This window comes from Panicum virgatum, chromosome 5N (assembly GCF_016808335.1).
Source record: "Panicum virgatum strain AP13 chromosome 5N, P.virgatum_v5, whole genome shotgun sequence".
Lineage (NCBI taxonomy): Eukaryota > Viridiplantae > Streptophyta > Magnoliopsida > Poales > Poaceae > Panicum > Panicum virgatum.
The window spans coordinates 45,306,651-45,377,368 of NC_053149.1; the positions used below are offsets into that span (position 1 = coordinate 45,306,651).

At 45.2% G+C, this 70,718-nt stretch overlaps 4 protein-coding genes across 5 annotated transcripts in view; 2 read left to right on the forward strand and 2 right to left on the reverse strand.

Annotated features, from left to right (window-relative positions):
* Positions 1–27,661: 27,661 nt before the first annotated feature.
* Positions 27,662–35,862, reverse strand: LOC120673010 (ABC transporter G family member 37). Of its 2 annotated transcripts, none has more exons than XM_039953681.1 (20): positions 35,234–35,862; positions 33,337–33,670; positions 33,179–33,255; positions 33,034–33,087; positions 32,856–32,946; positions 32,448–32,749; positions 32,079–32,360; positions 31,681–31,994; positions 31,366–31,526; positions 31,139–31,242; positions 30,909–31,059; positions 30,541–30,794; positions 30,125–30,457; positions 29,743–30,033; positions 29,564–29,647; positions 29,336–29,469; positions 29,014–29,241; positions 28,739–28,910; positions 28,349–28,603; positions 27,662–28,240 (listed from the first exon to the last, which is right to left on the reverse strand). In XM_039953681.1, the coding sequence occupies exons 1-20, from the start codon at positions 35,681–35,683 to the stop codon at positions 27,974–27,976; spliced, it is 4,338 nt and encodes a 1,445-aa protein (XP_039809615.1). In that variant the 5' UTR covers positions 35,684–35,862; the 3' UTR covers positions 27,662–27,973. The 2 variants fall into 2 exon arrangements, with proteins under 2 accessions (XP_039809615.1, XP_039809616.1); XM_039953682.1 differs by lacking the exon at positions 35,234–35,862 and adding an exon at positions 33,792–33,974.
* A 6,970-nt stretch (positions 35,863–42,832) lies between these two features.
* On the reverse strand, positions 42,833–43,381 carry LOC120674849. The gene has a single exon (XM_039955955.1). It carries the CDS (start codon positions 43,379–43,381, stop codon positions 42,833–42,835), a length of 549 nt encoding a protein of 182 aa, XP_039811889.1.
* Positions 43,382–60,350: 16,969 nt separating this feature from the next.
* Positions 60,351–63,387, forward strand: LOC120673049 (V-type proton ATPase subunit c''2-like). The gene is made up of 4 exons (XM_039953737.1): positions 60,351–60,621; positions 60,736–60,813; positions 62,673–62,843; positions 62,925–63,387. The coding sequence occupies exons 1-4, from the start codon at positions 60,509–60,511 to the stop codon at positions 63,091–63,093; spliced, it is 531 nt and encodes a 176-aa protein (XP_039809671.1). The 5' UTR covers positions 60,351–60,508; the 3' UTR covers positions 63,094–63,387.
* Positions 63,388–64,687: 1,300 nt separating this feature from the next.
* The window catches only part of LOC120673023 (protein ANTI-SILENCING 1-like), a 7,922-nt gene continuing 1,891 nt past the window's right edge, over positions 64,688–70,718 (forward strand). The window contains exons 1-7 of the mRNA XM_039953699.1: positions 64,688–64,864; positions 66,395–66,770; positions 68,213–68,381; positions 68,480–69,012; positions 69,536–69,559; positions 69,703–69,795; positions 70,065–70,143. Coding sequence (XP_039809633.1) covers positions 66,438–66,770; positions 68,213–68,381; positions 68,480–69,012; positions 69,536–69,559; positions 69,703–69,795; positions 70,065–70,143 — 1,231 coding nt within the window. The 5' untranslated portion in view covers positions 64,688–64,864; positions 66,395–66,437. The remainder of the gene's footprint in view (positions 64,865–66,394; positions 66,771–68,212; positions 68,382–68,479; positions 69,013–69,535; positions 69,560–69,702; positions 69,796–70,064; positions 70,144–70,718) is intronic.

A 70,718-nucleotide genomic window follows, 5' to 3' on the forward strand; every position in this document is an offset into this window, starting at 1 on the left:
CCGACACGCAACCAGCAAGAAAACAACCTTGTCACTGTAGCAGCAAAAGAAAAAAAGAGAGCTTTGTTTGAGCAACAGCCATAGACGTCTCGCCATGGCGGGAAAATACTACTGTAGTGAAACTACATACGTTGCATTGTTTTGCTGTTTCCACGATCTCAAATTCTCAACTACTAGCTGCGTCAGGCAAGAACCGTTCCGGCTTCTTCTGCTGGGGCTCATTTAGTTTTTTTTTAAAGAAAAAGAAAGCACCTCCAGCCTCTGCAACCGCATACAGCCAATGGAACGGTGGGTGGCATGGGCACCTAGCATTTCAAAATTGTAATACGAAAAAAAGCATACAGCCAATGGACTCATTTAGTTGGGTATGAAGAGTCGGAGATGCCCCTACACAAGAGACAAGGCGCAGAAAATTTTTTATGGTTGGATCCGTCCTTGTGGAGTGTTTTCTCTAGTCCAAATTGCGATCAGTCAGGCCAGGCAGCTAGGTTTAATTGGTTTGCACAACACCACATCCAAACATATTAGTAATTTAATACCGATGGCGATGGGTCTTTCTGCGCGAATTCGTCCAATAATGCAGCACGGTTTTTATTTTTTTTGAAACCAAGTACACCAGTTGGTGTATGTGTTACTAGTAGTTGGAGATGTATGCAGAAGGATAGACAATTTCAAAGAGGAACATCCGAACATCCAACGCGTAGGGCTAATGAAGGGCACCCACTTCCTTCATCTGCAATAATGTCGTTGTTTTCAGATGATTGAAACCCCTAATCCCTATTATTGAGAATAATTGAGCTTGCGTCTTAAAAAAAAAATAGTGAGGCGGGTACAAGATGCTTGCTTGGCAGGGCAGCCGTGGGGAATATTTTACTCTCCGCCTGTATGTACATGAGTACATGACTTTTAGAATGAACACTTGTGGAGTAGTTGTGGTAGCGTCTGCATTTGTCGTCCAGGTCCTCCGTTCATTGTCCGGGTCCGCTATTTTTTAATCACGATGGAATCTGATTAGGCCATCAAGTGGTTGAATCCGATCCAAGCCAGCCTGGTTGCCTGCGCTAGTGCGCTTAGCCAAAAAAAAAAAGAAGGAAAACACGATTGAGTTTTGGGCTTTTTTCCCCCTTGCTTTTGTGCTCACGCGGTTGGTCTGTTTAATACTTTATTTGTTCCTGGGCTAGCGACGGTGCCACTTTATTGGTTTGTTATGCCGCGATATAGGTCGTGTTAGATCAATCTTTGTGCAAGTTTTATAAAAAAATTTCATCTGGTATGCCTCGCAGGTAAAACCTTGACATGACATTAAATTCATAAAGGGAGGAGTTGGATTTCAGTGTTTCATAGGATGAAATAAACTTGCTATACACAATTATCAAAACTATAAGATTCTCAAAATAAAATCCCTACTAAGAGCAATTAGTTTCATCGTCACAACTTTTCTTGACCCCATTTGGTCATACCTAATAATGTCCTAGTAATTAATTTCGTTACAATTGCTAGTGGTCACATGAACTACGTGGCACATTTAATCTTAACACAAATACAACAGTTAAAAGCTATATGTAACATATAAAATGGTGAAATGAAACTATGGATTGTGCTGTGGACCGCCCGGCTATATCGCGCGCGTGGATTCAGCCTGCCATCTATCATGCGCACGGTGGGAGGCGTGAATTCAGCCCATTAGCGGTTTTGGCCCAGGATACGAGAAGAATTTGTTTTGTCGTATGCAAGAGTGCAGAAGGTTGTGCGCGTGGGCTGCCAGGCTTATTTACTGGTCCAAGTGCAGCCCATGCCCATGTTAAAGTACTGGTAAAGGTATTTTTTATTACTTCCTTTTTTTCTTTTATTTTGACTGGCCAAGGTAATTTATTCACCTTTATTTTCTTGTTCTATTTATTTAATTTTCTTTCTATTTCCTTTTATGTTTCTTTTAATATTTATTTTTATTATTTACCATTTTTTATTTTATTTTATTTTGTTTCTCTCTTATTTTTTTCTTATCTTTCCCTTTTTCTATTCCTCATTTAATTTAATTTATTATAATTTCACTTATTTATTGCTTACTTTTGATTTTTTTATTTTTCTTTGCATACTATTTTGTCCTCCATGTATGCTTTGCTCGGTTGTAAAAGTGTGAAGATATGGAGTCATTTTATTCATTTGTGTAAACTAATTTATTAATTATATCTTGTTTGTAGAATAAATTGTTCGTTTTTAAGAATAATTCATTTGTGATGTTGATATATTTCTTCTCCATTTAAAATAATTTGTTTACTTGTGGATCCAAACTTTAAGAATAATTTGTTTGTCACAACTTTTCTTGATCCCATGTGGTCATACCTAATGTGCTAGTAATTAATTTAGTTACAATTAGTTACAATTGCTAGTGGTCACACGAAGTAGAGTTACAATTAGTTACAATTGCTAGTGGTCACACGAAGTAGAGTTACAATTAGTTACAATTGCTAGTGGTCACACGAAGTATGTGGTGGCACATTTAATAACACCATACGACAATGAAAAGCTATGTGTAACATATAAAATGGTGAAGTGAAACTATGCGTTGTGAGAGGTTATTTCATTCATCAATCTAAACCTCTAAAAATATTGTGATACTCTAGATAATCGCGCAATAAAATACTTCATTGAGAATGATCTTATTGCCACTGCGCTAGCTGTGGTGTTGCCTATCTAGCAGTGTTCCGAATGCGGCAGCAAGAGTCGGTCATTTTCGGTGAACTGTAGTCCGTAGACACGAAAGATAGGGCGGCAAAAGCAGGCATCAACAGACAACAGTGGGATGCTTTCTGCCTGGGCCGGTCAGGTGTCAGCCCATTGTCTGTGGTGATGCTCGATCGGTTCATCATTCATGCCTTGCCTGGCCCGCTTGTTGACATGCGCTGTTGTGCTTTTAGGCCCCATTTGGCACCGCTTCGGATGCTTCGGCTTCATTTACTGTAGCGAGGTGAAGATGAAGCCGAAAAAGCCCGGTTTCCTAGCTTCTCCGGCTTCACCACTATGCTAGTCCATTTTGCTCCCTTGGCTCCCGTCCGCTTTGTGCTACAGTGCCACACAGTACCGAACAGTGACGCAGCACTGTAGCACGGAGTTGAAGCTCCTGCGGGAGAAGCGGTGCCAAATGGGGCCTTAGCCCAACGGCGAGCTCCGTCTCTCCTCCCGAATTAATCCGCTGGTCGCGAGCGGCGATGCCGGGGCCCTGTGGGCGGCGGCTGTGAGGTTCGCGTGGTCGCATGCGTGTAGTGTATAATACGACGCGTGTCCTCCGAACCGAATCGATCGGTCGGAACCTGCACGCAGCAGTACTGTTACTTGCTGGCTGCGGTGCAGATTTTGCAAGAACACAAGAAAGGCTTCCTCGCGTCATCTGTGAGTATGGGTGGGCATTCGGCTAGTTCGAAAATTTCGGGTCGGGTTTTTCGATTTTTTGAAAATTTAAATTTTGAGATTTGATACCCGAAATTTATCCAAAAAAATGAAAATCTGACATTTCGGTACCCAAAAAATCGGGTTTGGGTTCAGGTAACCCCGATCTACCGAAGCAACAGTGCTGCAGCCTGAGCGACAGCGGTGGCTCGGCCAGGGCACCCCGTGGTGGTGGTTCGACCAGCGCGTGGAGACAGGCGGGATAGGCGGCGCCGACTGCACCACCGGTGTGGGCGGGGGCGAGGGCGTCGGGCCGTCTGGGGGCAAGGAGGCTACGCGGAGACTTGGCGGGTGGCGGTGCCGACGACACCGGCGGGCGGTGGGGGCGGGGCATGGCTGGGGTGTCGAGCCGTCGGGGGGCAAGGAGTCGCCACAGAGATTGGCTGGGGTGGAGGCGGGGGTGTCGGCGGGCGGCAGTGCCGACTGCACCGGTGGTCGTCGGGAGTGGGGGTGGGGCGGGGGCGTTGGGTCGTTGATGGGCGAGGAGTGAGGAGGGCGGCGGGCATCGGTGAAAGCATCTAGGCCCCTATTTTGAGTTTTGGTAATTAATGACAACAGTTTGTTGACTAACAATGCAATTTGAGATAATGAGCTTAGGATGGTCCAAGGATGGATGGGATTTTATTGTGATCATGAGACGTTTTGGAGATGTTGTGCCAAATATGGGCTCAAGGCGTGGACGGTCCGCCAGGGCTGTAACGGTTAGTTCTGACACACAATCATTTCACTCTGACTCACTGGTTTATAAGGGCAGACAGTCCGATTTTTGAACCGCGAATGGTCCGCGATTACGCAGAAAAGAGTGTAACAGCTAGTTTTTGAGGGGATCTATATATATACTCTTTGGCTGGCCTTGGGGAGGCTCTCTTGACCATTTGGACTGCACACTTGACATACTTGAGTTGGGAAACTTCAAGTAAGCATCATCGACTTGTTACTCTTGGAAGTTGTCGCTCCCTAGACGGTTTGGAGAAGTGGATTTTGTGGAGCACCTCCAAGGAGATTATTGAGGAGCCCCGATTTCGATTGTGAGAGGTCTTGTGCTCACCTACCGGAGTGGTGAAGAGCAACTCTAGTAGAATTGAGGTGTGGAGCGATTCTTTGATTCAAGCCGGCTCAAGATCAAGAGAGTTCTTGATAGAGGAGCGGTTGATTCTTGGAATCCACCTCAACGTGGATTAGGGGGTGACCGGCAAGTTATCGACACCACAGAAAAAATTTCTTGTGTCAAGCTCGGTTAATTCCTTTGCTCTCTTCAATTCTTGCATTTAATTTGAGCAATTTACTTTACTAGAGCTTGATTTGTCTCTTGCCATCCTAGGTTGCAAACCCAAGTTAGAATTAGTAGTAGCATGACATAGGGCTCTCTTGTGTTACTAATTAAATTTTTCCAGTGTTTGTGATTTTAGTTTTAAACCACCTGTTCACCCCCCCTCTAGTCGGTGTTCTTGATCCTACAAGTGGTACCAGAGCTAAGTACTCCTTAATTGAGGATTTAACCATTTTGGAGTAGAATAATGACTAGTGAAAATGATGTTCATGTTGGGAAGCCACCTTTCTTTGATGGAAACAATTATGATTATTGGAAAACTAGGATGTCGGCTCATCTCAAGGCTATGAGTAGAAAATTGTGGAGAGTTGTGAATGATGGTTATGTCATCCTAGATGCAAAGAATTTGACCGCTCAAGATGAGGAAAATGATGTGCTAAATGATAAGGGGTGAATGTGCTCTTTAGTGCTCTTGATGTAGTGAGTTTAATAGAGTTAAAAGTCTCACAAATGCAAATAAGATATGGAAGAAGTTTATGGAAATTCATGAGGGCACATCAAGTGTGAAGGAGGCCAAGTTGTATGTGCTCAAGGACAAGTTTAGTGATTTTGCCATGAAGAAGGATGAGAGTGTGGCCGAGATGTTCAACCTGCTAAATGATATTGTGAATGAACTCAAGGGGCTTGGATTTGAGGTGCCGGATGCAGATTTCTCTCACAAGTTCCTTAGAAGTCTTACGAAGAGATATGACACTATTGTGACCTTACTTGTGAGGTCAAATGTGAAGACCGCAACTCCCACATAAATATTGGGAAAAGTGCTTACTCATGATATGTCCAAGAAATATCAAGATGAAGCTCATGGTGGAACAATTAATGAGAAAAAGAAAATTGTGGCTTTCAAGGCTCAAGATAGCAAAAATGAAGAAGAAAGTGGTTGTCAAGAAGAAGAATCGGATGAGAAGATGGCTCTCTTTGTTAAGAGGTTCAATAGAATGATGAGCAAGAAGAACTTTGGCAAGAGAGGACAATCATCAAGGAAAAATCTTTTTGTTGACAAGAAATGCTTTCAATGTGGTGAAGTGGGTCATATCATCATAAATTGTCCAAACAAGAAGAATGACAAGAACCAAAAAAGACAAGAAAAATGATGAGAAGAAGAAGAAGAAAAAATTCATCAAAAAGAAGAGAAATGGTCAAGCCTATTTTGTTGAGTGGGATTCCGATGCAAGCTCCGATGATGATGATGATGATGATGATGATGATGATGATGATGATGATGATGATGATGATGATGATGATGATGATGATGATGATGACAAGCCATCCAAGGGAGTTGCCGAGATCGCCATCAAGGAGGCTCCATCACTCTTCTCTACACCACATTTTCTTATGGCAAAGGGTGGTGCAAAGGTATTACAAGATGATGAACTTGAAGAATTTTCATATGATGATTTTGTAGACATGCTCAATGATGCCGATGAACTTGTGATCAAGAAAAAGGCAAAGTTGAAAGACTTGGAGTTGAAATATGGTTCACTCCAAGCTTCCTATGAGGAGCTAAAGATCTCTCATGAGAATCTTAAGGAAACTCATGAGAAGCTTGAGGAAACTCACAACACCTTGCTTGATCACAAGGACAAGGCTAAGTTGAGCATGGGGGCTAGTAGTGAAACTTGTAAATCGTGTTGTGTATCTAGCTCTACTAACCCCTCATGTAGCACAAGTGATATGTCTTCTTGTGATGAGTCACTTGTCTTGGAGAATAAAAAATTGAAGAAGAAGGTGATTTGTTTTACCAATGATTTGAGCAAGTGCTATGATAGTAGAGCCAAATTCAACCATTGTTGGTCAAGCCAAAAGTTCACCTTGAATAGACAAGGTCTTGGATATATTCCAAAGAAAGGAAAGAAAACTTTCTATTCTACCAAGACCACATTTGTGAAGAAAGATGGAAGGCCTTTTTGTGAAAAGTGCAAGAATATGGGCAATGTTGAGAAGAATTGCACAAACAACAAAGCCATATCCTTTGATTCTAACTATGTTCTTATGAAAGATTCTAAGGGTTGTGTTAGTACTAAATATGTTGGGTTACCTATATATGGTGCTAAAAAGAATGCCATTTGGGTGCCTAAAACCTTGATCACTAACATCCAAGGACCCAAAAAAAATTTGGGTACCTAAAAGAGTTACTTCTCTTTTGTAGGTAAATTATAAGGCCGGAGGAAGACATTGGGTGCTTGATAGTGGATGCACTCAATATATGACCGGAGATCCAAAGATGTTTTTCTCTCTTGATGATAATATGGTTGGCTATAGTGATATCATCTTTGATACAATTACTATCTCAAGTGATCATTCTTTTTTAAAAGTATTGCTAGTTGATTATCTCAAGTTCAATCTTTTGTCGGTCACTCAACTTTGTGATTTTGGTTATAAGTATAGTTTCACTAAGGATGATGTTGTAGTGACAAGTTTAGATGGAAATGATCACATCTTTACGGGCTTTAGACATGAGGATGTATATCTTGTGGATTTTGCTACTAGAGAGGCAAATTTGTCTACTTGTTTGTTCTCTAAATCATCTTTGGGTTGGTTATGGCATAGAAGACTAGGTCATGTTGGCATGAAACAATTTAACCGACTCTTGAAGCATGATTTAGTGATTGGCTTGAAGGATGTGAAATTTGAAAAGAATAAATTATGTAGTGCATGTCAAACCGGAAAGCAAGTTGCAAATGCTCATCCCTCCAAGAGTGTTGTGTCAACCGAGAGACCATTGGAATTGTTGCATATGGATTTGTTTAGTCCTACAACATATAGAAAGTATTGGAGGAAATTGCTATTGTCTTGTGGTAGTAGATGATTATTCAAGATATTCATGTGTTTTATTTCTTCATGACAAGGCCGATACATATGATACTTTCAAGAAATTCATAACAAGAGTCGGGAATGAATTTGAACTCAAGGTGAAGAAAGTGAGAAGTGACAATGGAAGTGAGTTTAGAAACACAAGAGTTGAGGAATTGTGTGATGAAAAAGGAATCAAGCATGAGTTCTCAACCAAGTATACTCCGGAGCAAAATGGTCTTGTTGAAAGGAAAAATAGGACCTTAATTGATATGGCAAGATCAATGCTCTCCGAGTATAATGTTTCGGATAGTTTTTGGGGCGAAGCAATCAACACGGCTTGTCATGCTTCTAATAGACTATATTGTCATAGATTTCACAACAAGACCCCATATGAATTGCTCATTGGAAGAAAGCCAAATATCTCATATTTTAGAGTGTTTGGTTGCAAATGCTATATTCTCAAGAAGGGAAATCGGTTATCAAAGTTTCAAATCAAATGTGATGAAGGTTTTCTTCTTGGGTATTCATCATGTAGTAAAGTTTATCGGGTCTACAACAAAACTCATGGCATTATTGAAGAAGCATATGATGTGGAGTTTGATGAAACCAATGGGTCTTATGATGAACAAAAAAATCTTGATGATGTGAGAAGTGATGGCTTGAGAAACGTAATGAAGAACATATCAATTAGTGATGTTAGACCAAGAGAAAGGGATGAGGATGAAGATAGTCCTTCTATTTCTATTAGAGTAAATCCTTCAACCTCTAACTCAAATAATCAAGCACAACCAATTGTATAAAATTCAAGTAATGATGATTCTCAAGTACAAGATCAAGATAATTCAACTACTTCACTTTCTACATCAACTCAAGAGCCCATTGTTCCTCAAAGAATTCATCATGTTCTTGCAAAGGATCACCTCGTGGATCAAATCATGGGTGATATTAGTAATGGTATCCAAACTCGATTAGGTGAATGCTACGCCTTAGCTGTGTAGATGAAGCTTTAAGGGATCCGGATTAGGTGAATGCTACGCCTTAATGTTGGCATTGTGTTGTTGACGGTCCTTAAGTCAGAAATAAAGCCGTCAACTCCTGTAACTTTTCATAACATTCAAACACCAAATGTAGTTATAGGGCTTATTGCTAAGCATTTCCACGAGTTTTGGTGATTCTTTGTTTGCAGGCACCCATATGCGGAGTAAGGAGAAAACAAGCACAAGACGCAGTAAAAACACACAAAAGACTTCATCTGTGTCACACTCACAAGAAGGGCCCATTTGATAGAGAAAACCGATGTACAGAGCCCCGGCACCGACCTACACAAGATGGGGGCCCACCTGGCAGTGTCCAGGACGAAGGGCGATGCGAGAGGCGGCACCCTGGGGTCGGCCGAACCCCAGGGTCGGCCGAACCCCTTCTGGCGCCAACCGGCCCGAGCTTTGGCGGGAAGATCGCCACCGCCATCCCAACGTCGGTTCCTAGTGTTCCCATATTTGTTTCCCAAGGGAACCGACCTATCCAAACTATAAAAGGAGGTGGGGAGACCCTCTCAATCACAACAACACAACACAAAAAGAGATACTACTCTAGTTGGAGAAGTTGTAGAGAGGTTCCCACTTGTATCTTTAGAGTAGGGAGTGTGCGAGGAGGAGGATCGCAGAAGAGCCGGACTTGTCAGCCTCTCTTCGTCTTGTACCTCGACGGGTACGAATCACTTGAGTAAGTATCCGGAGTTCATCTTCTGTTCTGTTAAGTTCTTGGTTCAGTATTCTTAAGTTATTCATTTTTTTACGGGTTCATTGTCCGTTCTCGTAACGGATGCTCTGGTAGAGGGCCCCTGTTAAAGACGGGTAACCCTGCGCAACGCTAGAGTAAGTAGTCGAAGGCTTAATCATGGTGCTTAGGTCATAGATTGCCTTTGTTTGCCTCGTGCTCCACAGTATTGCGGGGTAGACCGCAGGTGGTGACAGCCCTGTCGGTCCGCTACAAAGCTGCTTCGTGGTTAGTGCACTCCCCCCTATTCGAGTACGGCGTAGAGCCACAAGCCAGAGGTCCCTAACAGGCCCTGTCGGTTCGCTACAAAGCTGCTTCGTGGTTAGTGCACTCCCCCCTATTCGAGTACGGCGTAGAGCCACAAGCCAGAGGTCCCTAACAGTACCTGGGTCAGACCAGTGCCCGAAGTAAGCAAGTGACGAGCCTAAGTTTACTTTGCCTTGATCCTTAACCTTAGATAAATCATACTACCCGAAGATCTTCTACTTCTTGTTCTCCTGGGTTAAGCTAGCTAGAAGATTGTTACACCTCCGTTCCCTGTGAAATTACGATACCCTAAATACTCTCCCATTGAAGTGTTACAACGGTATCTTCCGTACACTTGCGAATTATTCTGTGAACGTTAAGAAATACCAACACGCATTTCTGGCGCCGTTGCCGGGGAACGGTTGCTGTAGTTATCTTCGAACCTAGTTTGCCCATGTATCTTTTCTTTTACCTTTTATTTTCTTTTATCCCTTCTTTTATTTTATCCTTATACCATGTCACACCCTTCTATCCACCAACTCTATACCTCCGAGGATGAGTTCTCAGAGCCATCAACCTCCCCAAAACCTTTAATGGTTTCCGGCTATGAACTTGATCCTGACATCATTGCCATGGTTCGAGAATGAACCTTCTCTAGTCTAGGAATTGAAGATCCCTACCATCATTTGCTAGAGTTCGAGGAACTATGTTCGTACTTGGTAATCCCAGGCATGTCACAGGAAATCTTGACGTGGAAGTTGTTCCCCTTTTCTCTCGTGGAAAAGGAGGAACAATGGTACACTCACAATGTGGGGAATGCGAATGGTGATTGGGAAGAGCTCCGAGATGACTTTTGTCTCTCGTTCTCTTCCTTATCCCACGAAGCATCTCGACGAGATGACATCCTTGCATTTGAACAATTAGAGAATGAGTCCATAGGTGCAGCTTGGGCCAGATTCTCACACCTTTTAGCGTCAAGCCCAGGCTGGTCTATACGCGATGACATATCCTTGCACATCTTTTACACGGGATTAGACGTGGACTCGGCCGACGATCTCGACATCGCCGCTGGAGGTTCATTTGTGCATAGAACTCCAACAGAAGGAAGAGAAATCCTAGATCACATCTTAGGAAACTCTTCTTTTGTTGCTTATCCTTGCGAGCCCCAACAGGAGTCCCAATCGCACCTTGAGAGCCCCTCATCAGACAAATCCTACCCTTCCACATTTCAAGATTTGTCTGATGAGCCCTCTCCCGAACCGCGAACATCGAAGGAAGAAGAAATTGAACTTTCGATGTTCTCTTTCCAATTCGAGGATGATCCTTATGAAGGCCTTAGAAACACCTCGAATTACCTTCATTATAGGAGACCTACAACACCCCTTTATCCTTCCAGCAAATCCATGAACGAAGAATGGTCGAAGGAAGTGAGACGCTCCTCCAAGGCAATTCAAGTTAGCTCATCTTCCACGACATTCTATTGCTCTATAAGGGGAAATTCCGTAGAAGCCCTTCATGACTCCACTGTCGAGGCTTGCATCATGTATGAATTCCTCATGGAGACATTGATAGGAAGCATGCCTCTAGACCCGACCGACATACTCTTCCGAAGTCCTTCGGGACTATTCTTTGAATGTCGGGGGATCGCGCGGGAAGTGCCAGTCAAGATAGACAAAATCGAGGTCAAACTATACTTTCACATCTATCCGATCCTCGATTTTGAAATTCTCATAGGCTACCCTTTAGAAAACTTTCTCCAAGAAAAATCTTTGCAAGGGAGCTTCAACCATGATTCCGGGGAAACTGCTTTTGCCACTCTTAACTCTTACCCGGAAAATCCAACGGTGGAGCACCATCTCAACCACGACCCATTCGAAGAGATGATACTTGTGTCACCGTTCATCTCTCCAAATATTGCTTCTCCTCTCGACCCTTTCAATGAAGAACTTCTGAAGGAGGACATCAGGGAGGAATGGTCAAATGGAATAATAGACTTTTCAGAAGCAGTTTGGATTGATTCACCCTCCATAACCATTCCATGTTCCATAAGGGGAATCACCGTAGAGGCCCAGCTTATCCCTAATATGGAGGGTAATATCATGCCATGGCACTTAGCACATACCCTTTTGGGTAGTGTTTCTCTAAAACCATCCGGCAAGCTTTTTGAAAGTTGTCCCTTTGGACACATTCTTGAATGCCGGGGAGTCGCAAGTGCCGTGCCAGTCACAATAGACAAAATCGAGGTCAGCCTAGACTTTCACATCTATGACATCCTCGATTTTGATCTCTTGATAGGCTACCCCCTAGATAACTTTCATCATTCACCTCTAGGGAGACTCCATGAAAAGCTTGGGGAAATGACTCCTGCCTCACCTTGCATAGAGAACTCTTTGGCGAATCCTTGTCCCAAGCAGAATCTGCTTGATGAGATGCATGAGCAAACCTCATCATCCTCGATCGAGTTTGAGCCTCATCTTCCTAGCCCACATTGTGTTGTTCTCGATCACGATCGGGATACAACCATGATCTTCCACGACGAACCTGCTAAGACAGAGAACCGTTGGGCTAGGGAATCCAGTAAGGCACTGACTCTGGAGTTCAAAGAGAACAACTCTATAGACGAGCATGGTAGCTTCATTCTTGAAACACTACCACCATGCTCCATTAGCACCCCTCCAGAGTCAGGCACTCGTTGCGCCATGAATACATTTGCGAGCTGCAACCTCCTTAAAGTTCTCTTTAGCAAAACGTTTGGAAGGATGGTTGTAGATGCCTTTGTTTATCATAAGCATTGTAAATTTCGTGGTTGCACTATCACGCTAACCCTATAGCTTAAGCACAATCGATTAATGGTGGTGAAGGTGGGGGCTACATCACCAATTGATAGCTGCAGGAAGAAGCCCCCAGGGTCGAGCTTATGACTTTAAACAAAGTACTACTGGGAGATAACCCGATTATCAAAAAAAATCCTTCTATTAAAAAAATAATAAGACCATGTTTATAGGATAGTATGTACCTTTGGGTATTTTTGGTCGCTAACCCTTTCAGGTTAGGATTAAAAAGAACGAAGGACATGCGACACCCAGAAACATGGGAACTGTTCCATCTAGACACCAGGTATTCACTGGTTATAGAACACACTCCGCAGGAAAACACCAAACCACACACTCGATTCTTGGTGTCCCAACACACAAAAGTCCAAGTGTGGGGGAAGTTGGTGGGCAAATCACTGTAAGTTCTATTCAAGAAGTATCCTAGTTTACAGGAGGATCAGTTCTGGCTTACTTATAAAAAAAGAGAGAAAGAAAAAGAGAGAGTGAAAAAAAGAGAAGGAGAGAAAAAAGAAAAAAATATATAGAAAGAAAAGAAAAAAAATATAGAAAAAAAGGGAGAGAAGTGAGCGAGGAGGGGAGTAAGAGTGAACCTGCCAGATCCACACGAGTCAAAGACTGCCATATACTTATGCCTTCAAGCTGTGGCCTTACACATCAGCAGAAAAACATTCTGCTGCCTTGCTCCACTCATCCTTGCTCTCGCGCGCGCTTGCAAAGCCTCGCCATAGTCCTCATCCGCTTCTAGCTTTGCAAACTGCCACTCTAGCAGCCCAAGCTCACACTCTAGAGGAATGCTCCTTTTCTGGTCTGGGGCTTTGCTACTCCAGTCCATTTGACTCTCACTCGCACACATGAAAGGAGACGTATTTTGTGCCTCCAATCACTGTGCCAATGGAGCATGCCCCCAAGGCCCAGGGTTCTTGCACACTAGTCGTGTGTGTGACCCAGCCTTGCAGTCACCTGAGTCACCATGGTCTATGTGTCGTCCTCTACTTCTGCTCGCATCAAACATGGAGGAGTCATCAACAACCAATCATGACCATGCCACCTCTGTAGCAATATCAAGACATCCATCCTACATGCAGGTGGTAAGTACACTCAGGTATGTAACCCCGAGTTCACCAATCTCCATTTGAACATAGCTTGACCTTCGAAATCATGCCTCCGTTGTTTATGCTCATATGCTCTGGTTTCGATGTATTCAATTGGTACATCCATAGACTTTTTAAATTAAGCACGGTGCTTAGGTTAAATAGCCTTCTTTAATCAAATAAGACATGGTGTCGAGTTTGGTTAGTGAACCGTTGAGTTAATACTATCAAAGACTTTGGATGCACATCTCTCTGTGGACTAACCCCTGCAGGAAATATTCAAAATGTGATGGGTAAGTCCTCAAGTTCATGGAGATAAATGAAGGTGTGGGAGGCACGTCAGCAAAAATTGCACAACATGCAAGGGAAGCACAGATCACCCATCCAAGGTGCACTATGAGTATATTGTCAAAATGTTTCTTTACATTTGTGCAAATTTTATCCCAGTCTTGTTTGAAAATACAAATTTGGTGAACAACAATAAAAAGAAATAAAATAATAGCAAGCACCCTAGGATCCATGCAAATGAACTTTGGAATCTAATTTTAATTAAGCATGGATGTGAACAACAAATAAAAAAATCTTTAGACATTTCTCGAATATTTGTTGTCCACTAACCTTTTGCAGGGAATGTAAAGAATACAATCAAGGAGCATCATGAACACCCTAACACTCATACAGCCTTCCTTGGACCAAGAAGGAGACAGAGGCACAAGGAGCCAAATAGAACAAAATGCAAGGTTTGGTTTTATGAATATAGAGCTTAACTCTTGCATCTTTGTTCAGCGATTGGTAAGTTCCATCAGGTAAATATTCCACATAACTTGTGCATCCTCGTTCATTTCTCCACTCTGCAAAGTTACCCATCATGCCCAGCTTGCCATAATAAAATGAATTAAAAAATAATATAATGAAAATTATAACAAAAAGAAACATAGGCACTTAAATATTCCATGCACCTTGCCTCAATAAAAAATTGACTCCCCGGTAGTCAACCCCGGCAGAGTCCCTTTTGTTTCCACTTTTGCTTTTATTTTGAATAAAAGCAGGTACAAAAATAAGTGTGGGGGAGATCTTCCAAAGGCACCAACGGCAAGCTCACTTGAAGATCTCTCCCCCAACATGTTGCACAACATCGACGACCCAACAAGCTGAAGAACAGGACTGATAGGAACCAGAGAAGGATGGACAAACCTCTGGTTCGACCAAACCAACTCTAATTTCCCTCAGCTCCCTCTTCTTCCTCTCCAAATGATGGTTTGTGCAAATTCACTCCTCCTACTCCCTAAGTTCTTGAGTTTAAATGATTCATGCTAATTACTAAAAATAAACTCAATGAACCTTCCCAATCACCTTATGCACTCCATGCGCTTTCACGAATAAACTTGCATACTCTTTATTCCTTGCACTCGTTCTAGTTCTTGTGAACAATTATTTTCATAGGGACCTCATGCTCTCTAAGTAATTGATTAATGTGTTATGATTAGATGAATGGAACCATGCTCTTCCTTGCAAAAGTACTTGGGATTTCTTTTCAAAAATAAAAAAATGCAATAGCTTGTCTCCTCAAATTAATATAAACTCCTACCAGAGCCAAAGTTTGAGCTTCTTGCAATACCTTATGCCTATGTAGCTTGTCTATTGCTTTGAGCTTTGTCAAATTCTATGACCCATGTTAGAAGCATTTCATACTCTCATGATCAAGATCACGTACACGTCCACTCGCACACTATGCTTCTATACTAGAAGATAGCAAGCATTTCGATCCACCACAAAATAAAACTCCAAGTCATACCATGACCCACTCTCTCTCCAAAGTTACCATTAGGGATGTGGGCTATACAAAAAGAAATAAAAAATGCATACCCAAAGAAGGTATGCTACATTCTCACAAGAGCATGTTAGAAAAAAAAGATACATATCCAAATAAGGTATGCCACATGCCCACGAGGAATGTCAAAAAAAAAAAGAGAGAAGATAGCCCACATCCAAGAAAAATAAAGGAGAAGGGATGGTTCATGAAAAGGAGTTCATACATCATCCACAATATATATATATATATATATATATATATATATATATATATATATATATTTATATATATATATTTATATCACCACACACTTGCACATCTTGATCAAGGTTTATGACTTGTTTCTTCTTGGATCTAGTCTTCGACTTAGCAACATAAGCAAAGCAAACATGTCTATCTACTCCTACCCTGAGCTCCACATAAGCCTGATTAAATGATAGGAGAAAAGAAGGCAATGACTTTGCCATGGTAAGAAACTACACACAAAAAAGAGTGATTCGAGAGTTTAATTTGAGGAGCAAGTCTATTCTTTCTTTTCAAAAATAAAAACCCAAGTTTCTGAATAGGAAGAGCTAGGAACCTGAAATCTACATCGTTCTATTCTTCAATTACCCAAGAAATCATGGTAGCCACTCAAAAAAGTTTCACTAGGATTGGAAGAAGCTTGGAATAACTTGTATGTATGTTTCTTCAAAGGAGTTGCATCCACCTTAGTCTTCACCTCTTTACTCGAGGATGAGCAAAGGCTAAGTGTGGGGCTGTTGTTGATGGTCCTTAAGTCAGAAATAAAGCCATCAACTCCTGCAACTTTTCATAATATCCAAACATCAAATGTAGTTATAGGGCTTATTGCTAACCATTTCCACGAGTTGGTGATTCTTTGACAGAGAAAACCGACGTACAGAGCCCCGGCACTGACGTACACAAGATGGGGGCCCACCTGGCAGTGTCCAGGATGAAAGGCGGTGCGAGAGGTGGCACCCTGGGGTCGGCCGAACCCCAGGGTCGGCCGAACCCCTTCTGGCACCAACCGGCCCGAGCTTTGGCGGGAAGATCGCCACCGCCATCCCAACGTCGATTCCTAGTGTTCCCATATTTGTTTCCCGTGGCAACCGACCTATCCAAGCTATAAAAGGAGGTGGGGAGACCCTCTCATTCACAACAACACAACACAAGAAGAGATACTACTCTAGTTGGAGAAGAAGTTGTAGAGAGGTTCCCACTTGTATCTTTAGAGTAGGGAGTGTGCAAGGAGGAGGATCGGAGAAGAGCCGGAGTTCATCTTCTGTTAAGTTCTTGGTTCAGTATTCTTAAGTTATTCATTTGTTTACGGGTTCATCGTCCGTTCTCATAACGGATGCTCTGGTAGAGGGCCCTTGATAAAGATGGGTGACCCTGCACAACGCTAGAGTAAGTAGTCGAAGGCTTAATCGTGGTGCTTAGGTCATAGATTGCCTTTGTTTGCCTCGTGCTCCATAGTATTGCGGGGTAGACCGCAGGTGGTGACAGCCATGTCGGTCCTCTACAAAGCTGCTTCGTGGTTAGTGCACTCCCCCCTGTCCGAGTACGGCGTAGAGCCACAAGCCGGAGTTCCCTAACAGTACCTGGGTCAGACCGGTGCCCGAAGTAAACAAGTGAAGAGCCTAAGTTTACCTTGCCTTGATCCTTAACCTTAGATAAACCACACTACCCGAAGCTCTCCTACTTCTTGTTCTCTTGGGTTAAGCTAGCCAGAAGATCATTACACCTCCATTCCCTGTGAAATTACGATATCCTGAATACTCTCCGGGTGAAGTGCTACAACAGTATCTTCCGTACATTTGCGGATTATTCTATGAACATTAAGAAATAGGGAAATTGGTCTGTGGCACATCCCCAAATGGTGATTTTGTGCACAGCACACTCCATTCTTTGATTTTTGTCTCCAACACACCGCAGCACATAAAAGGTCTTCTTTGCCCTTGCAAAAACCGGGCCCACCCGTCAGCTCTCTCCCTCTCCCCCGTCAGCAAGGCCGGCGCGCGCTCAAGGCCGGCGGCGGTGCCTCCAAGGCCGATGTGGCTGCAGCAGGCCGTCGAGGCAGGCACGGGCGGCATGGCGGCACGGGCGCCTGAGCTCTGGCGTCACGGTCCGGCGCGTGCTTCGGCAGGAGCGGCGAGCGGCGAGGCAGGCGAGGTGGGCGCGGCGCTCGACGAGGCAGGTCCCTGACGGCCTCCAGCGAGCTGCAGGGCCACGCCGCCCTTCCTCTGCTCCCTCTCCCCGCGAGGCGCGCCGGCCTTGGAGCTCGCCGGGGTAGCGGGTGGGGCGGGGGCAGCGGGTGGACGGACGGCGCCCCCCTCCATCCTCTCCCTCGCCGGTGGCTGACGGCCGCCCGGGGCGTCGGCAGAGCTCGGCGCGGCGTGCTGTCCGCTGTCCGTGGCGCCGGCGAGCGCATGGCCACGAGCGCCTCGCCCCTCCGCTCCCTCACGCGCCGATCGCCGGAGCTGCAGCTTGTGCGCAGTGGCCGGCGGCGTGGATCCGCCTCCTCCCAGTCCTTCCCCTTCCCATGGTGGATCCGAGGGCGGCGGTGGTGGACGGAACCGCCTCGGCTGCTCCGCCGCGCCCGGAGCAAGGGTTGCTTGGTGGTGCGGGCAGCAGCAGCTCCGCCCTGCCGGCGGCTCCTTCGGCGCCGAGCTCGGCGCGGATCCGCCCCGGACTCGAGCTCCCCGGCGATGCGTCGCGGCTCGGATCTGGTGGCCAGAGATCAGGGAGTGTGCTGACGAGGGAGAGGGAGAGAGTTTATGGGTGGGCCCGGTTTTTGCAAGGACAAAGAAGACCTTTTATGTGCTGCGGTGTGTTGGAGACAAAAATCAAAGAATGGAGTGTGATGTGCATAATTTTAAAGAGTGGAGTGTGCTGTGCACAAAATCACCATTTGGGGATGTGCCACAGACCAATTTCCCTAAGAAATACCAACAAGCATTTACGCAAACAGATAAATCCGCAAGCGAACGGATGCCGCTGTAGCTTTCACCCAAGAGTATTCTAGGGTATCGTATTTATCCTCAGGGAAGCAATGGTTAAAGAAGTTGATAAATAGCCATCACGTAACTGCTAGCTAGTATACTGACTAGATTATTTTGGGGTAAAAGAAGGAATAGGAGTTTTGGATAAGTGACACACACAGGAGAACTCCAGGGTAAGATAGCAGAGCAAACAAGCAAAGCTAGGAGGTCAACGAGAGAGGTCAAGGTTCCTATTTACTTCGCCATAACTGTGGTTCTACTCTAATTCACACCAAAGGGGTCAACTAAGCAAAGGCCAAACACAGCGATTACACCTTGGCACATCGGGGCGACGGTACCTTTCCGATCCTCGAAAAAACTGGGAAGGGGTGATCGGGGTCAGGCCGCCAACAGCCCTACGAAAACACCAACCCGAATGTGTTGGAATACAAAGGCCTGGTCGGAGCTGTCACCTCCGGGGCTACCACAACTATACGTGGGGTTGGGCGCAACCTCAGGTAACCTATAGTATAGACACCACGTCTACACTATCGATTACTACTCTAGCCACATATGACAACCAGAGCATTCGGTCGAACGGAGATCCCGTGCCAAAATATAAACACTACACTTAACCATGCTTAACTAACGCACTAAGAATGAAATAGATAACCATGAAGACATTTCAGTAAAAAGAGAAGAATAAGATAAAACACTTGAGTCTTACAAAGGGGCCGAGATGCCAGACCTCCGAGGACTCTTCCGAAACCTTGCACTACTCTCCCTAACTCCCAACTCCAACTAGTACTACTCTACTACATCTTGGAATGATGGTGTTGCTCCTTGGTGGTGTGTGTGTGTGTTGTGAGGGGTGAGGGAGGCCCACTTTTATAGCCCAAGAAGGTCGGTTCCCGCCAGAATTAAATATGGAAACACTGGACACTGCCTTCAGGAGGATGAGGACAATCTTCCCGCCAAAGATGAAGCCGAATGGCGCCGACATGGGGCCGGCCGACCCTGTGGTTCGGCCGGCCCATGAGTGCCGCCTCTCGCACCGCCTTTCGTCCTGGACACTGCCTGGTGGGCCCCCATCTTGTGTATGTCGGTGCCGGGTCTTTGTACGTCAGTTTTCTCTGCCAAATGGGTCTTTTTTGGATGTGTAACGCAGACAGTGATGTTCTGTGTATTTCTGTTGCGTCTTCTGCGTGTTTTCATGTTATTCCGAGTATGGGTGCCTGCAAACCAAGAATCATCAAAACTCGTGGAATTTGTTAGTAATAACTCCTACCACTACTTTTGATGTTCATTCTTCATGTCTTTATGCAGGAGTTGACGGCATATATTTTATACTTAAGGACCGTCAACAATGAAGAATTAAATAATTTTACCCGGAATCAAGTTTGGGATCTAGTGGAGAGGTTCAAGAATTATAATGTCAATGGTACTAAATGGGTCTTTAGAAACAAGCAAAATAAAGATGGAATTGTTGTGAGAAACAAGGCAAGATTGGTGGCTCAAGGCTACACTCAAGTCGAAGGTTTGGATTTTGATGAAACTTTTGCTCCCGTTGCTAGATTAGAAGCTATTAAAATTTTATTGGCTTATGCTTGCTCTCACAACATAAAACTTTATCAAATGGATATGAAAAGTGCTTTCTTAAATGGCAAAATTAGTGAACTTATGTATGTTGAGCAACCTCCCAGTTTTGAAGATTCCAAGAAGCCAAATCATGTATACAACCTCTCTAAAGTTCTCTATGGACTTAAGCAAGCTCCACGGGCTTGGTATGAGAGATTGAGAGATTTTCGTATTTCTAAGGGCTTCAAAATTGGTAAGGTTGATACTACTTTGTTCACTAAAGCAATTGGTAAGGATTTGTTTGTTTGTCAAATCTATGTTGATGATATTATCTTTGGTTCAACTAACCCAAGCTTTTGTGAGGAATTTGGTGAAATGATGTCTAGGGAGTTTGAGATGTCCATGATTGGTAAATTGAGTTTCTTTCTTGGACTTCAAATCAAGCAACTCAAGGAAGACACATTTGTGTGTCAATCTAAATATGTTAATCATATTTTGAAGAAATTTGGTATGAAAGATGCAAAACCAATCAAGACTCCTATGGCTACCAATGGGCATCTCGACCAAGATGAGGGAGGTAACCCGGTTGATCAAAAGCTTTATCGTTCTATGATTGGTAGTTTGCTTTATTTGACAGCATCTAGGCCCGACATCATGTTTAGTGTTTGCATGTGCGCACGATTTCAAGCCGCACCTAGAGAATGTCATTTGACCGCAATCAAACGCATCTTGAGATACTTGAAATATACTCTTAATATTGGCTTGTGGTATCCCAAGGGTGCTCATTTTGACTTGGTTGGATTTTTGGATTCGGATTCTGCGGGGTGCAAAGTTGATAGAAAAAGCACTTCCGGTGGTTGTCAATTTCTTGGAAGGTCTCTTGTATCTTGGTCTTCAAAGAAGCAAAATTCCATGGCTCTTTCAACCGCCGAAGCGGAATATATTTCGGTCGGATGTTGTTGTGCACAACTATTATGGATGAAGCAAACTCTTCTTGACTTTGGTGTGAAGTTTGATGAGATTATCTTATTATGTGATAATAAAAGTGCCGTGAAAATTGCAACTAATCCGGTGCAATATTCAAGAACCAATCATATTGATATCCACCATCATTTTCTTAGAGATCATGTAAATAAGGGTGATATCAAGATTGATGGAATTGGCACGGATGATAAATTAGCGGATATATTCACCAAGACATTGGATGAATCTCGGTTTTGAAAGTTGAGAAATGAGCTAAATATCATTGACTTCTCAAATGTGGCTTGAAAACTTGTACATATGGCATTTGTTTCATATGTGCCTTCTTTGTCTCAAATTTCTGAATTTTCAAGGCATTTTTGGACTATTTAAGAGTTTTCTTGATTTTACTCGATTTATTTTTGATTTCTCGATCTTATACACTCACATGAGTCTTTGGATGATATTCATACTAGTTTTGAGATTTTTAGAATTTTATATGAGCAACGATCCCAATTCAAAGTTGGATTTGTGAAAGTTGGCAAAATTCTGCAGTCTGAAATTTGGTAGCATGGACAGTCCGCCTGTGTGCTAGCAGGGAACTTGCGGACTGTCCGCCCGTGGACCGCGGACAGTCCGCTATGGATCAGTTAAGCTGATGATTGAGGATCTCTGTGTGCACTGTTGGACGGTCCGCCCGTGCTCAGAAAGGTGGGGCCGGCCAGAACTTAATTTATATGGTGTGTCCGTTTCTTCCTCCCACCAAACCCGACCACATCCACTCCTTTTTCCATCCCTCTCTCTCTCAAGCACGTGGGGGGATCTCTCAAGGTCAAGGTCGTTTGGCGTGATTCCCGGATGGTCCGAGTGCATCCCCGGACACTCCGCGACATTCATCATCATGTTCTCTCGGTATTTTGTCAAATCCCTAACTCTTGTTCTTGGATTTCATCATTGGAAAGAGTTAGGGTTAGGGTCTCTGATCTATTTTTGGGCCAAGGATTCATGAAAATACTTGGGGGGTCTTGTTCCTAGTGATGAGGAGATGATATGGTTAAATTTTGGTTGGTGGATTTGAATCAAAACTCAAAATATGGATGAATCTAGAGCAAGGGCGATTTCTGTTACTGTTCATGCGCCGCCAGTCGCGGACGGTCCGCCCTGGACTCGCGGACGGTCCGTGTGGTCTTTCAGTAAACCGCGGACGGTCCGCGTTCAGAGTGCGGACAGTCCGCCAGTGTTAGATTTTTCAAAATAACTGCTGAATTGACATGATTCATTGTGGATTGATTTCTTATGCTTGGATAATTGTTCTTATGATTGATCATTGATCTCAGGTCACCTCAGAAGATCCTCAAGGCCACTACTTCCAAGATCAAAAAGGCCGTGTCTTTCAAAACACAAAGAGATGGAGATGACTCCGATGTTGAGGACTATGCTCCTAACCCTAGTGATATGGCAGCTGCATCTTCTGTTGAGGGTGAGGAGGATGATATCACAAACCTCATGGGCCTGAATCTTCCTAGCAGGCAGTGGACAGCAGAGTCCTATTCCAATGCAAGGTCAATCAATCAGTTTCATCAGCAAAATGACACAAATATCCTCAACTTCACTACTCAGGTACAACAGGACACTTATTTTGGTCATATGGTTAAAAAATAGTGTTCAAGCATCAAACCATAGACCTAGCTTATATGAGATCACATCCTATTATGACTGAGCTAGTTGATAGGTTTGAACAAATGGGGTTAGCTAATTTTCTGTAGCATAGATGTGATTGCAATGAGACAGTTATTCGTTAGTTCTATGCAACTCTAGAAATTAGCATGGAAGAAGAAAAGATAAGGTGGAAAACTGGGAAGAGGGTGTATTATGCTACCTTTGCTCAATTTGCTGCTGCAAACCAGTTAGACTATGTTTTTTATGACAAATGAACAAAGTGTGAACATCGTGTTGGAAAATCCTCTAGATGAAAATGATTATCATGTTTATTATGAGTCTGCTAATATGGGGATTGCTAGAGTGTTTGGAGGCACCCAAGGTCTTAGGCATCATCCTGCAGTCATTAATAAAATTAGAAGAGTCACTTTTATGCCTAAGAGTGGAAACAAGGACAAGGTTAGAGGTCTCTATTGGAATGTGATCTCTCATGTTATGGATGGAAACAGAATCAAGGTTATAGCTCTTATCATGGATCAGCTTACAGACTTGAGGTTAAATTTTGAGATGAATCTTTACTTTGCCCCATATATTATGTCCATTATCAAGGCAAAGTCTAGCTTCAGAGGGGGTTTGTGAGTGCAAGCACACTCCATTCAGGCCGTTCAAGAATGACATTGCATTTATTTTGAGGCCATTGACTCCTTTCCCTGGTGATGATATGGGGGAGGAGGAGCATGATGAGGGTGGTCACATGGGAGGAGATGTAGCACAGCATGACATGCCACCTCCACCACATCCAGTGCAGCCACAGTGGGCTCCTCCAGCTGGGTATTTTGATCCATACTTTACATCCATACAGCAAGGAATGTCTACTCAGATTGAGGGATTGCCTACTTAGATGCAGAACCAGATGAATTTGGGTTTTCAGCATATGTAGGAGCAGATGACTCAGCACATTAGTCAGACTATGTATCAGCCTATGATGACACAGCTGAGGGGTGTTCAAGAGAGTCTACACTCAGACATAGCAGCCTTGGACACTCGATTCGATGACATGCCTTCATCTGAGCAATTTGAGCAGCTTGAGCAGAGGCAGCAGCAGCTAGAGCATAAGTTTGACACCTTTAGTACTGCCTTCACGGGATTCTCAGACCACTTCTACTCGGTCTTCCCAGCTCCAGTGCCTCCTCCTGAGTTTTATCCGCACCAGCCTTTCTACCCACCGCCACCGCCTCCGCCACCGATGGATTGAGCTTCTTGGCAATTGATGCCAAAGGGGGAGAAGGACAGCTTGGAGTGATGAATGCTTGGATCTAGAGGGAGCTCATGAACTTCGCATGGAGATTTTATTCATTTTGCTTCCGCTTGCTACTCAAGATTTATTTGTGTTGAACTCCTTTTGTCTTGCATTACATGTTTATATTATTGTCTTGCATGGATTTGTGGTTTGAACTTGAACTTGATTTGTAATTCGTGATGAACTATGTTGGCTTGAGAAACTCTTTATATGTGTGGTTACTCTTATGTGGCTTGTTGAGATTGTGCTAATCGCTTTAAATTCATATCATATATATCTTGTATGTTGTATGCCTCAATTTCCACTTGTAGGGAAAACTCCGTCAAAATTTTCAAATTTCATGAATATGTGCTCTTGGTATTCATTTCAAAATTATATGCACATATCAAGGGGGAGTTCTCTCTACTCATCGAACTTATGTGAATTTATTCATATCAAATTCTGAAATTTTCAAGATAAATGAGTAAGTTCTTCCAAAGTTCAATCTCAAGTTCATCTTATGCCTTGTGTATAAAGTTGACTTGAACTCTTTTTATCACTCCAAAATTAAAGTTGTCATCAATTACCAAAAATGGGGGAGATTGAAAGCATCTAGGCCCCTATTTCGAGTTTTGGTAATTAATGACAACGGTTTATGGACTAACAATGTCATTTGAGATGATGAGCTTAGGATGGTCCAGAGATGGATGGGATTTTATTGTGATCATGAGACGTTTTGGAGACGTTGTGCCAAACATGGGCTCAAGGCAAAGGTATAATATAGGGCTTTTCATTTTGCCGGTCATAAGGCGTTTAGTGGATGAAAAATGACCGGATTTGTTGGATAGATAGCCGTACTATCAAGAGGGGTCGTGTACTCGTGTTTATCGGGTCTCTAGTGCCATTTTGCTCAAAATATCTAGATGCATGCATAAGGGCTAACGACGTTTTGAAAAGTTTGAAAATGGGTTTGAAAATGTGTACTGACTGTCCAAGTGTGGACAGTCCGGCCCAAGTGGGTGGACGGTCCGCCACTCATTTGAAAAATGTCCAGAGAAGTTGTTTGTCTCTGTTGGGGCTTATGGATGTAGGGCGAACGGTCCGCCCCTCTATTTCAAAATCATCCAGAGACATGTTTTGTCTCTGGTGAAAAAGGGAGTTGAACGGCGGACGGTCCGCCCCTGGGGCATAGACGGTCCACCGGTCATTTAAAGAATTTGTCCAGAGAGGGTACCTCTCTAGTGGGCTTTAATGGTTGAACGGCGGACGGTCCGCCCCTGGGGCGCGGACGGTCCGCCGATCATTTTGAAAAGTGTCCAGAGACGTTTTTCGTCTCTAGTGGTTTTGAACTTTGAACCGCGGACGGTCTGCCCCTAGGGCGCGGATGGTCTGCCAGAACTGTAACGGCTAGTTCTGACACAATCATTGCACTCTGACTCACTGGTTTATAAGGGAGGACAGTCCGATTTTTGAACCGCGGACGGTCCGCGATTACGCAGAAAAGAGTGTAACGGCTAGTTTTTGAGGGAATCTCTTTATATACTCTTTGGCAGGCCTTGGGGAGGCTCTCTTGGCCATTTGGACTGCACACTTGACATACTTGAGTTGGGAAACTTCAAGCAAGCGTCATCGACTTGTTACTCTTGGGAGTTGCCGCTCCCTAGACGGCTTGGAGAAGCGGATTTCGTGGAGCACCTCCAAAAAGATTGTTGAGGATCCCCGATTTTGATTGTGAAAGGTCTTGTGCTCACCTAGGGGTGGTAATGGACCATGGCCCTAATGCTCTCTTCACAATCCTACTTGGCCCTTAATTTTTTTTAGCTCAAAATTGAATAAGATTGGAGCCCGATCCTTTTAGGGCTCGGCCCTTAGATTATCTAGGTAAAAGATATGGCCCTTTACCACCCCTATGCTCACCTCACCGGAGTGGTGAAGAGCAACTCTAGTGGAATCGAGGTGTGGAGCGGTTCTTTGATTCAAGCCGGCTCAAAATCAAGAGAGTTCTTGATAGAGGAGCGGTTGATTCTTGGAATCCACCTCAACGTGGAATAGGGGTGACCAGCAAGTCATTGACACAACGGAAAAAATTTCTTGTATTAAGCTCGGTTAATTCCTTTGCTCTCTTCAATTCTTAAATTTAATTTGAGCAATTTACTTTACTAGAGATATAGGGCTCTCTTGTGTTACTAATTAAATTTTTCTAGTGTTTGTGATTTTAATTTTAAACCGCTTATTCACCCTCCTCTAGTCGGTGTTCTTGATCCTACAATCGGCTAGGGTGGGCGCAACGCAGTGGTGGCGTGGGGGGTTCGGGGCACGGGAGCTGCCCAGGGTTAGGGTTAGGAAGGAGTTTGGTGGGCTCGGCTGGAAATATGAGTGGGCTAAAATGAATGATATTTTTGGGCTGGCCTACTCTTCAGGTTTTTTGGGTAGTTCGGGTACCGTGACCTGATACCCGAATTACCCGTAATAATTTTGGGTATCGTGGTTTGGAACCTGATTTAAGGTTTGGGTTTTCATGTTCAAGTTTTGCGGATTCGGACTCGGATTTTTCGGGTACTAGTTTCGAGTTGTGGGTATTCTGCCCATCCATGTAGGTGAATGTGAGGGAACTGAGCGGGCAGCTGGGACTGGGAGGACAAGTTGAGCGCTCGCGGTCGCGGACGGTCGTCCACGCACTCCAGCCCGTCGTCGTCGGCAGCGTCATCGCGCAAGCCAAGCGACCACCAGCATTTCATCTCACGAGAATTTTATGGCCGCCCGGGCTCGTCCGAACGAGCCGCGCGGACTGTCTTCTTCTTCTGGCGCATAACGCACGGCAGGCCGGCCCGACGGCCCGTGCCGAGTCGAGGCTGGGCGGACGGAGCCGGGCCGCCGATTCGGAAGTGTGCTTTGCAGGCCGTAGCGCGCCTCCGCTGCACCGCACATCCACCGTTTTCCGGGTGCAGCTTGGCACGCTCGAAGTCTGGCTGCCAAATGGCTGCTAATACTGCAGTTTTTCCTGTCATTTTTTCAATCAAGGCCATTTCCTATTGGCTATGTCCATTACATGAACGGAAAATCGGAAATCATACAGTTCAAAGAAAGAGATGGGGGAGCGCAAGTTTTTTTTTAAGTACTAGGCCAAAACAAGTACTGAAAGGTTATTGCAACTTCGGAATTTTGTTTTCCAAGAAAGCCGAAGCAATATTCCACGCCGCCATCAGCTTGTCCTCGTACCCCATGTTCAGGGGCTCAGGGCCCTGGACGTCTTCCAGTCCCTGGGCTGGGCATCATCGCCAAGATCTAGCATGCACTCACAGACAGCAGCACTCCAACACCTTCGGCCGTGTCCTTCCGCCTGAAAGTCCGTTTTGTGTAAACAGGCGTGGCAAACAATTCCAACTGGGGTCTTCTATCACCTTATATACATAATTCAAAAACATGCTCTGTTCCGTGCCTTCCAGATCGCACAATTGATTGCTGCCAAACCAAAAGTGTGGACCCGTGTTTTCAAGCATTCATCTACCCTACATTATGGCAAAACAGCAAAGGCACAAAATTTCTGGTTCCATTGATTTCGTTAGTGATGGACTGTGGATAAAAGCCCCCACCCCTCCCACTATAACACCTGAGTTTTATGGTCGGGTTGCTTAGGTGGGGCGCGCTAACATGGTATCAGAGCCGAGGTCCCGGGTTCGAACCCACCCGGCCACGCATTTCCGCTGCGCGATTTCCCCTGCGCCTCTCGTGTGCTGAGACCTGCTGCGGGCTACGCCGGGCACTAGAACCTGCTGCGGGCTATGCCGGGCTCGCACGCCGTAGGGGGAATAATGGACTGTGGATAAAAGCCCCCATCCCTCCCAACACTTGAGTTTTATGATCGGGTTGGCTAGGTGGGGCACGCTAACAGTTAGAATGGCAGTACATGATTTACATTCTATGAGAAGCTCTCCGTGCCTTTGACGGGTAACAGCCACAGCTGGTCAGGGCAGCAGGAGGCTCAACTCTTTACAAAGGCTTCTGTTAGCCTCTTCTAATATTTCGACTACACTACACTCTTGAGATGCAAAAATAATTAATGTATACCATTTACATGAGACCTACTTACTCTAACAATTCGCAGTGGATGCTACGCGGTAGCTGCGCATCCTCTGACAATCAACGAATGCAAAATTACGAACGGGCTGGGCCTCCTCCGCTCTCATCTCTTCTGGAAGTTGAACTTCATGATGGCGAAACTGAACAGGAACGCGAAGAAACAGGCCAGGGCAACGTGCACCAACGCGACGAGCCACAGGAGGTCGTGATGGAAGCCATAGTATTCTGTGATGAATTGTGCCACGGTCTGTGGTTTATCTGAGTCTTCAAGCATATGCGTGAGGTCACCAAACTGGGAGGCAACCAATCCGTACAGTGTCCATGCAACCGGGCAGATCCAGCTGTACCACCTCCACCATACAGGAATTTTCTGAATGAAAAATGAATGCAGTGAGTAATATGAGATTGGCCATGTGTTGAGCACTACAAACAGTAAGGAATGAAAAAAAAATGCAAAGCCAACAGGAGGATAACTTACAGGTCGAGGGATCAAAAATCCTGAGAAGAGGTTCCACACGTTGTAGAACGCTGATGAGATGATAGCCGCTATGCTTTCATTCGGAGTCAAGCCAACTGCCATCATACCATAGAACGTGAAGTAGAGCAGCGTGAAGTACATGAAGAACAGGTACCAGAGGAACTTGGCAGCAGTCCACTCAAATCCAATCATGGAATAGACCAGCACACCGTATATCAGAGTCTGGACAAAGATGTATGGCAATTCAATCAGAACCTACAAAAGGACAGAAAAAAATTGTTAGGTTCTTGGGACAAAAGAATCCGAGTTACGGAGTTAGACTTCAAGGACATTTCATCCTTTACATTCATGTACCTAACTTGAAAAGCAAGGACTATTAAGATAAATTACCTGTCCAAATGCATATGGCAAAGCTGAATACATGCCAGCCGCTCTTTCTCGATAGAAGACTGTTCGTTCCACCACCACCACTGGTTGAACAGAACCAGAGTTCTGCACTCCAAGATACAGAACTGCAGCATACATTGATCCCATGGCATTGAACAGATCCTGTTGTTTTTTACTGCACCGAAACATGAGTAAGGCATTAGAATATATACTACACAAAGTGTCTACAGTTGCCTGATAAATTGAGGTAGAGAGAATAAAAAAGCTAGAAGGCATACGTTCTTCCCCCAAGGTCCCAGAACATGGTTCCAAACAAGAGTGCAATGATGACGGTGAACATTATTCTAACTGCCGTGTATGATGGATTCCTCCAGTATGACAACTTCTGCTTCCACAGGCAAGCTAGGCATTGAGTAAACAACGATCTTGAGTACTGCGTAGGGAAATTGAGATCACTAAAGCCAGGAGGTGGTGTGCTCAGCTCCTCTATGAGTTCCTTGTTCCTTCTGAAATAATGGAAACAAAAACCAGTTATTAGACTTATCACCCAAAGACACCTAACGACTGCTGTAGTTCTGAGTGGCATGAAGGGAGGCTTACTGATATAATTCTGATTGCTTATAGATTTCACAGAAATCAACCCCGAGCATCTCCTCCTGGGCACTAGACGACACTTCCAACATCCAGGTTGCTGGGTTATATCCGTCCTTTATCTTACTAACACCTTCAATTCTCTGAACAAATAAATGGGAATTCCAGGTCACGTGATTTAGCAGGAAATAAGTGTCCCGGCATGCAGCGAAAATAGTTAATTTTACTTGTACTGACCTCAAAGTACTCAATCAGTTTTGAGGAGTTCTGTCCCACTGGACCAACATATATCTCTTCACCTCCTCTCTTCATTAGGAAAAGCTATAATTCAAACATAAATGCAACAAGTCAATACATGCCCTTGTCTAATAATGATAAGTAACTGCACAAATATAACAACAAAATCAATCATTTACCTCATCAAATGCTTCAAATATGTCAATGCTTGGCTGGTGGATGGTGCAAACAACAGTCCTGCCGGTGTTCACAGTGTTCCTTACAGTCCTCATCACAATTGCAGCTGCACGAGCATCAAGACCGGAGGTTGGCTCATCCATAAAAATGATCGATGGATTGGCAACAAGCTCCACAGCAATAGTTAGCCTCTTGCGTTGCTCAGTTGACAGGCCACTCACTCCAGGAAGCCCAACAAGTGCACCCCTCAATGATGTGAGCTCTACAAGATCCATAACCTCCTCGATGAACATCTGTTATCACAAATTCAACCGATAAGGTCTCCAATCAGCTTATAATAAAAAACAAGCTTGATTATTTGCTTATATTTGTAATTGTAACTACCTTTCGTGTTTCTAAATCGATATCTGAAGGAAGGCGCAGCCATGCAGAAAATAGTAGGGACTCGTATACTGTTACATGTGGAGAATGAATATCATTTTGCTCACAGTATCCTGATATCCGTGCAAAGGTCTCTTGCTTCTTTGGATAGCCTGAGATGGTGATATCTCCCTCAATATAGCCTCCAGTTTTTCTACCTGCTAATACATCCATCAGAGTGGTCTTTCCGGCTCCACTAACACCCATCAATGCAGTAAGGACTCCTGGCCTAAAAGAACCACTAACACCCTTCAAAAGCAGCAGGCGGTCTTCTGTTACTCCTTGTGCTTTCATTGCCTGTGTGTAAAACAATATGACTAGGTAAGAAATCTTGAGATAGAGAGGGTTATTTGCATTCAAACTACGAAAAGGAAAATTACCTCTGGCATGTCCACTGAGTATCTAATGTCATTAAAGGTCAGAGACAGTGGTGCAAATGGGAGGACCATCCCCTTCCTGTTTTGGCTAGAATTGTCACTGGTAGTCACAGAGTTTGGACCAACACTGTTGGACAACTCCACTTCCTGCCTCCTAGATTTCTTTTCCTTTTGTCCCTCTATAACTTCACCAGTTAAGGTGGCATGCTTTTCTTTCAATTCCTCTTCAGACATTGATCCATGAGAGTCAGTGAATGCTGTCAGAAAGAGCACATAGCGACAGTTACTACCATTTAACTCACAAATGCTGATTTGTTAATTGGGTGCTATAAATATATGCATATAAGAAGATGTTCTATAAATGTACTTACGACTCAAAACTGAAAGAGCTAGAGTGTAGAGCAGGTTGAAGAGGAGTGTGTATCCAATCAAGGCACCAAAGCCTATCCAGTACCACTTAGCTTCAGTAAAGATGCCACGGTTCTTGAGAACAGTAACCCCCAAGGTTGTTCCATTTTGAATCTGTAACAAGCAAATGCATGTTGGTTTTTCTGTTCTCCAAATTCTTATTGCACTGCTAGTCAAGATATGGGGTACTTACTTGGCTCCAACTTTTACCCAGAAATTCATTTGTTGAAATAGCATTCTGTGCATACGATAGAGGAGAGATCCAGTAACCCCAAATCCACCATTTCTTCACATTAGCTGGGAAAGAGGAAGATAGATCAAGATAAATATATAGAGAACAACATGGTTTAATACCATTGGTGTCAAGTAAATATAGTAACATTTTGATGTTATCAGGGCCTATTCAATTCAGTTACTTACGTCTTGCAAGGACATAGCCACCCAGTGTTTGGAAAGCCAACAGTGCTAAGGGCCCAAAGGTGTGAGACACAACCATGTCTCTTCCAATTCCAGCAATGAAACGGAAAAGTGCAGATGACATCTGATTGAGTGCAAGGAGCAGCAGATACTGCTTAAAGAACCTGATCACAAACAATCATTCAAACTTCATGAACAAATGTATTTATCATGAAAATGTTCAATTTAATTACTGAAATAAAAGAATTAAGTGTCGCGAAAGAAGCATATATTTCATGGATTCTCAAACATAAGACAAAGTGTTTCAGTGCATCGTACCTGCTCACACTGGGATCAAATCCAATAACATAGTATGTGGAGAAAACATAAACTCCAACTTCAAAAAATGTGATAGGGATCTGAAGAATCCACGATGGTATGGTGTAGGCCCATGCAGGGAAGAAAAGAAGATCCCTCTGCTTGAAGAATACAGGCAGTTTCAGGACAGTCATGGCAAGCTCCGCAAAACCATTGAACATGACAGTGTCAAGAGCAAAGTAGAGAGCTCCCATGTAGATGCCTCCATAAGTCAAATTACGGTGCATATTGGTACGGAAAAATGTAGTCATCACAACAAGTGACATAAGAGTTAGCTGCAACAATGATGGAAAAGTTCAGATTGAACCTATTCAATATCTTAATAATAAAAAATAAACAAATTAGAGATATAAACTTACGTTAACAGATTTAAAAATGTACATAAATGCATTCCTCTTCATGAGTAGAAGCTCCCTATCAATAGTGGCTTTCAGCAACTCCATCCTCTTGACACCATACTTTGAAGTAGCTAGCGCAGCAGGGTGGCTCCGAGTCCTATCAAACGGCTCTGAAAGTTCATTTTGTATGGAACGGCCCACGTGGAATGTATTGAATGCATCTGCAAATTTCTTCACAGGCACAAAACGGTATGGCCTGTCCTGCCTATACCAATACTGCCCCTGGTCTTTCCTTGATGTCACCTTTTGAATACGTTAACATATCAGTACACTTCATCTTTAAAAATCAAAATCACTAGATGGGAGGATTTATATAGGTCATGCATGTACCTCCTGCAAGAAGTCAGCCACACCCTTTCTGGCAGGGCATCTGAAGCCCATGAACTCAAAGAACTCGAGCACATGTTCACGGGGGCCCTGGTACACAACGTGCCCATCAGAGAGGAGTATAATGTCATCAAACAAGTTGTATGTTTCAGGCGCTGGCTGGAGCAAGGAAATGACTGCAGTTCCGCCAAGGATGTGGATAGTCTGCCTAAGGGAATTCACAATCTGGTATGTGGTTGAGCTGTCCAGTCCAGTGGATATCTCATCCATGAACAGAGCTCTTGCCGGACCAACAAGCATTTCACCTAAGGAGTGAAGATGCATAAGAAGGTTAGAGTGTGTTTTCTAGATTTTTTTTGTGTTTTGCAGAAGAAGACGAGGAAATCGTTCTAGATGTGTATTTTTGCATACCTGTTGTGACACGCTTCCGTTGACCACCAGAAATACCCCTCAACATCTCATTTCCTACCACTGTGTCCGCACAGACCTCCAATCCTAATATCTGCATGTATATAGCCGAGCAGCAAGCATGAGATTTTATTCACGCGATCACGAAAACATCCTTTTTGTTACAGCTAGCAAACCATACCTTCAGTATGTAGTCCGTAACAATACTTGATTCTTGCCCACCCATTGCTGAAGCCTACAGGAGTTAATAAAGAAACCACTGTTACTTACTCGGCTTGTCGCAAATAAACAGGTACGATACATCAAATTACGGATAACAGCCTTACCTTCATATAGACATCAATATCATGGTCTGGCTTGATGTTCGCTGCCTTTTCCCTTCTGGCCAACTCAGTGAGCATTTCTAGACCAAGGCAAACAACAAAGCTTAGTGCTTGTCCACAGATGGCACAACCCATTCAATATGTTGAAGGGCGTCGCGTACCGTATCTAGTGCCAACACCTTGGCACCGCGCCGAGAATTGCAAGGTCTCCCTCACGGTCATCTCCCCGATGTGGAGGTCGTGCTGGCTGATGTACGCCGCGGTCCTCTCGGGGACAAACTCGTTCATCCCGTGCCCGTTGTAGGTGACCTTCCCCGAGACCTTGAGGTCCTTGTCGAGCTTCCCGGCCAGCGCCAGGAGCAGGCTGGTCTTTCCCGACCCTGGAGGCCCCAGCAGCAGAGTCATCCTCCGGGGCTTGACGATCCCGCTGACGTCGTGGAGGACGGTCATCGGTTGCTTCCTGCTGGGGAAGATGTGTAGCGCGTTCCCGATGGACTGGAGGAGAAAGGAGAAAAAACACATCCATTTTAGCATGAACAGGCACATTGATTAGATGGTTAGTCCAGCGAGTAATCACGAAGTCGCGGCTGCTAAGCAAGAAGAAGGGTGCCAGTACTTGAGCTCGCACGGCAGGTGCTCGACGAAATGCCGCAAAGCCGCGGGGCCGCGCCGCGGCGACCTGACGTCATGATGGCGATCCCCGCCGTGTGTATGGAGATAACGGGCGGGGGGCGGTGCCAGGCAACTAGGCAAGGCGCCGGCGGCCATGGCGGGGCGCGCGGCGGTTACGGGTGGTTTGGTGGCGGATGGCGCCGGGAGTGAGGAGGTTGTTGGAATCACCACTTGGTGCTTATTTTCCCCCAACTACTGTATTTTTCCTTTTTGCGGAAAGGCAGTTGGGTTAGTTAGGGGGAAAAGGCCTCTGTGGGCCTGGTCCGTGCTTGGACCGTTTCTATCAAAGGACCGGGCTTTTGCTGGGCTCCACCTAATCTGCACCTTCTGTTTTCACAACCTAGGCCGTGTTTGGTTAGAATTTCATGAAATTTTTTTTCATCTTTGACCACTAATTTAAAGTATTAAATGATGTCTAATTACAAAACCACCTCCACAACCCTCTGTGTAAATCGCGAGACGAATCTAATGAGGCATTTGACCGCGCGATTAGAGGATGGTACTGTAGCATCAATGTAGCAAATCATCGATTAATTACCGTCATTAGATTCGTCGCAAAAAATCACATCCATCACTGAAAAAGTTTTGCAAATGGACTTCATTTAGTACTCCATGCGGAAATTCGTCTTTTTGTGAAATCTTGATGGGACGTTTAACCAAACACAGCCCTAAACAAAAGAAATTTCAAGCTGCTTCCTCCAAGAGAAACAGTAAAACAATTAAAAAGTGTCTGTTGTTCGCTAACTTGGGCCAGGTTCCCTTGATGGCTGCCTAGCTTCCAAGAGAAATTTCAAGCCGAAATGTTGGAACGGCTCAACCCTGGTTGGTGGTGGCGTCGGCACCCGAACTAGCTACCTCGATCGCGTGCTAATTGGAGCAGTTCAATGCGACTACTAGTACTACTGGCATAATACCCTGTCGCCTTCGTTCCCACACGAGGCGACGGATCGACATGGCTAGCATCGCAAGCCATCGACCTCCGATCGTCGACCGTTTGACCGGGCCCATCAGCCAGCCGGGCCGGAAAGGTTCACAGGTTAATCGTCACCTACCCTAAGCTAGCTAGCTACCGAGCAGAACCCCAATAATGCAAGAAGAAGAAAACTCCTCCTTCCCCCGCTGCGGCGTCGCTGTCGAGTACCAGGCACGTAGCAATAGAGAACAGAAGCCCGAGTGGTGGCTGGAGGAGCTAGCTAGCTCCGATATTTGGCTGTAGTCATTCGCTTATGAATATCAAGGCTAAAATTTATTCCATAATTTGTTTTTTTAAGCTAGCTCCGACGTACGGTCACAGTGATTATATTGTTAAAAGAAAAGAAAAGTTACGTTGTTGCTGGTGTTGGATATAGAGATTATATTGGACCGAACGATGGATCAACACCGTACCTCGATGGTGTTGGTGACGGAGTTGATGAGCGTGGGGAGGCCGCGGTTGCCGACGTGCACCTGCGCCTCGACCTCGAGGTGCTCGTAGCGGACCTCGATGGTGGGGTAGTCGATGCCGACGCGGTCCATGCGCTCCTTGAGCTTGAGCAGGAAGCGCTCGTGGTCGTCGTCGGCGGCGCGGACGAGGCGCTCGATGAGGGCGCGGGACGCGCGCGCGCCCAGCCGCCCCACGTCCACCTCCACCTTCTCGCCGTCCCCGTCCAGCGCCAGCATGCCCCGCCGCACCCGGTCGAACGTCGGCAGCCGCTCCAGCGCCGCCCACCGCAGCGCCTCCTCGTCGTCCTCCTCGTCCTGGAACCGCGACGACTGCCGCGAGAACACGTCGTCCCCGCGCCGCCACAGCGAGCTGTCCCGCTGCAGGCTCGTCACCCGGTGGATCTCCCGATCCATGGCTGCACACGACGACTGCGGGTCCTAGCTACTAGCTGCAAGGCTTGATGATGAACAACTCCGATCCCTGGGTTGGAGGAGCTGCCAGCCCTTAATTTGGGTGGGTGGCTAGGCTTCCGGCCGGCTCTCGGCCTAGCTCTCTCTCTCTCTCTCTCTGCGGGTATGCGCTGAGCTTGCCGGAGGAGAAGAAGCCGCTATATATACGGCCGGAGGCCCTGGCTCTGGCTGCGAAGTTGGTGAACACCAGAGCGAGCACCCTCTATTTTATCTTCCTTGACTCCCTCACACAGACGTACTAGTGTACTACTACCACCACCCAAGTACGTTGATATCCTAGCTTGGACTTGGCATGGGCTGCTGCTGATCCGATTTGATTATTAGCCGTCGCCATTCCCGCGCGTGCGTATACCCGACCGCGCGCGCGCGGGAGCTTCCTGCCATCACCGGGGGATGCATGGAGCTAGGCGGTCAACCCCCGTGGGCCCCGACGCGACAGGTGAAGTTCGGGCGGGGCTGCTTCCTCTCTCTCTCCGAATGTCCTGTTCATCGCAGCGGTAGGTGGTGGCCTGTAGGTCGAAAACCAAAACGAAAATTTTTGGGAACCATTTTCGAGATTTTACCGAGATTCTGGTGTAAACGAAAATAAAAATGGCTACCGAAAATACAGAAACGAAAACGGTATTTTTATCCGAAACTGAAAGCGAAAACGATTTTAGCCTCTACCGACCGTTTTCGAAAATTACCGTATTTATCCGGTAATTTACCACTGGTATTACCGTATTTGAAGCACAGTCCAACACATGCTTTCCCCGACCCAGTAGCTCGCGGAGGTTCAACTGTAGGCATAGGCAGCCTGGGGCCCTGCACTAGCATTATTCTTAATGGCATGCTAGTCTATGTTTAAGTCTCTATTTGAATTTAGTTAATGATCATGTATAATTATGTCACTTATGTAGTGTGCAACTTTGTGCTATACTATCGTGCATGCTACTATGTGGTTCGATATTTGGATTAATATCTTAATCGAATCTTAACTACTTGGATATGAGATGTGTCAAGTCATATAGTTAATGTTATGCTCTATTATTTGATATGTTTATTATTTTTTAATTATCATTTTCATGGGTTTCGACCGTTATTGATGTGTTTCTCGACTGTATATTTTTGTTTTCGAAATTACCGAACGTACCGCTTTTGTTTCCGATAAAAAAAATATGAAAGTGAAAATAGTGGAGTCTTTCGCCGATGTTTCCGACTGTTTTCATCCAGTGGCCTGGGTGCCCCTGTGATGTGGCCCGGCCGTTGCTCATCATCCAAGCCTGGAATTCATCCGCCGTTGATTCGTAGTAGCTGCAGTTGAGCCAAATCCGTATTAGCTAGGATCCAAGAGTAGGGTAGGCGCTCGGGACCGTCGGATTGCCGATCCGACGGCCCCCGGCAGTGGTACCAGAGTCAAGTGTCGACACCGATGCTGAACGCCGACCGTTGACTGGTCAGCGTGGTCGTGAGCCGATTTCGTTCGACTTGAACTTGCTTGCTTCATTGCGTTGCGATTAATTCCGATCAGCAGGTTAATATTGTGTCACTTTCGGGTTCGGAAAAAATGTTTAACATTATCTGGACTGGGTTTTGTTACATCTGTCAGCGAAGGTTGCGGTCCAGTTCGAGTGTTGCAAATACAATAGCAATTCGATGAGCTCTCTTGCTCAGTTTAAAATTCTAGCTTGTCCTTTTTTTTATAATATAGTATATGATATATGCAGACCATTTGTGCATCTGCACCAAAGTCGGGGTCACTTTCTTCGGGATATAGGACGATTTGGCTCTCATCTCGCCCCCCCCCCCCCCCCCCCAAATATAATTGAATTGTTTTAAGGAAATAGTTCTTCAGAATGCACTTGCACTTAATTACCATACCCATTTTCAGTAATTAATCAACAAAGCATGCAAGTTTTTCAAGTCTACAGTGTCTCCTAATATTTGATTGTTGCCCGGTGGCTTTTCAGTAACAAGAGTGGGCTTCACCGCGCAGGGGCGGTCCTTTTAACGTCCTTTCATACCATTTTATCTTTCTCAGGATTACTGTATTCCAGGAAAAAGAAAAGCAGGTTTAGGATTGTTCCAAAAGAGTAGGTGTTGACAATTTCGTGCCCTCTGATGCAAGGGCTCTAGGTCTACCTCCCTAGCTAGCTAAATGGAATTAACTAACAATGTTTGTGTACATATATAATCGAGTCAAATGTTTGGTTTTCTTCGCTGATGACCGGGAAAGCGCTTACTGCTTACCTTTGAGCTTCACCCTTTTCGCATTCAGCCTGTTTGATTGATTCAAATCGATTATTTTGATCCATTAAGTTTAGTTATTTGGTTACATTCACTGAAACCTGGCCTCAGCATGTTTGACTCTGATGTTCTGGATATCACGACGGCATGGCGATGGCATACTACAAGTTGTAGTAAAAATGAGGTGCTGTTTATCTAAGTGTGAGGAGCTCAGCATTTCTAACGTACGTTGCTTAAATTTGTTGGTTTGTCTCCTGGACTTGACAAAAATCACTTGACCGAAGATTTCATATCATTTCGTGGTTTCTTGACTGAACTCTAGGTGATTTAGTGAAGCACCTTATGTCTTGCGAGTTGAAGCATTCAGCTGCTTCACAAAAAAAAATAGTAATGCCATCGAATTTTACTGACAGTTCAAATGTGGAAATCTTCAGGGAAATATCCAACGCTGAAATTCTATATCGCTGGTTGGACATTAAACTGGCCATAAACCGCAATCTTCGTAACAAACCTTATCGATGAAAGGTACACAAGTGTTCATGCTTAGTCCACTCAGTGTCCGAGTATATTTTCACACCATGCAGCGTACTTTATTCAAAGCCAAGTTTTGGCTGATTTCATAGGCTACATTTTTTTAATGAAATTGTAGTATGAACTGTTGATTGCCACCGATTTGGAAAACTGAGGGGGTGGGACATGATAAGAAGGGTAAAATACATGCCTGGTCCTCGAACTTGTCTCGATGTGTCATCTAGGTCCCTAAAATTCTCAAAATGCATTTTTAGGTCCCTAAACTTATCTAGCGGTGTCATTTAGGTCCATAAACTCTCAAGATGAATCTTCAGGTCTCCAAACTTGCATTGTCTCAATGTGTCATTTCGGTCCCTAAACTCTCAAGGTGAATTTTTATATCCCTAAATATTGTCATTAGTTAATTGTAGTAAAAAGAAGTGTTTATTAAACTATTTCTCAACCAATTCATTTAGAAATCTTACAACTAAGACCATTTTAATTTTAAATTAGCTGCTTATTAACCATACATCATGAATTAATCTAGATCATTTGATATCAATGGTGGATATTATAATTTTCTCGTTTAACATGGAGATATCAATGCTAATTCGGAATATTTCCTATTGCCTATTTATATTTTGTATGCACTTTGTATAAATTTATTAAGATAATATGTTCCCGTTCTCAATAAAAAAATAAATAGCAATTTTATAAAATATAAAGTATCAAAATAATTTTTCATTAACTTAAAGTAGAAAGACAACATTTATATTACATTAAAAATAGCATCTTGAGCGTTTAGGGACCTGCATGACACCACGGGATAAGTTTATAGACCTAAAAAAATATTTTAAGAGATTAGAGACCTATGTGACACCTTGGAACAAGTTCATGTAGTATTTTAAGAGTTTGAGAGCCTAGATAACACACCAGAATAAGTTTAGAGACTGCCGGTGTACTTTACTCTGATAAGAACCACACAGTCCCCTAGTTCACAATCCAATCTATCCAACACCAGGTAAGATCCAATGCACGTTTCAAGATAAATCACTCAACGTTCCTGTCTCGAAAATTAAATTCAATGATCTCTCTTACCAACTTCAGTTATCCTCCCTATCACGCACAGAGCAATAATAATTCAGACGAAACCCGTAGCGGGCAGCATGTGAAAATAACTTGCTCTTTCTCAAACGCACGAGCTTTGAACCCGGAAGAATATAATGGCCGTGCTGTGCTGACTGACAGAGGCCAATTAGTGCCCATCCATCCGGAGGTGCCACTTGAAGCCTCGTTTCCGAATTCCGACAAGATGACGAGACGCTAATCTAACCTTTTTCTCTCTTCTTTTTTTTTTTGAAAAGGACGCTAAGCTAACCTTTGTAGTCTGTAGTCTGTACAAACTTCTTCTGCAATGAGATCACCGATCTCGACAGATATTTAGAAGAAGAACTGACAAATAGTGGACTGCTGGATTGAGCAGCGGCGCGCGCACGACGGCAGCGTACTGCGTACGCCCATGGCCATGTGGTGCCGTTCCGTTTCTGTCTCCCACCGCCGTGACGGTCCAAGCTGGTCACGGGCTAGTGTCGAGGGAAGAACCGAAGAAAAAAAGGGATGGTGTGATCGAGCCTCGTGTGCGTGCGTCCGGTACTCCGGTTGTGTGTACGCGCACATCACCGCTGTATATCAGGGACGAAATAAAAGAAGGCGACTTTACCTTCGGTGAAGTGAAAACTTGCAAAGCATTTTGGAACCTTCGGCGGGGGACGCTAGGTGTTTTGTGATCGAGCGATGCTGAAGGTTCCTCCACACGAGAGGAGGGGATTCCGATCAACCCACCACCAGCTGCTTCTGCATGCTGCGGCAGAATCAAACTCCAACCCACCACCAAATTCACATCGTCACCAAATAAAGTTTCACCCGTTTCAACGGAGCCGACGACTGCGGTTCCGAGGTTCACACGTCCCCAAAGCCGTCAGAACGGAGGTGCTTGCACCTCAGATGCCAGTCCCCACCTTCTCGCTCACCAAACCCCGAAGGTCAGACAGATGGAAGCACGTACCCTGATCATCATCTTGTCTGCTGAATGAAACGACGGCGTCGAAACCTGACTGCATGTGTGTACTGACCAGATGCAGTGAACAGGCTAGTTCTTGTTTTTTTTTTTTCTTTTTCAGAGGCAGGGGCTCCGCTGACCAGAGAGATCAGCTGCCAGCGAGGAAGAAAACAGGAAACCTTCAACGCCGGGAGCGGAATGCTGATTGCTGAGCCTGCAGCGTTACGATGATAAGATATACTCCGAGAGGCGACTTGGGTTTCTTTCGCGACCGCATGAATATGATGGTTTGTTCTTGAATCTTGACCTGCTTTTTAGAGATTACACGGCGGTTTTCTTCTTTTTTTCCTCTCTGTTTTTTCATGGCGTAGAAGTGTATCTGCTCCTTGTTCATCCATGAAATTTAGCAGCCATTGGTTCAAAGTTGAAACAGAAACAAGGGCACAGTACGGGGTCTTGCAAGAACCGGTTCTGCTCAACCCCAACGCTGACTGGAATCTACTCCCTGAAAGCAGCCAAAGCTATTTGCGCTTCGCTTTGGTCCTGCGGATTGCGAACCAGGAGGAACCCAAGTCACCAAGTGGCGTGGCAGAGCAGGCGGTCAAACTTTTCTTCTGTTCCACATGAGAGGGAGGAAGAGGAATAGATCAACGCCTGCGATGCAAAGGTGCAAACGGTTTATTGACCAGTCCATCAGTCTCTCGGCAATAGGTGCAACAACCTCCAGTGACGCCGGAACAGCAGTACGGTCTCCGGTCAACACACAGTAACTGAACAGTTTAACTTTCCGTTTTCAGTCAGGCAGTAATCCAGAATGCTGTATGCGTATATACAGTGACTGTACTACCCCTTGTTTAGTTGCAAAGTTTAAAATTTCAAAAAAAAAAAAATTCCGGCACTTGCATGGAGATTTAAATCTAGACGAAATAAAAAACGCATTACACAGTTTGCCTGTAAATCGCGAGACGAATCTGATGAACCTAATTAGGCCGTAATTAGACGCTAAATTGCTACATTAATGCTACAGTAAACACCCTCTAATGATGGATTAATTAGGCTCATTAGATTCGTCTCGCGATTTACAGACGAGTTCTGTAATTTATTTTGTGATTAGTCTATATTTAGTACTTCAAATGTAAAAAGATGTCTTTTCAAAAACTTTACACAGCACAACTGAACAAGACCCTAGTACGGGGGAGGAACTGGAACTGTGGATTTCTGGAAGAGTGCTGACCAAAGAGTAGAAGGATAAGGGCCTTGTTTGATTGTTCTTCTAGAATTCTAGAATGAAGTTTGACCGTTCATTAAAGGTGTCAAACAAAGACAGTTTACAAAACCAACTCCAAAACTCCCTGCACTAGGAACCCCGACGAATCTAATGAAGTTTTTGACCGCGTGATTAGAGGTTACTCAAGACCGCATTACTGTAGCGTCATTGTAGCCAATAATTAATTAATTACCATCATTAGATTCATCACGAAAAGGTACACCCACCATACCTGAAGAGATTTTGAAAATAGACTATCCCTAGATTAAACCAAACGGGCCAAGATGTCTGTATCCGTATACAAGCAAGACGAAAACATTTTGGGAATACGTAGGGTTGTTTCACTGTCAACCGAGAAAAAGACTTAGGAAATTAAGACAACAGAAAATAACACTAGTAATTCTCAAAATTACGGTGCAATGTCCATCACTAGTAGAAAAAAGGGACATTCAGATCAGATTGTCAGAAGCACCGTCACTCCATGGCTTCGATCTATGCTGTTAGCTGCAACGTCCATCTCTCATGGTGTGGGTGTGTACGGATAAGATAGGTCATGACTGTGTGTGTTTAGATTTTTTGTGTGTAAATTTTTGAAAGAAAATCTTACTATTTTGGAGTACTAGATAAAATCTATTTACAAAATATTTTGCACAAATAGGTTGTAAATCGCGAGACGAATCTAATGAGACTAATTAATTCATAATTAGTGAATGGTTACTGTAGCATCACTGTTGCAAATTATGGATTAAGTAGGCTCATTAGATTCATCTCGCGATTTATAGCCCATCTGTGCAAAAAGTTTTGCACATCGATTTTATTTAGTACTCCGTATATGTGTCCAAATATTTGATGTGATGTTTTTTGATATAAAATTTTGGAATCTAAATAAGGCCTAGTCATGTAAAAAAAATCAGAGAAACTGCACGCCTAGGTTAGTCGGTTGAGAGGTCGACACTCCACGTACCTATAATTGAATTCGGATTCAGTTAGCTCGCCCTTCTTGCTTGGAAGAAGAAGACACGCTCTTTCCTCAGAAAACCTCCGGGTGGAACCGCCCGCTCATGGACCCCCCCCTGCGGCCGCGCGCGCTTGAGGTGCACGGACAGCGCGTACTTGTCCGCCTCCAGGGCTCCAGGCTCCTCACGCGCTCCTGGAGCTCCCGGTTCGCCGCCGCCTTCTCCCTGTCCAGCCGGTGCTGCAGGCGCACGGCCTTCTTCAGGATGGCGTTCTCCCGCAGGGCCAGGGCCCCGTCCCGCTCCGCGCGGGAGGCGGCGGCGGCGCCGAAGTCCTCCAGGAACCTGGCGGCGCGGGCCCTGGCGTCGCCCGCGTCCGCGGCGCTCGACATCTCCATCATGAGCCTCTCGATCCATTCCGCGCGGCTGATGATGCCACCGCCTGACGGGACAGGGACTGCGGCGGCGGCGGCGGCGGGGGCGTGACGGATGACGTCGCCGTTGATGTCAGGAGCGGCGTCGTGCTCGGGATCCAGCCGCAGATTGCCCAGGCGCTCGATCGCCAGGTCCAGATCCCTCTCGCACTGCTCCAGCGCCCGCGCCTTCTCGGCGGAGTAGGCCGCCATGCCAGCAGCTCCGGCTTGTCGATTGGCGGCGAGGACCGAGAAGGGCAGCAGTTAGCAGCAGGACCGGACTGCAGGAGGCGGAGATCTCTCGCAATCCCAAGAGGCGCAGAATAAGGCAGGAGCGGACCTGATGGCTCGGAACCTTTATGGCCGGAGCGAGCGGAGCTTCCCCGTTTCCATGTCGGGATCGGCTTGGGTTTCCGTTCCCGAGCAGGAGACGAAGCCCCTGCTGCTGACGGCTGGGCCCATCCGCGCTCGGACTCGATTTCGCGCCACACGGAGACGTGCGCGCCATTTTTACCTCGCACATGATGAGCCGCGATCCGCGTCCGACTCGGCCTCGCGCGACGCGACGCGAATCGGCCGCCGCCTCCCACGTCCCACCGCGTCCGTGCGATCTTGCTGCCCCTCGCGATCTCTGCGGGCGGCATCGGCAACTTGGCGCCGCGGTGCAGAGGACGCGTTTCGGAGAAGCAGGAGCGCCGTCGTGACCTCCGGACGGGGCGGCCGATGGATCACTCTTCTTATAAAGCGACGGCGAAACAAACGACCAAAAACAAACGATGAAGAATAGAAAGATGATAATGCAGAAAGACACGAGATTTAATGTGAAAATCTCCTCCAATGCGAATGGTAAAACTATGGACACCAACCAACAAGAACTTCACTATATCAAGTGTTTGTGAACAACGCCTAGCGGCGGCTTACAAGAGGAATAATGAACTGTGAAGCAAACTCTAATCAAGGGTATATGTACCATACCGCGAGGGGCTCCGCCCCCCTCCCCAGGCGTCCCTGGCTTGGGCTTCTGCGATAGGCCACTTCCTCCTCCGTTGCGCTCCGACTCAAGCCTCCCGGCGACGGGCCTCCGCTCCGCTCCGTCGGAAGTTGGCATTTTTCTTGTACAGAATTTGGATCACAATATAACATATTCCACCTTAAGACAAATTCCTTCTTGTAGCATATCAAATCATCACCTGAAAACAACAAAGAACAAAACTTCTGGCGCTAAATAGCTTTTTGGGCTATGTGTTATCGCCATAAATTAACAGGGTTAATTAATGGGTCGCAAGTGAGTTGGGCTTAATGCAGAAATTAAAGGAGAATTACGAATCGACTCCTGCGTGGGCGTTCGGGCCATCTGGGCCATGTACCTTTATGTTTAAGTTCAGTTTGAGTTAGAGATAGAGTCCAATATAGACACGTTAGTTTAGATTGTTTTCCAAGTCTCTACTATAAATATATACCCTATGATATTTGTAAAGAAAAAAAGGACATCACGTCTCGCACCACCAATTCTCGGCGCACCACCATCCCTAATCCTAGGTTTCATCCAAGTAAGCGTCATGCTGCCCTGATCACTTCTTGTGTTCAGAGCAGCATTGTTCTTGCTTTTACCTTGGTATTACTCGTACTGAAGCATTTTTTATGGCGAGTAGTGCTAGTTATCCTAGTATTCGTAGCATGACCTTCAGTAGATCTATCACGCTCTTGTTGTTTATCCTCTACGAATATCATGTTATCTCTGCGTGATCATATTTTAATCTTATACTAGTTCTCGTTGCATAGAGTTAGTCGCGTAGAGATAACACCCTGCTTCTTTTCTATCTAGTAGATCTAATCTGTTATGGTTTGTTCTTATACGTAAGAATCGGCTTAATATCTGCTAGGTTAGGCCTTGCAAACGGGTTAGATGATCCGGCGACGTATTAGATGCTTTGCTTTGATCTTAATAGGGATTGATCCGGGAATCGGCTTTCGCTTATTTTTAGGCCTCTTTTCTGGTTAAGGTTTGGTTATCTATTACGATCGTTAGGCCTAATTACGTGTAGGATGTTCCGATCTAGCAGTGAAGCTTTTACCGTCGTGGATTGGATTAACTAGATCTAATTGAAGCAATTTTTGCAGTTATTTGCTTTATCTATTAACATCCAGATATGCAGATCCGATCTGACACCGGGACTCGATCGGCTCTTTAAAGCCGATGAAAGAGTCGTCCCGGGGAGCCGACCACGGCTCGGACTAATGTTTACACATGTTTGTGCATGCAGGCAAACCATCGAGAGCACGTTTGCACCTGCCTGATCAGGTATAGGTCAGGTGGCACGCCCTGCATCTCCGGAAGCGTCGGCGTGTGCCGGGATCTGGGCCGTTGACCGAGGGACCGGTGCCAGCCAGCGCCCCGGCAGCCTCCCGGCTCTTCGTGTTGCCTGTCGCTACTCGCCGGTGGGTTTTGACCGACAACACATTCTAGCACGCCCAGTGGGACCTTCATCAGCAACAACGTCCACCGCCGGGATGACTGGACCTCAGAACCAAGCGACGGTTCCGCCGGTCACCAACCATGTCACGTATGAAGAGCTGGCCCCCGAACACCAGCAGAAGTATGATGAGGTCAAAGCTCAGTTCGAAGCCGATCTCATCGGCTCTTTCGAGAGGACCCGCAACAACGGCATCAGGTGAAATGGGTTTTCACCCGAAGGCGCTCTTGACAACGTCGACCTGTCCGTACCGTCAGAGGAGCGCACCAGAGCCCTGCGCCAGGAGATGAACTACATTGTGGCTCACTCGCTTCATCGGCACTCAGAAAGCCTGGTGAACGAGCTCGAGCGTGTGGCACATCGCGTCATCCAGGAGGTGATAAAGAACCAGTACTCCCCATCGGGACCAATCCTGGGGAGTCACAGGGGAGAGGCCCCACTTCAGTCTAGGCCGCCATTGCCATACTCGCTCACAACTCCAGGGCCGCAGAGTTCGCCGATCTACGTCGTCTACAAGATCGGCGGTGATCCCGGGGAGAGCCAGTTCCTGAGCGAGCCGCCTAAGGAGATCCCACACGGCTACACGTGCGTGTACATACCTGACAACATCAACCCAACACGTGCGGGACAGTTGGCGAGTACAGGAGGTTCAGGGACAGATGCGGAGAAACAAACATGGCTTGCGAAGTACACTACCGTGCCGAGTTCTGAGCCCTCGGCCCCAGGAGTTCTTAGTGTGGAGCAGATCAGCGCAATACTAAGGGACCAGTTCGGCATTCTGCCCAATAGAAAGGCGATCGGCTATTGCAAGCCGTACCCAAGCGACTACGACTTGATCCCGTTGCCACCCAAGTATCGGCTCCCGGAGTTCACCAAGTTCAGCGGGTCAGAAGGGGCCAGCTCCATCGAGCATGTGAGCCGATACCTAGCGCAGGTCGGGATGATTTCAGTATCGGATCCTCTGAGGGTCCGGTTCTTCTGCCAGTCTCTCACGGGCTCAGCCTTTGGATGGTACACATCATTGGCCCCAGATTCGATCCACACTTGGAGGCAGCTGGAAGATCAGTTCCACTCCCAGTATCACTCAGAGGCTGCTGAAGCCGGGATTGCCGACCTCGCCCAAGTCAAGCAGAAGCGAGGGGAAAGTGTGTTGGAGTACGTGCAGCGCTTCAGAGAGGTTAAGAATCGATGCTACTCATCGCGCATCACAAAAAAGGAGGCAGTCGATTTGGCAGTTCTGGGGCTCGCTAAGCCGATCAAGGATCTGGCTTTTCAGTTGGAATTCACCTCTCTGGCGCACATGGTACAGAAGCTCACGACGTATGAACACTATCACCCCGAGCTGTACCAGGAAAAATTCAAGCGCAATGTGAATATGACCCAAGCAGATGATTCTGATGATTTTAGCGGGGAACAAGAAGTGGCTGTGGCAGAGTATACCCGGGGGGCAAACCCCGTCCCGTGCAAGTGGGTCAAACAGAAGGGGCTTGTGAAAGGCTTTGATTTTGACGTGGCCAAGACAGAGCAGATATTCGATTTACAGCTCAAGTAAAAGCAGTTGAAGCTCCTAGAGAATCACAAGCTGCCAACGACGCAAGAGCTGCAGGGGAGGCCGTACTGCAAGTGGCACCACTCGTTCACCCATGCCACGAATGACTGTAAGGAGCTGCGTCGGCAGATCCAATCGGCTATTGAGTAAGGCCGATTAATTCTGGCCCAACACACGATGAAGATTGACAGTCAACCGTCCCCACAGGCTAACATGGTGGAGCTGTCGGATCTTAGACCTGAGGGCCAGAATTTTGCGTTCCAGATTAACATGGCGGGACCCATACGCCACCGTGACGGGCAGAGGTTTAGAGAGGCCGATTCTGGCAAACGGCCCCAGGATGAAGATGAGTCGGAGCAGCAACATATTACTGAAGAACAAGTGCGTCACATCCGCAATCAACTCCCAGCCTCCAATCGGCTTCTTGAAAAAATACGAGTATCAGTACAAGCTGCGTCGTCGGTATGAATCGGAAGAGGAGGAGTACGAGCACCGCGCGGGGAGAACGCTGGGGAGGTGCCAGGCTATGCGCGACCACTGGCATTGCCCGTTCTTCAGGTACTGTTGGAATTCTGGCATGAGCCGATTGCCTACTCTCGATGATTGCCTAGAGTGCAGGCCTCGGGGACACCAGTCAGGCGAGACGTCGGTGTTCCGGCGCTTGGGCCCAAAGCGCGTCACGACGACCATGTTGAGCGGCCATCCAGGGATGATCTTGAGCTCGAAGGAGAGGATAAGTATCATCGTCCACAATGGTGTCCTAACGGACTTAGTCGCTCGCAGAAGCGCAGAGTGCAGTGCTTACGCAATCTCGAAGTGGCGGAAGCAAGGTACCTCGACGTGCTGAGAAAGGCGCGTCCGGATCTCGCGGAGCAAGTCAGGCACCCGCGAAGGGTGGAAAGGCGCCCTCCAAGGAGGGAGTGGTGCCACAATCAGCCAAAAGCCGATGAGAAGCCATCGGCTGATGTGAATATGGTGTTCGTGCTCCCATCAGAGTTTCGGGCGCCCCAACCGGAGGAGTTGGCCGTCGCACAGCTCGATCTTGGCCCCCAGCCGATCATCTTCGAGAAGCCCATGGAGAAAAGCTACAAACACCTGAAGGGGTTATATCTCAAGGGACTCATCGACGGCAAGCCTGTGAACAGGATGTTGGTCGACACTGGCGCCGCAGTTAATTTGATTCCGTATTCAGTGCTGCGCCGATTGCGTCGTTCTGCTGCTGACCTTATCAAGACCAACGTAATGCTCAATGATTTCAACGGGCAGCCATCGGAGGCAAAGGGCGTCCTCAATGTGGAGTTGACAATTGGCCGCAAGACCATCCCAACTTCGTTCTTCATCGTCAACAGTAAGAGTACATACACAGTGCTGCTTGGGAGGGATTGGATTCACACCAATTGTTGTGTTCCTTCCACAATGCACCAGTGTTTGGTTCAATGGGATGGCGATGAAGTGGAGGTGGTCTGTGCAGATGACTCCAGCGATGTTTCTCTCGTAGACATAAACGCCTGGGACGCGGAAGGACAATAGCCGATCTCAGGGATTGTGCTAGAAGACTGTGACCGGATCGAAGCGACAAAAAATGGATTGAGGCTGGTCTTATCCACTGGCCTCACATAATAAACACATCCTGGCACGCTACGGAATTCAGCAGGTTTAGAGAGGCCGGTCCCAGCGACCGGCCCCAAAAAGTAGATAATTCTTATTTGGAGTTGAAACTGTTACATTATGAACAAACAATAGCCTGCTCTGGCAGTTGGTTAGTTAATGAGTTTTCAGTTTCGAATGGTAATATAGAAACGGCCAGCCCGTGCGGTCGGCCGAAAATTTTCTTTTGTTATCTCTCCGTATTTGCTGTCGACGTGGCAGATGACGACGAGTTGCCAGCGTCCACAGTTGATTTTATAGGCAACGGCAAGTTGGGGTATGGGTTTACATCAGCTGACGATTTGGAGGAAGTCGATATAGGTCCCGGGGATAAGCCGCGACCAATATTTATCAGCAAAAGGTTAGACCTGAGCCTGCGTGAGCCGATGATAGCACTATTGAAAGAATACCGGAACTATTTTGCTTAGGATTATACTAAAATGCCCAGTCTGGATAGAAGCATCGTCGAACATTGGCTCCCGCTTAAGAAAGGATTTCGGCCATTTCAACAACGAGCACGACAGATGAAGGCCGAAATCCTAGAGGAGGTCAAGAAAGAGGTGCAAAAGATGTTGGACGCATGGTTCATCGGGCCATGTCGATATGTAGAATGGATCTCCAGCGTGGTCCCTGTACAAAAGAAAGATGACCAATGGCGAGTCTGCGTGGATTTCAGAGACCTCAACAGAGCAACGCCAAAGGACGAGTACCCGATGCCCGTCACGGAAACATTGATCAACGCAGCTGCCAGTCACAAAATACTGAGCTTTATGGATGGTAATGCCGGCTACAACCAGATCTTCATGGCCCAGAGGATATAAGCAAGACCGCGTTCAGAGTACCAGGCGCGAACGGCTTGTTCGAGTACTTGGTTATGACCTTTGGATTGAAAAATGCCGGTGCGACATATCAACGCGCCATGAATTACATTTTTCATGATCTCATCGGCAAACTGGTAGAAATCTACATTGATGATGTCGTGGTCAAGTCCACATCGGCTGGGGGGCATCTGGAAGATTTGCGTAAGGTATTGGAGCAGACTCAGAGGTTTGGGCTCAAAATGAACGCAAAGAAATGCACCTTTGGTGTATCGGCCGGTCAGTTCTTAGGATTCCTAGTACATGAATGAGGGATCGAGATCGGCCTAAAAAGTCAAGAAGCTGTAAGGACGATGAGGCCGCCTACTACGAAGAAGAAGTTGCAGAAGCTTATCGGCAAAATCAACTTTATCAGACGATTCATCTCCAATCTGTCCGGACGTATCGAGCCATTCATGGGTCTCGTGAAAATCAAGTCCGATGATGAATTTCACTGGGAGGCAGAGCAGTAGCAAGCTTTCGACAAAATCAAGGAATACTTGTCGAAGCCTCCAGTTTTGGTTCCTCCACAGTAAGACAGGCCCTTCTACGTATACTTATCCGTAGGCGACACCTCCATCACCTCGGTGCTGGTTCAGAAGCATGACGGATAGGAAAAAGTTGTGTTCTACCTTAGCAGGCGCATGTTGGACGCTGAGACTAGGTACCCTGAGATTGAAAAACTTTGTCTCTGTTTATTCTTTACATGTACAAAGCTTCGTCATATTTTTCTCTCGGTGGAAACAATCATTATTTGCAAATCGGATGTCATAAAGCATATGCTGTCGGCTCCTGTTCTAAAAGGCCGACTCGGAAAGTGGATGTTCACGATGTCAGAGTTTGATATCCGATATCAACCAGCAAAGGCTGTCAGGGGACATGCATTGTCGGATCTCATTGCAGACAGGATCAGCACTGATGTGGCTGCACTTTTCATACGACCATGGGCCATTATTTTCAATGGATCGGCGTGTGATGATGGGTGCGGTGTAGGAATTCTTTTGGTATCGCCTCGAGGGGCGACTTATTCCTTTTCCATCAGGATGACCACTCCATGCACCAATAATTTAGTAGAGTAAGAGGTCGTTCGCAAGGGGATGGAATTACTCCTGGAAGCTGGTGCAGAAGCGGTGGAAATCTTTGGGGATTCGAAACTGGTGATTTCTCAGCTCACGGAAGAATACAGATGTGAGAGCGAGGCTCTTTTTCCGATATGGATGCAGTGCCGTGAGTTGATGTCACAATTCAGGTACATTAATTTCCACTGGATACGTAGGACTTTGAACAATGAAGCCAATGACTTTGCACAGATGGCTTCCGGATACAAGGAAACAACCGATGGGGTAGATGTAGAGGTTCAGTTTCTAGAACCTGGAGATTGGAGAGACGATATCTTCAATTATTTGAAGGATTCAGCTCGGGGGGCACCCAGAAGAATAAGAATCAAAGCAATGAAGTATGTTCTGATAGGGGACGATATGTTCTACAGGACTTTGGAAGGACTGCTGATTAAATGTCTGGGGCCTTCGGAGTTGAATCGGCTCTTGCATGAGGTTCATGAGGGAGCCTGTGGTACTCATCAATCGGCTCATAAGATGAAGTGGTTGATTAGGCGATCGGGATATTACTGGCCTACCATGCTTGAGGACTGCTTTAAATATTACAAGGGATGTCAGGCATGTCAGAGATTCGGCAAGATTCAGATGGTGCCTGCATCAGTAATGAATTCTATCATTAAGCCATGGCCGTTCAGGGGTTGGGCCATGGATATGATTGGCCAGATCAACCCGCCATCCAGCAAAGGTCACCAATGGGTGTTGGCTGTCATGGATTATTTCACGAAATGGGTGGAGGCGGTACCCATGAGGTCGGTGGCATCAAAAGATGTGATCTGTTTCGTTAAAGAGCACATCATTCATAGGTTCAGGACCGATGGAGGATCGGTCTTTATATCGGAGGAATTTAGGAAGTTCGCCGATGACACGGGGTTCAAGCTGATCAGATCATCCCCATATTATGCCCAGGCTAATGGACAGGCTGAAGCATCCAAACAGAGCGTTATCAAGCTGATCAAAAGGAAGATCGATGAATATCCTAGGCGCTGGCACGAGGTGTTGTCAGAGGCTTTATGGGCATATCGTATTTGAAAGGATCGATGGGGGGGGTGAATTGGGCCTTTTTCAATTTCTAAAACACAATTAAGCAACCTTAACCTATGCAATGCTAGTAAGGCACCAATTCACCAACCGGATAACTAAGCTACCTACATAAGCTATGAGAGATAAAACGAGAAGTAAAGCCTAGCAAGGTAGAGCTAAGTTATGATCTCTAAGTCAAGCACATGAATAAATTGCATGAAAGAAAAAGCTTGAATAAAGAGAGTGGACAAGAGACGACCGGATTTTTTCCCGTGGTATCGATGTGTTGGCACACACCTCTAATCCACGTTGTGACACTCACAAAGAGTCTTGTCACCTCCCAAGTCACCGAGACGAGGGCGCTCACTAAGAATCTCCGTTCACCATCCCGGCGTGGTGGAGATCAAGCCACGTACAATCTTCTTCTCCGGGCTCCCACAATCCTTGGCAAGCTCCGCGAGAAACACCTCGATCACCAAGATCGCCTAGGTGATGCCAATCACCAAGAGCAACAAGCTAAGGCCTTCACTTGAGCAAGAACCGATCACCAAGAACGGATGCACACAAATTTCTCTCTACTCAAGTCCTTAATCTTGCTTCTTGATTGATTGGATGAACAAGTATGTGAAAGATGAAGCTCAAGGTGGCTCTTGACTATAGTATGAGTGTTTTGATGTTGCCTGGTGTCAAGAGTGGCAAAATGACCCATTGGAGGGGTATATATAGGCAGCTCACACGAATAGAGCCGTTGGAGAAAAGCTGCCAGAAAACTGCGTAGCGCCGGTTAATCCGACGATCCTCCAATAGCCATCGTCGGTTTAACCGATGAATGTAAACTGCCCCTTCTGAAAACTAGCCGTTACAACTTGGGAAGATTAACCGACGTATCATCGGTTTAACCGGTGAGTGTAGTTGTCCACTGATCAACTGAAAAACCAAGTCTCTGGACAACTGCACCGATGTTAACTCAAAACCATCATCGGTTTAACCGGTGAGTACAATTTCAGAAATCCATGGAAAAACCATCTCACTGGTCAATTGCACCGATGTCACATTTCAAATAGCGTCGGTTTAACCGGTGTATAGAACTTGAATTACCCTGGAAACACCAACTCTGGACTAATGCACCGACGTTAAATTCAAACACGTCGGTTTAACCGGTGTATTGACTTGTCCAGACTATGCTGACTTTGTTTAACCGACGTATAGAAAATTTGAGTCGTCGGTTAAACCGGTGTATGGACTTTTTCCTGATTTTACCTTTTCTGATTTGAGTCTTGAATGAAATCCAAATATTCTTGAGATATAAGTTGAGAACCACTTATTTGAACTTCTGAAAACCTGAGTGACCATAGTGTGCATCCATTTTTGATTGACCATGTCCATGCTCAAGTTACTTGGCCTTAACCCCTCTTAATAGTGCGATCACTACAAAACTATAAAACCTATACTAACCTAAGTGTCCTTCTCAACCTTATGACACTTAGGACTAGAAAGATCCTTAGTCTTGACATATAATTGAGTTAAATACCGAGATTGCCTTTTTGAATAATGAAATTGAGGGGCCGCTTTTGACATATGACCAAATGAGCGATAATGAACTATTAAGCTGCACAAACTCATTAGTCACAATAATGGTTGTTATTAATCACCGAAACATACCTTGAGGGCCTAGATGCTTACAGTATTTCGTGTCACGGATCCATCAAGACGTCACCATACCATCTGGTCTACAGTCAAGACGCTGTGTTGCCATGGGAGATCACGGCCGGATCGAGGCGTGTTGAGTTCCAGAATGATCTGTCGGCTGAGGAGTATGCAGCCTTGATGAGCGACAATGTGGAGGATCTCACGGAGCTAAGACTTTGGTCACTTGAGAAGATCAAGGAAAATAAGGCTAAAGTCGCTCGTGCATACAACAAAAACGTCAAGCCAAAAGATTTCCAGGTCGGAGACCTGGTTTGGGAGACAGTACTACCATTGGGAAGTAAAGATAGGAAGTATGGTAAGTGGTCTCTAACTTGGCATGGGCCGTACAAGGTTGATCAAGTCTTGCCTGGAAATGCGTACATGCTTGAAGAATTTGACGGTGTCAAGTTTCCTGTAGCCGTCAATGGCCAACACCTCAAGAAATATTTCCCGAGCATGTGGGAAGGCGAATAACAAGAGCCGATGAAATCCATCTGGCTGTATTATAAGAGGCCAACACGTTGAGTTGGCCAGAAAAAAAAAAAGTGAGAGAGGCCAACACATTGAGTTGGCCAGTAAAAAAAAGAGTGAGAGAGGCCAACACGTTGAGTTGGTCAGTAATATATATATATATATATATGAGAAGCAAGGTAGCCGATGTGTAACCATCGACTTGAGATGTTTTAAATTGGTACGAGTTTCAGATTTAACAGGCAACATTAAATGTTCTCTGAATTATTCTACTAGTTTAGAAACCCTTCTATGGCATGGATGGCTTCTGCGCGTATGGCGTCGGCTCTTGCTATGATCGCTTCGTCGTCCTTGTCATCGCCTGTTACTATCTGTTGACTCAAGGTGCTTATCTCTGCAAACTCTGCCCGTATTTGCTCGGTTATTTCTTGGGCTTCTTGCTTGGAGTTTGCAATCGAGGCTTTCTCCTCGTGGATTAGTGTTACCTGTTTTGAGGAAGAAGCAATGGTCGGTCCAGGTGTGATCGGCTCAGTTGGGTTTGAGGCAGCAACAAGGGCATCGGCTATGTCAGCCAGTTCATCACGCACCTCCATCGGAGCTTCGGGAGTCCCGAGTTGAACTTCCATCGGTACATCAGCTGTTGCAGTTCCTTCGCTGCGAATTTCTGCTGAAACGATGGTTGATTCTTGCTGCTCTTGGACTTCAGTTGTTCCAGTGTCGGCTTCATGAACGGTGGTTCCCTGTTGTGCTGGGCTTCCAGTACTGAAGGTGTCTCCAGCTGCGCCCTGAAAATAGGATTACAGTCAACCAGAATATATATGCGTAGGGAAGAAGTTTCGGAGGAATGAATTACCTGGTTGGTGTTGGATTCTGATTGATTCGGGGAAGGTTGTGTTGTTTTCTTGATGACTCGTCTTGCGATGATCTTCCTTTTCTTAGTTGGGACACGGGGGGCAGCACTTCCAGAGGTTTGTCTCCGCTTAGAAACCGACTGGGGTGAGTCTGGCTGAACAGTCATTATTACTTTCTTCATTGGCGGTGATTCCTTGCAAAAAAGAACATCAGGGGTGGTTGGAAGGAAGTAGAATGGCTCCCCCGTTACTGGTCATGGGTTTTGGATCATCTTGTTGCTGTAGGCAAGGTGAACAGGGTTAGCCAAGTAAAGTGGTGGAGGACTTAGAATAAGTGCACGGATTCAGTACCTCTTCCTCGGGGATTACATATTCAGGATCAATTTGCTGCTGTAGAGGGCCTAAAGCTCTTCTGAATACATGAGTTTTCCACATTTCCCACCATGTGTTAAAACCGATTGACGAGGGAGTAAAAGACAGATCGGCTGGTATTGAAATGTGGTGGTTGTCAAACATGTTGTAGCATCTTGAACTGGTAAGACCATCGGGTAAATCGGCTCTACTATCCACCAAGTGGTGAATATGGAAGTGGGGAGGGACTTGTCCTAAGCCAAATTGCCGAGTTGCTACGACTGGTTGATAGGTTTCATAACCTGGTTTGATGATTCTGTTGGAAGTACTTATGCCAACAAGGAGGAAGCCAGGACAGATCATTAGAGAATACAGATGCCGAGTGTTGTCGTCATCGGCAAAGCTATCCAGCCTGATGGTAGTTGGGTTCTCAAAGGCTTCAGATTCAGTGAATGGAAAGTAGAGGGGATTGTCTAGACCTTTGTAGAAAACTCTAAACCAGTTTGCTGCATCTGTCGAGTTCAGTTTATTGCCAGGGAGGTTGAATAGGGCTTGACCATAGCTGGTGCATCTAATTTGCTTGCCATTCTCGTCGGGGAAGGAATTCTTGGCTAGGCTTTGAAAGTTTGGAATCTGATGCTAGAAGTAGAGTTGTGCTCATAACTGAATGAACCACCAAGGGCCTCCAGTTCTGAGTTTCCTTTGGCTGAGCAAACTAGTTGTCATAAGATGGAGACATCTGTATGTTTCTCTGAGAAAAAGTTTGCCTAGACTGGTGCGGTTGCCATGGACCAGATGGTAAGCCAAAGGAAGGTAATTCTTAGTTGGAGCTACGGAAGGACCACAGAAAATAAAAAGTTCTAACCAAAAATTTAAAAATGATGTGTGTTCCTTTTTAGTTACTGAACTTTTTGTCTTCATGTGCTGGTTCATGTAAGTACTCCAGTTTGTGCAGTCTGCCTTGGATGAAAGTTTGAAGGGGACTTCTACCATTATGTGGGCTGCAGGATCAGGGGATCTAATGTCTAGGCCAGTAATCATGGTAACATCTAGCAGAGTAGGGGTCATGGGTCCATGACCAAAGAGGAAGTAGTTCAGAGCGTCGGACCAGAAATAGCAGATGGTTTTCAGAAGGTTTTCATCTTTATCAAGGGAGGATAATGATAAGCTGAGTGCGTCAGCTATATTCAATTCTTGCCACAAGGGCATATATGTTTTTGCTACTCTGCTATACCATGCAATCCAGCTCTCGGGTGGGTTAGGCCAGGCTCTTAGGCAGTCGGCCCAGGAATTTAAATTAATGTCTTGACTTACGAAGGGGATTCTATTCGCTTCACAAGAGATTAAATCTGTGCGATTTTCATAAGCTCGTGGGCCAAGACAAAAGGATTTGAGATTGGAAGGATGCGACAAAAGGATGTCTGACACCTGGAGTTCAGAAATTCAGAAATTTATATATGGTGTCATATTTCATAATTTAATTCAATCGGAGGATTAATGAGCTGAGGAAAGTTGAAAAGACAGGCTGAATATTACCTTCAGGCCGAGGATTGCCGTATCTACGATTGGAGATCTCGCTGTTTGAGCTTCAGAGTCCGCCATGGTTCAGATCTGCTAACTTAGGATTTGGTTGTTTTGCGGGCTCTAGTTCAAGTTTTGTATACTGTGAGTTTTTGCTCGAACTTATGGAGCGGGATTCTCAAATTGCGCTCTGATTTGGAATATCTATTTCGAGTCGGATTCAGAGTGGGGGTGATATTTTGTTCTTATGCGGGTTACTTCCAGTTTTGAATTTCGTCGGCTCTTGGACATTGGTAAAGCCCGATGCAGTGCCATTGGCTTTTGGAGGGTTATCAGAGCAAGCAGTTAAGTGATAAGGGACTTTATTCATTAAAGATAAAGTTTTTACCAGAGGAATAGCCGATTTGACAAAGGGGTGAATCCTTCGGCTCAATCTACGCTACAATACTACTCCTACACTACTACCTACATCTACCACCCGTAGGTACCTAGGTGCCTACGGCACTTGGGGCTTCGCGCCGGCACGTTTCCGCCATCTCTGTCGTCGCCGTCGTCGTCGCTGCCGTCGCTCTTGTCGGCGCTGCTGCCGTCGCTGGCCTCGTCGTCGTTGCTCCATCCGCCACCATCGTTGCTTTCCTCCTTGCTATCCTCCTCGGAGGAGCCGAGGAATCGGAAGGTGCTTCTGGCCATCGGGTCGTCCTCGTTAGAGGAGGAGTCGATTTTGTCTTCCGAGGAGGAATCGATTCTGTCCCAGGAAAAGTGGTCGTCGTTGCTCTCTTCCAGTTCTTATTGGAACAGGAGCCGGAGGTCCTCACCGTTGGTCTTGGGTTCGTCGTCTTCAGAGAAGACCCCGAAGTCGAACTCCTCTGCATCCTCGTGCGCCGCCGTCGGGTCGTATTCAGACGTCGGCTCTCGGCTCTCGGAGATGGGGTCGAGGGAGGAAACGGAGGAACTCGAGGAAGAGGGGGAGAGAGGGAAGCCGATGGAATTGGAGCCTGAGGAGGAGGAGATCGCCATGGCTACAGGAGGTTTGGGTGCTCTGTGTTGTTTGGCTGAGGGAGGAAGATGAGTTTGTAGTGAAAGGAGTCGATTCGGGGTGAGATTAAATAGAAAAAAATGGAAGATGGATCGGCACTTTCACATTCTACGAGGAGCCGGCTACAGAGACGTTGCGTCTTCCGTGGTGGTTGTAGTGCGTTTTAATGAGCATCAACAGGAAGATGAGGCAACGAGATGGTTGACACGAATATATGAGCCTAGTTCATTCATAATTACCTGTGGTCCTGGCGACTAACACACTCCAACGCGGTGGGCACCGGAAACTCCTAGCGCTGCCCAAACTGTCTCCTGACTCTCCAGGGGCAATGTGCCTCAACCGTGATGTCATAAACCAGGACGGCGGAAGTAAGCCACAGGCTCGCATTTGCGGAGCAGTGCGAAGACAGGCCTGCTGGTGCACGGGTAGCCACAGCCTCTGGGCTGTAAGGCTCCCAGACAACGTCCTCGGGCGTCAGCATGTCGAGCTCCGAAACAAACTCAGGATATGCGTGTCTAACCTGCGCATGCGCCCAGGACCTCTGCATTCGGAATAAGTAACATTAAAAGTGCGCTAATGCATCATGTAACAATGAATAACAAAATTAGATGTATAAGAACGTACCTGACGCCAGATCCAGATAGTTCCCATAGTGGGCCTCTCGTCCTCCTCTTCGCCGTACATGCCCCCATGGTAAGGCTCGTGGCTGACCCTGGGCCGACCAATGGCTAGTCTCTCGTACGACCAAAGCTGTAGCAGTAGTGGGCACCCTGCCAGGATAGCGTTCCCATGTGTCTTCATGCAGCCGTCGCAGAGTCCACGGTAAGTGGCTGCAAGTACCGCCCCACCCCAGCTGTAGGGCGGTACGTCCTCGTCCCCATCCGCAATCTCCCGTGCATACGGAAGGAGAATCCTATCGACCGAGTTGCCATGAGTGTTGTTGAACATGATGTAACCAAACAACCAAAATAGGTACGCCTCCAGCGATCTGGTCACACTGTACTCATCGACATCCGCAGCCAACAGGGCAGGCTACATAAATAATTAAGATTAATGGTTTCAACTGACAATGGAACATGTGAATTGTAACAATTAAATTTAAATATGGAATGAATACGTACTGTAAACTGTAGGAACCAGGTCTTCGAAGGACCTGCTGCTCACGGGTGCGGGTTGATCGGACCTGCTTCCACTCTTTTGGCAATGAGTACCTGCTTTCACTTTCTACCTCCCAATTAACAAGAGACTGGACGGTGATCACATGTGTCAACGGATCAACACGGAACCCACGCTGCAGCCACTTACATATGGAACCAAAACTCCTTTCCAGAGGTTTATCTATGGCGCTAGATGTGCACTTAAAGGCAGAAAGATCTACTCCATTTCGCCCATACAAAACATTGTAGTCACCATAAAATACTTGAAACTACATCTTGCTCGACATATCTGTATATCACAGAATACTTATCGAGTTGTACTCTTTACTTCACTAACTTATTCAATAATCCGTAAAAACTAAGTATGGAATTCAACTACAACGTATAAGTATTCATAACTACGTGATGACACTCAAATTCTATACTGCATATGCCAAATTCTATTCTAAATCGTAATTAATTTATAAACGCGTCTCTAATAGTACTGCAATTGTAATAATAAATGCGTAGTACTAATTTTCTAAACTAATTTACTACTACGTAACTAAAAACTAAAGTATGATTAAACTCCTACTTAAATGGTTCTAATATAGCACTAATTAAATTAAATTACTCACCCCTACTTAAATTACTCCTACTTAAATGCGTAGTACTTAAATAAAAAATTATATAAACTAAATGTACTAATCTGCAGATCACAAGTGATGAATCCGGCATGGCTTCGCTGCTTTCCTTCTCCTCACCTCTCTCTTTTTTTCTGGATTTTTGGTGGAATTTTCGGGCTCAAATGAGGAGGGAATGGGGGGTTGGAGCTTATATAGAGGGCGGTGCCCCGGTCGCCCGGGGGGGCGACAGGCCCCCCTGCCGCGCCCGTGGGCCGGGCCCAGCGGTTGCCCGGGGGGGCGACAGGCCCCCCTGTCGCCCGTGTGGGGGGCGACATGCCCCTTTTTTTAGGGACATCGTTGCGAATTTGAAGAAAAAAAATTACACTTAAGGCCTGTCGCCCTATGGGGGCGACCGGAGAGTATTTTTGAAATATTTCAAAACGGATATATATTTTTGAAATTTTTATTTTTAAAAAATATAAAAAAGAAAAAAGCGCGTCACGCGCCGTGACCCCAAAGCCGCACCCAGATGGGAGCGTAGCCCCCCCCCCCCCCGGTTTACATAAATGGATTTCCTACTTTTACTTCTAACTCTAACTGGGCCGGTTTGTGTCCACATCGATATTTCAAGGAACTTGTTACAATTTTTAATCCATGGAACTTGTTACTGCCGGCCTGCCGGGCTCGAATTCTGTCCTGATACAGATCTGGGCTTCTTAGCATCCAGCTCGTGACCGGCACGTGTTCCCGACGACCGCATCGGCCCCTTCATCTCAGGATCGGACGGACCACGCGGTGTCCAACCCGTGCCCCCCACCACGTCTGGCCCCGTGCAAACCACGCACGCACCTGTCGACGGGCTCGCATCGCATCGCTTCCCCTCTCGGTCCGAGTCCGACTCGGCCCTTCTTCCCCAATCCTCCTCCCCCGATCCAGCCCCGCAGCGACGCCGAGGCAGAGCGAGCGAGAGGAGAGACCGAGATCGCGCGCGGAGATGTCGTCGGACTCGTCGTCGTGGGCGCGCGCCATGGTGCAGATCTCGCCCTACACCTTCTCCGCCATCGGCATCGCCGTCTCCATCGGCGTCTCCGTCCTCGGCGCGGCATGGTGAGTCCGCGCCCCTGCCCCTTGTCTGGCTAGATCTGCGGCCCCTGGCCACCCGTGCTTCCGCCTGCTTGCATCTCACTGCCCTTGCTGTTTGCTTCCGCTCTGCATCTCCAGGGGCATCTTCATCACGGGGAGCAGCCTCATCGGGGCCGCCATCAAGGCGCCCAGGATCACATCTAAGAACCTCATCAGGTGCGGAATCTCGATGCTTGGACCCGTATTACGCGTTCGGTCTTTCTCGAGCTGTCGTTGGTCTGTCACTCTGTTGCTAGATTTGGCTGAGCATGGTGGGCTATGAGTTCGTAATTGGTACCCAGGGCTTGTTGGGACGGTTTTGTTGCGTGTATGGCGACGTGCTGTAGTTCCGCCACTGTTAGTTGCTTGGGGAACACAGACATTATCATATTTCTCGACTTTGTGATCATGCTCAGTTTTCAAAATATACTGGCATTGGGGCATCAACTTAGAACTGGAATTCCTGTCCATTGAATGATCCTCCTCTAGCAAGTTTGAACGCCATAAATGGACCTAGATAGCTTTCTTGTTAGGAAGGTTTAGGTGCTATCTCATTATAAGTTCATTATGCCTTGATATCTTTGGAATTGAGAGGCTTATAGATAGCAGCAAGCTGCAACTGACCGGCTAGCAAAACCCAACTTTATATGCTTTGGATCACATGGAGATTACCACACCTCTCAATGCAACTATTTAGCCATCCGCTTTTTCATGTCTTTCTGTTGTTAGGAACCTCTCAGCCTCCTTCGACCTCTAGGGAATGCATCTTTGTTTCACTTTTGCCTTGTATAGCTGGGGGCACCATCTTTTTGTTACCACTGTCTACCATTGCAATCTAGACCCTTCACTGCTTCTTCAAGTTATGGACCCCTCAGCTCTCGTTTTTCATGCTTGATTAGGGTGTTTCTCTCAGTGAACTAAATTTATTATTCTACAAATAAGAATGTAATGGCTATTGTCTCACAATCTAAACAAAAAGTTAGACAAATTACACACATGGTTGCTATTTTTGAGTTCTGGTGTAATGTAAGTAGGCACACTTTTGTTTATTTTGTTTGTTTTGAAAAGTATACAAGTGCTTCCAGGTCATGTTTTCTTCTGGTTATCATGCTGGACACCTGGATATGTTTTGATCCCTGATGCCAATGTTGTGTTGGTGTTGTTTGATAAGTACTTGACATGCACACACCTGATGCCCATGTTAGTGTTGGTGTTGTTTGATAAGTACTTGACATGCACACATGCCAAGTCACATACTATACCCATACTTAAGCAAAGCGTGGGAATTTTTAGCTTTGCTGTTCTTCTGTTATTGTGGCTAATGCAGTCAAGTCCTATTGTGCTTCTGGGTTCCAATGGATGTCCTTGGTCTGCTTGTACCATTTAATTCATAGCTCAGCATCCAACGGTTGGCTTCAGTTCGTATCCTTGTGTTTATTGTGCTGGCGTGGTCAATAGGGCTCTAGAGTGCACTACAGTATGATCTGTTGCTTTGATGCTAACGTGGTGCTAAATAGCTTTGGGATTCTTAATTCATCCTAGTATTCTAGGACAAGTAGATATTCTGAAAACATTTGGTCATACTGTCATGTTATCAACATATGACACACTGTGTTTCATTAGAAATGTAGAGTAAAGCACAACCTCTGAGTAGAAAAGGAAGCATAAACTTTGAGTTTGTCTTGAGAACAGAGTTGAGCATAAATTGCTTGCTTATGCAGAAAATGATTGAAATATTTGGATATTGCAGTGTTCCTCTGGTAACTTGAGATCTGTACTGTTCCAGTTTTGAAGTATTCCATGCTTTTCATCTTATTGTCCAGTAGCATCATGATAGATCCATTTTTGAGTGTCGTGTTTGGCGTCTTATTGTCTAATAACAATGGTAGAAGCTTTGTCCTAGTTTCATGTTAGAAATTTATCTTCTTTTGATTCATAAACTTTTGTTCTTTATGCTGTCTTTGTTTTTTCTTTTGTATAATCACGATTCAGTCTTCTTACACTGTGATACTTATACATAAGCCTGTGCTTTGCAGTGTCATCTTCTGTGAGGCTGTCGCAATTTATGGTGTAATTGTGGCAATCATCCTCCAGACAAAACTTGAAAGTGTGCCATCATCTCAAATGTATGCTCCGGAGTCTCTTCGAGCTGGCTATGCAATCTTTGCATCTGGCCTTATTGTTGGCTTTGCTAATCTTGTGTGCGGGTAGGCACCTGGCCCTCTATCTTGTTTTCTCTGGTGAAAATATGCTATTCAGTTCCAGGTGATTAAATTTCCTATCTACAGGGTTTGCGTGGGCATAATTGGAAGTAGCTGCGCACTGTCTGATGCTCAGAACTCGTCGCTCTTTGTAAAGATCTTGGTAATTGAGATCTTCGGCAGCGCTCTGGGGCTGTTTGGAGTCATTGTGGGCATCATCATGTCATCTCAAGCGACATGGCCGGCCAAAGCTTGATTTTCCCCACTCACCACTCTGTAAATTATTTCGAATGAAATGTATCCGAATGTCAAGATGTGGTCCTACTGCCTTTACCTGTCTCTCCCTCTCTCTCTGTTTTTTTTTTCTTTTGCACCTTTTTGGAAAAATACTTAATTCGGTGCCCTCAGCGCAACCGATTGTAGAGTTGATATTCCTACTGCCGAGACTCCATGTGTGCTGGATATCTTGTAGGTGCTATTGCTGTTGCAAGACACTTGGCTTATTGAATAAATGCATTGGAACTGAATAAGATGAGTTTTTTTACCCACATTTTGCTGGGCGTCAAAGGTGTCAATCTTGTGATGACTATGGCATAAATGGTAGCAGAATGGCCGAATGGGTACCTTTTTGCTCGCTGGATCAGCTTTTTGGTTAGAGGTTGTGCTTGCCAGGATTAGACATTCAGATTTAACTGCCTTTGCGCAGGGGCTTCTAGTCAAGCAATCTGGTATCGTGTGCTGTCTGGTGTAACTTCCACTCTGAAAATCTGAAAATGCACAGTACCTGAAAATGACTTGACGGCAAACTTATGTTTTTTTTGCAACTGTGATCGACAAAGCTTAGGCCCCGTTTGGAATGTAGGAAAAGTGCAGGATTCGATTCCAGAGGAAAGGTTTGGAGATTTACTGTTTGGAATGGAGGAATGAGCCTCCCAGTTCCATAGAAAAGGAAAGCTCTCCTTCACAAAACGCAGGAATTAATACATCCATGCTGAGCTCTGGTTTCGCGGAAGCCCGAAGCAAAAGAGGGGAAGAAACAATCATTTGGTTCAAGATTAAATGAGGACGACGGAAGAGAACTGGGAAAAAAAAGAAAATAGACCACAACTCTATATATCTATCCCTTCTGCCGCTCATGCGCTTAGCCACATAGCTCCTTGCGAGCCACGATGTTCTTGTTGACACAGTAGCCACAGAGGCCTCCACCATCAAAACCGCTCTTGCTTCAGCTGGTGGTACTGTGATGTTCTCTCATTTTTTTCTTGGCTTGAGGGAGATAATGATGTGCACAAACAAAGTAACAAGTGGACCATAGTGTGCCATCATATACCTATCGACACCGGTTTGGGAGCAGGGATTATCATTGGAAAAGAAATAAATGGTGTTTAACTAGTTTATGTGATGACATTTCTTATCTATATTTCAAGTGTTCATGTGTTTTGAATTCATGCGTTCCAAACGTCCTCATCGAAGTTTTTCGTGGTCTTCCATTCCTCTATTAGTCTATTTTGTCACTTACATCATATCCATTTTCTGTGTTTCCTGCCATTCCTCTGTTTTCAAATCCTTTGTTCCAAACAGGACCTATAGGTATGCCAATTATGATGGTGGAACTTATGTTTTTGTAAATTTTACAAAATCCATTGTACTCTTAAACTTTCTAGAAGATTTATCATAGGCATAATGATATAACTCACGCTGTTAAAATTGCAGATTCTAGATCGAATAGACGAGCGTGAATGCGTGATTCTAGGACGATCCTATAGAATGCGACTCGAGTTGTTTTCATTCAACCATTGAACGAACCATGTAGACAGCCACGGAGCGCAGGGCTGTGCTGCACAGAGCACAAGTGACGCCCCCGCCGCTTCCTTTCCCGCAGCGCCGGAAAAAGCAGAAAAAAAAAACAACACAGCCGCCCCGCCTCAAACCAAGCCCCCTCTGGCCCTCTCCCTCCGCTCCGGTTCACCGACTCCCTCAATCCTCATCGCGCCCCCCCCCCCCCCCCCCCTCCGGCGATCCTAACGGTGAGTTCCCAGCTTCCCCTCCCCTACCCTCCCGTTCGCCTCCTTCCGCTCGCAGTGCCACGGGGCGGTGTGTTGTTTCTGTTCTCGAGATATTGAGGGCCGCTCCGGCGGCGTCTCCCAATCGTCCCCCATTGGGGTCTCTTCCTCGGCCAGCGCCAGCGCCGCGCGGCCTCGACCCCACGCGCCGCGCTGTGCTCCGACCTTGCGCTCGAGCGGAGGGCGGCGCCCTTTTCTCTGTCGGTTGGTCGATATGGGTTTCAGTTTTCTTTTTGGGTGTAATCCCTCCCATTACGTGGGTATCTAGGGTTTGTATTCTGTGTCCCCTTAGCCGTCAGTTCGGTCATCTTCAGTCAACTATCTCGCATTAGTATTACGGATTTACGGTTGTCAGCCATAGCACCGTCCCTAATACGGCTGCCCCGTGTCTCGAACCCTAGCTAGCTCCCCAAAATCCACCGCCTCGCTGATTTTCCTTCCTTGGTGGGGTTTTGCTTTGCCACGCATGGCGATCCTGTAATGCTGATTCCGCCTCTCTTATTGGGAATTTCATTCATAACGTGATTCACGCTGCTGTTTAATTAGTATCCACTTTTCTATCATCTATGGGCATGTGTAGTGCTTCTATTTGTCAATTATCCATTTAAGCATGATAAAAAATATATCCATTTGAGCGGTGATGGAAGTACTCCTTAAGTAGGTGACGCTTGTATAAGGGACATGCCTGACTTTTGGCTTACCTTTTACTTGACTTCGAAACTTATTTCTCAAATGTACAAGTGATTCACGAGATTCAGAAAGTTTGGATAAACTGTGGTGATGGATCCTCATTCTAAGGATTTTTGCAAAAAATTCTTGAATGCAGGTTTTGTGGATGATCAAAGCAAATGGTTATTGGCTTATTGTAAGCTTGTATGCAGATCAATTTTTTTATGTACTTTTAGCATGTGGGCTTGTACAAGGAAAGCAGGACTAGTGTTCTCTTGCTGTTTTGACAAAAACATTGATCAAATGCATATGCTATTGAGTTGCAAGTTTTAAATGTGGTGTTGCCCCTTCTCAAGTACTATTCAATATTCATCTATGGCTATGAGTATTCAGCATTCTTGGGACCTTTACAATTTTCTTTCATACTAGTAGTGTTTGTGTGAAATTCATGGCAACCGAATAATGTAGCAAACTGATTTGTTTCTGGTGTCACCGGCTCAACAGACTCCCCCTTTTCGGACACTTTTATTGTTATAGACCGCTCACTACCCCTTTCCTTCGCTATGTAAGACCGAATAAGGAAATAAAAAGAATGGAAGAAAGGTCCAAAGCAATTGTTTGTCTTTCTTGAAAGTTTATGCCTTGCATGAGCACAGTAGCCCGCCTCCCTCATGGGTACTCGTGGGTCTTATAGCTCTTAAGTGCCCATCTCTCAGACAGAGGTATTTAGAACGCTTTGCAACCATTATTGGTAATTCAACTTTAGTGTCCTGGTATTGCTCTATCCATCTCTTATTTTAATGTGCTTTCTCCCCCTCATTGTAGGCTTATGGTAAGTGGTGAGTGAACCACCACTTACGGTGCCATAATGGATGGTAGTAGTGAGCGAATTCAATTCTCATGGGGGAAGCGTAGAGCAAAGGGTGGTGTTAAGATGGATACACGGTTTTACGAGTCCTTCACATTGGATAATGTGAAATATTCACTGTATGACTGTGTCTACTTGTTTAAGCATGGTGATCCTGAACCATACATTGGAAAAATAGTGAAGATTTGGGAGCAAAATCAGGCTAAGAAAGTAAAAATTCTTTGGTTTTTCTTTCCTGATGAGATTCAGAAATATTTAAGAGGCTCTGTGATGGAAAAGGAGATTTTTCTTGCTTCTGGTGATGGTATTGGGCTTGCAGATGTCAACCCACTGGTATGTTTATCAACCTCATTCCTTATGCTTTGTGTTCTGTTATCCTTAACTTGTGTACTCACATCATACTTACAGACTTGCATTTTGAGTCTATTAAATATTTTATCAATGATGATCGGTGTTTGCTACTACCTACTAATTGGTTTGGAATTAATGGATCAAAATGCTTGAAGAGTTGAAGTTATTGTCGATCGCAATTGTCTGTTTTTTAAGTTTTTTCTCACTGATAGGTTTGAGGATGAGAGCTATAATTGAAATAAGTGCATGATCTTGGTATGCTTTATTGATGTGGTGGTAATTTTGTTGTACATTCAACTATCAGTAGTAATTGCTTACTTCCTTTATACCTCTTTTACCCGTGCTGAATATTCTTGGACTTGCAATTCCAAAATGTCTATGACTACGAGTAATATACCAAATCAGGCATTAATACATATGTCTTCATTAGTAAATTCTGGTCTCCTTTCCAGCTAACTGTCTGAACTAAATATGAATTATCCATTTTAGCCGTGTCTTGTAATTGTTTATTCATTCAAATTTACATAGTACATATAGAAAAAATGTCATGAATTTGAAATGTTGCCATGGTATCATACTTGCACGTTGCATTTTCTTAATATTTACAAATTTGAAGTGCAAAAAAGTTTGAAAGGCCATGCAAAAGAAGTGTGCCAACAATGAAATTTTTTTTATTTTAACCTATTTTTCAATTTTATTTTCAAAATAACCCATCCGGACAAATATTTGCAGATCTAACCCTTTTAGTCGCGCTGGACAGCGTGGCGTGATAAAAACACTTTGTCGCGCCACATGTATTGGCGTGACGAGTCTGGGTGGGCGGGAGTGGCGTGACAAGCTTAACACGTGGAATATGTGCTGGCAGACCTTTTCCAAGTGCTCCGAAGCGTGCCAACGTGGCACCTTGTCACGCCAATGCATTTGGCACGACAGAGTGTTTCTGTCACGCCGCGCTGCCCGGCGCGACCAAAAGGGTTAGAGATCTGCAAATATTTGTCTGGATGGGTTTTTTAAAAAATGAAATTGAAAAATAGGTTAAAAATAAAAAAAATCTGCCAACAATTTGCAAAGATCAGTCGCATTATTACATATTCTGGAAGTCTATTTTTGAAACAAGTAGGTAATAGTCAAGGCTGATTGCAGCGCTAAGGTTTATCACTCTTCCTCATTTGCAAAGCCCTAGCGGAACCGGCTTGGTTAGGATAACAAGCATGGAGTCATTTCATGTTGGAGGTCAAGTTTTAGCATTCTTTCAGTCAGTTGTGCATGTTAATTAAGTAAATCATGGTATCATGTATCAATTATCAACAAGAGATATGCATGACTGAAGCTTCCTGCTCTAATATCAGAGTTGTAAATGTTGTCATCTGTCCATTTTTTTGACCTATTAAAAGATTGTAATGGTCGTATGTTTATTTCTCAAGGAAGCTGTTGCTGGAAAATGCACTGTTATATGCATTTCAAAGGATGAGAGAAATCGCCAACCTTCCCCTCGGGAACAAGCAATGGCTGATTATATCTTCTATAGGGTCTTCAATGTTGAAAACTGCACCCTTTCTGATCAGTTGCCTGATAAAATTGCTGGGTTGGGAGGTCAGCACAGCATCTAGATTTATAGTTTTATACCCTACAAATTTGTTTGTTATTTTTTTCAATTTAGTGTGAATCTAATTATCATCCTTCTGGTGCAGTCGAGGTTCTGCTGAATCCAAAAGATGAGTTAGTCATATCCAGTCCTAACGCACTGAATCCAAATGCTGATGATGGTCTGGCTGCTACAGCCCCTCCTCCCCATTCAGCAGTTAAAGAGGAGAATGAAAGTCCAGATGCTGCAGTTCCACTTTCCCAGCCAGCAGCTAAGGAGGTGGATGCAAAGTCGCCTGCCGCAGTTCCCCTTTCCCAATCAGTGGTCAATAAGGAGGACCAGAAACCAGTTGCTGCCATTCCTATTTCCAAGTCTGTGATCAAGAAAGAGGATAAGAAATCAGTCGCTGCTGTTTCTGTTTCCCAATCAGCAATCAAGGAGGAAGAGAAACCAGTTGCTTCGACCCCCCATCCACGGTCAGCAGTTGTGGAGAACAATGCCAAACATACACAATCACAGAATGCTCAAGGTGGGGAGAGGCCGCCAAAAAAGTTGAAATTATCCCAAGAAGCTACAGTGAAGAACATGACCCCAGCGGTTACTGAGACGAGACCTTTGGAGCTACCATCAAGACAAGCTGTAATTTCTTTGAAGCGACTATTCCTATATCCAACATGCTACTCCTGCCGTTATTTTTCATTAGATGTTTTGGGACTGCAAGCCTGCTTGTTATTTTATTTAATGCTACAGCCTTACAGGACGGAATAAAAGACAAACTGCATCTTTCTAAGTTGCTCCATGCCAAGTTTATGTACTACATGCTTACATTTTTCCAGACCCATGTCTCTTTATTTATTGGCCATTAATGAGGTGGAATGAGGAGACCTTTATTTCAGTTATGACCACAAGATTAATAGGGCATATGGTCATCTTGTGGTCCTTTCGATTCATTATTAGCCAACAATCTTAATCTTTATGAATTTTTAACTGTCAACTCAGTTCGTGTCTACTGCATAGAAGCAATATTCATCCTACTCATGGATCATTTGTCTGGACAATTTTTCCGATTTTGCTAATTTCTTTGCCAATTGTTATTTACAGATCTACTGATTTTTCACCATCTTTTCTTTTTAAAGCTAATGCATTTTCTTCTATTTAACAGGACAGAAGCAAATGGTTTAAAATTGTGAGTGACCTTTCCTTGCTACCGAATCTCCTGTGCATGTTATAATTGTACTTGATTATTCATTAGTCAGAATTACAATAAACTGATCAATATGTTGGCTGATCTTGATTTTATTTGATTGATCTTTGTAACAAAATTTTCAGTCATGGGATGACAAACTACAGAGGGCTGATGAGCAGGGGACACTTGTATATATTCAAAATCTTGATATTAACTTTGCAGCTGCTGACATAGAGGTAGCATCATGTCTCTTTGGTTGTCATAAAGCCCAAGCTGCTTCTCTACTATATTCCTGGCTTAGTATTTTTTAATTATGTTAATATCTTCTGTTGTCTTTCGCTTGCTATTCTACATTGTCTCATACAACTTTCTTTCTGATAGTACATTTTTTTAAACCTCAATCTTGTTACTCCTTTGTTTTAGGCTGTGATTAGCATTCTTCTTGGTTTTATTGGCTCCTACAATAATTATCCATTCAGCATTTTCATGGTAATCATGTTTGCAGGAGCTGATTCGTGAGGCATTACAGCTAAATTGTACTGCGAAGCCCATTAACCACCCCACCTATGATGATCCAAACAATGGTGAGTTGTTCACTAACTAAAGGGAAAAGTTATATATCTGTTGAATAGAGGGAGGTGAGGTATCATGCTACTCCCTTGAAGATCCGTGCCGGAAAATGTGACCAGCCTGCCATGTGTCAGTTTACTTTCCTTTTTTTTGGGTGGGTGGGTGGGTTTTTCTTTGAAAACGATTATATATCTGCTGATAGTTTTTATGCAACAAAATCTGTCAGATTTTGAGCCAGTCTCATTTTGCTTTGTGATGTGCACCTTGGCTATGTTTTTTTTACACAGTTTCTTATTGTTTAAAATTAATGTAACTTTACTTCTTTAGCATTTGTAAGTATTATTTGTTTTGGCTTTTCCTTTGTTTATTACTTTGTTTGGTGGTAAGTTAGATCATTTTGTCTTATATCACATATGGGTTACTTGATCCGTAGCATTTACAGTTCTTCACAGTTCACACAGTTTCTTATTGTTTCAAGTTAATATAACTTTAGCTCTTTTTGTTTTTCCTTTTCTTGGTTTATTTCTTTGTTTCGTGGCTACTTAAAGCATTTTGTCTTTGTATCACATGGAATACTGGATTTGTAGCA

What these genes read in the sequence shown, in the direction of transcription:
- LOC120673010 (XM_039953681.1), bottom strand. Translation starts at nt 35,683, where the DNA reads ATGGATCGGGAGATCCACCGGGTGACGAGCCTGCAGCGGGACAGCTCG. An exon ending in TGGCTATGTCCTTGCAAGAC is followed by an intron (nt 31,243 to 31,365) that starts GTAAGTAACTGA and finishes CCTCTTTCCCAG; the next exon opens with CTAATGTGAAGAAATGGTGG. An exon ending in TGCCATATGCATTTGGACAG is followed by an intron (nt 28,604 to 28,738) that starts GTAATTTATCTT and finishes GTCCTTTTGTAG; the next exon opens with GTTCTGATTGAATTGCCATA.
- LOC120673049 (XM_039953737.1), top strand. Translation starts at nt 60,509, where the DNA reads ATGTCGTCGGACTCGTCGTCGTGGGCGCGCGCCATGGTGCAGATCTCG. An exon ending in ACATCTAAGAACCTCATCAG is followed by an intron (nt 60,814 to 62,672) that starts GTGCGGAATCTC and finishes TGTGCTTTGCAG; the next exon opens with TGTCATCTTCTGTGAGGCTG. An exon ending in TTTGCTAATCTTGTGTGCGG is followed by an intron (nt 62,844 to 62,924) that starts GTAGGCACCTGG and finishes TCCTATCTACAG; the next exon opens with GGTTTGCGTGGGCATAATTG.
- LOC120674849 (XM_039955955.1), bottom strand. Translation starts at nt 43,381, where the DNA reads ATGGCGGCCTACTCCGCCGAGAAGGCGCGGGCGCTGGAGCAGTGCGAG.